The sequence below is a fragment of the Netta rufina genome (assembly GCF_964035555.1).
Source record: "Netta rufina genome assembly, chromosome: 2".
NCBI lineage: Eukaryota > Metazoa > Chordata > Aves > Anseriformes > Anatidae > Netta > Netta rufina.
In genome coordinates this window covers 4,282,786-4,343,733 of record NC_140124.1, presented here as the reverse complement: position 1 = coordinate 4,343,733, position 60,948 = coordinate 4,282,786, and the positions used below count along the sequence as shown (strand labels likewise).

The window sequence follows — 60,948 nt, the reverse complement described above, 5'->3', positions numbered from 1 at the left end:
ATTCAAACACTGGTTGACATGGCTGTAGGACACACTATCCCTAGACCATTTGTGATATAGTCTGAATATGAAGTCCATTGGTCTTAACAGCACATATTACAGGAAGCCTGACGGATGCTCAGCCAAGGATTTTCCTTTAGTCTGGAATCTCTGTAGAGAACAAAGGAGCGGGAATGAGAAGAGGAAAGAAGAGGCTATAACACAGCCTCTACTGGCATGAGCTTGTGATGACAGCACCCATTGCTACAGTTTTACAAGATTTTCAAGTAATACAACAATATTAATTATTGGTAAGACTGCTAAAACTCCCTGTTCTAGTCTTACTGCTGACAGTACTTTGAGTAGGGCAAATATTCAGCCATCTACCTCCTCAAATAGTAATTTGAGGTAATCAGTAAAATAGTGGTAGGAATTTAATATTGTTGCCAGATTGGCCATATTGGTCAGAGGTTGGACTCAATGATCTTGAGGTCTCTTTCAACCTAGAAATTCTGTGATTCTGTGATTCTGTGATATTATTTTGAAATCATGTTCCATGGTGAATTAAGACTCTGTAGGTTAAAGTTCTCTTACCAACTTTTTTCATAGCCTTGCTGGATGAAAAAGTAAATGTAACACTAGGGGTTGATTTTTTATTTTATGTTTTATTTTTTCATGATATTCCTCTGCAGGGAAATCTTTCGGCTCTCCAGATTTTGTAGCTTCTGAAATGAGATTAGGAAAAATATAGGAATTTGACAATGACAAAGAGCACTTATGGGTGTTCATTTATAAAGTCTAGAGCTTCATCCTCTGGAACAAGATGAAGAAAGTTGGCAATAACACAGCTCTAATTTTGTTTTAGACAGCCCTGTGAAAGCTTCCCCAGTTTAGGCAGTGTAAAAGTCTCTGGGGAAAAAACCCTTATGCACACACTAAAAGTAAAGCTTGCTAACTTCATCTCTCCGAAGATACTTTCTGCACTGCACAGGCTCACCTCTCATGCAGCTCCAACTTGCAACCAAACCCTGACTGCTTCATCACCACAGATGTTTCCAAGTGTAGTTCAGCTGCACATAAGCACAACTTTAGGTGTTCTTTATGACTGTGGTGGCTCTAGGAGCTGGGCAGCTCCTTTCCTAGGTCTTGCCATTCTCCTACCCAAGCTGCGCAGACAAACTGCAGAAGATAGAGAAGATGGAGAAAAAGCAGAGTTAGAGGTGAAAGCAGACATGTAGTATAGACCACTGTGGGAAGATGGAGCTGGGGTTAAGGACTATGAGGAATGGGATGATATGGAGAGAGAAGAGCAGAGATCAACATTCTAAAGGTATTTCATATCTTGTGCCTCTTCTTTTGCCATATTAACATTTCCTTAATGTTGATATGGAATTTGGTGTCCTTCAGGACAGTATGTACTGACAGACAAAATTTAATATATACACCAGATGGCTAGAATACATCAGACTTGATGGCATCTAGATGTTACACATGTAGCACCAAGTGAAACTGCCTTTTTTTGTCAGTAAAGCAAAATGGGTGTTTCTGGAACGGCATTCATCTTATCTGTCTTAAAGATCATGTTTGGATGAGATGAATGAACTGAGTGTATATGTTTATGTGTTCTGAACACAGAGGACTATCGGTTCAGATTTAGGCACTGAAATTTCAAAAGTCTGAAACAAAGTGAGATGAAGTCCTTGTGATTTTTACCTTCAAATCAACATACAAAATGTATCCAGCATAACATGCTTGTGAGTAGATTTTGACCTTGTATTTTAAAATGTAGGACCATGATTACTATATGCCATATAAACATGCCCACACTCAGATACACTGAAGCTACAGAAAGAAGCATGTTTTCTTAGAATAAATTGGTATTAACAATAGCTGTTAGGAAAGGGTTTCAGTTATGTGAACCATGCTCTTATAATGCAGTATTAGCAATACTTGGAACTGTTCATGCCTTTTAAAGTATTTTTGTGTTACAGAGAAGACAAAGAAATGTCTCTCCAGGACATACAGGAATTCTCATAATCTTGGAAACAATCAGTCAAATAATCCATTACAGCCTTTGCACATGCAGAAACATAAAGAAAAAAAAAAGTAGAAAGCGGGTTAAACAGTTTAGATAGAGAGTTGTTAATATTTATTTCCCACTTCACTGTACTGTTACGTCACTTCTGTGCAAAAAGATAAATGCTTCAGATCAGCAACTGATGGGAGAAAGGGAAGTGAAAAAGAAGGTGAAAGATGCTAAGGAAGGCTAAAGAAGTGAATTCTAACTCTTTCTTTGGAACATGGACTCTGGCATGTTATACCACTGTGTCCTGTATACCTTGACTCTTGCAGTGCTTGTGAGTAATTGCATGAAATTAGCTTTTACATCATTGTTTTTCAATAATTGTTTGTTTTCTACTTGGAGCAGATGGTTGGATAGAGCTTTATTTCTTTGAATGGGTGCTTTTCTCTTTATTTGCTTTGGATTCCAATTAAACGAGGCAAGATGCTACAAGAAGTGTGAACAGTGGCAGAAGGGACACAATTTGTAGGATCTGTGTATCAGTGCACTTCGCTGCTTTCTTACCACATGCTGACTAAGGAGAAACAACATAATCTGCAAAAGCCCTGTTTGTGTGTGTGTGTGTAGGCTATAAAAGACAGCAACTAAGCAGACGAAACTGGAGTAGAGCTGTTACATCAGAGCAGCTGAGTCTTGACAGTTTTCTTAAATTTCAGAATATGCAGTCTTATTAGTTATCATTTCATCTGCCTTTTTGGTGGCACATTATCTAATGTGAGCAGCTGAGATACTACAGGTAAGAAATGAGTTGAATCAGCACTGTTACTTATGGCAGATTTAGAAATGTCTGGTGCCATTAAATAGCCTAGAGGTCTTGCTGATATTTAGCTTCTGGCAATGATTAGAAAAACAGCATTCAGGATCACACAAATATCAGGAAAGGTATGTCAAAAGTGGAGGAAGGATATTTGCTTTGCTTTTGAGACTAATGATGTTTTCAGCATTTTCCTTTTGTTATACTTCTGCTGTATCCTTCCCTCTTTCCTGGGAATCATAACCCAGAGCATCTGTTCTCTGATTAAGCATTTTGCAAGGGATGGCACAGCAGCCTGTTTTTTATGGATCAAGAAAAACAAAGCACTGTGAAATGACTGAAAATACTTTTTGGTCATGCAAGGGTATGGTTTTCTTTGCATCACCTGTGTGACAAACTCTGCTTCCCTGTGGTGTGAGGAGTACAAATGCTTATAAAAGGAATATCAGGATCCAGTGCTAATAGGCAATAATGTCACTGAAGGTCTCTGTAAGGACCTGTTCCATTTATGCAAGAGAAATAGCATCTTCTTCTACATAGTTGTGCTGGTTATGATGGAATTATGATGGAATTATGCACCGAACAAAAACCACACATTTACGCAGAAATGTATAAACTAAATCTCCTATTGTGTATTTGCATATCTTACAGTAACAATTGTTATTTTGCCTAGCAAATGGTGGAAAAGCAGACATCTCTTTTCATTGTTAGTATAACTTAATGGCATACTTTCCTTGGAAGAGATGAAGTCAACTTTTGGACAGGTTTTAAATATTTAAGAGGCTGACTCTCACCTTCTATAAACTTAGGGTTTTTTTTACTGTCATCACTTGTGTGGTGCTTACTATAATGTGAAAAGAATGCAAATATTGAGCCATTCTGATATATACGACAGAAAACAGAAAAGTAACATCAGAGCAGTAAATTTTGCATGACGCTATGAAAAAAAAAAAAAACCACAACTAGAATAACAGGAAAAAAAATTTTTCTTTCCTATCTGTGCATTTCATGCCCCTCTTTAGAGCATGATCTGGTACAGTTTGTGTTTTTGTTTTTATTGCACTAATAGCACTTTCAGCTGGGGCCTTATGACAAGGGCAAAGATTTGCTTGATTTTCAGAGGTTATGCTTACCCACAACTTCATTAATACTGTAACTAAGGGATGCAGCAACTACAAAATCATCTTCTATTTGGAACCTATCAGCGTTTACTTCATTTGCAGTTTCAGTCTTCCCCATCAGTAGGGAGAATTTTGGATACAGTTATTCAGGAGGGCAACCTGAAATATTATCTATGATACTGTCAGAAAAAGAGTTTGACTCTTGTTACACAATTCCTTTAATTTTTGCCCTTCAAAAAGGATTTGGGGAAATACCCATTTCATTAGCATATGCACGTGAGCACAAGAAAAGCACTTATATTTTTTCTGAGCTCTATTTATACTGTAAGTTATAAGCTGGCACACAGAGGTGGATCTTGCCAGACAAAACTCAACCCACCACCTCCAGCAAGGAAGCAGGGCAGTCTGTGGGTGGTCAGGATGAGGATCAGTGAGGGAATCAGGGTCAAACATGGCCCAGGTTTACTGGGCAATGGGAACAGTACTGGACCAAGGTCAGGCTGAGACATCAGTGCAGCCCACAGCTTGGCAGAGCAGGCCTGTGGTAGACCTTGTGACCATCATCCTGTAGCATCACTGGGGCAGGGGCTTAGCTGAAAAGGGGTCTTGGGCCTATGTGGGAGTCCCCATGGCAGGCTGGGCAGGGTGACTAAAGGCACTGACATCAGCTTAGCTTTGGCATTAAGTCATTATTCCTTTATTCTGTCTCAGGCCAGTGGAAACTTGAAGATGCAGCTGACTTTTCAACACCTCCTTAAGAGGTGCCTTGCATCCAATTAGTTTGCTATCCAATAGGCTGTGTCTTGAAGGACAGTCATGGATATTCTGGGAATGTAAAGCAGTTGGAAAATCATGGTCCTTTAAGAGGTCCCAAGATTGCCCATCAGTAATGCCAAACAGTAGTTATTGTGGGGACAAAAAAAAAAAAAAAAAAGTCTTCTAAAAGACTAGCTACAAAGTTGATGTCTTTAGACTGTCATGAACTTGGGGTTGTACATCCCAAAACTGCCATCCATCTGTTCTCCTTCTGTTTTCTTCTCTTCCAAGTTCTGCTAACAGTTACCAAAATTCATCAGGCACATCCCATTTTTTACTTGAAAGTTGCATGTTCAGATACAGTATGGTTTCACACTGCATGACTATGAATCTTCTCCCTAACCAAGCCTTACTGGGATACTTATTCTCCTGAGAAACGGGAAATGGAAATTATTCAAGTTTCATTGGGATTTGCAAATTCTTTCTAGATTAGTATTTTAACCTTTTAGAATCTTTAAAAAGTGAGCAATTCATCATGTGGCAGCACAGTTTTAAAAGCATTTCAGCTTTGTGAAATGCTTGCAGCTAATCACTTTACAGAGAAGAATCTGGGTTATAGATTCCAGATTGCAAATGGATAGAAGAGGTGTTTGGAGGTCACTGACTCAGAAAAGACATCACATGATGAGGGATTATTTGATTTAAAATCTCCATCTTCCTCTTCCCACATCAGAAATTATTATCTCCTGAGCATGTTCCTTAATTCAGCAGTGTCTTCAAAACCAGCATGCTTCTATTAAAGCAAATACCTATTAAAGTCTATCAGAGAAGTATCACTTGACATCTGTCAAGTGATCATTATTGACACATGTAAATAACGATGAAATTTTCTAGAACCTCTATTTCATGTTTCCTCTACTAATTTAGAGAATTCAGAAAAAGAAACAAGCCAAGTTTGGATTCCTGTGTTGTCTCACATACTATAATGGTAAACATTTTGTTGAAGAGCCTAAAATTAGATTGCAGTTATTCAAAGCTATGCCCAGTCGATTAGGAGAGGCATCTCTCCTGAGGACAACTCAGCTCCTAAGTAATCTGAATGGCCCTCTGGCAATGCTATAAAGTTAAAGGGCAAAAAGCAGTCAGTACAAACTGACATAGCAAAACTTCAATTTAAATACTAGCAGCCTCTTTTTACTGTGACAGTGTACAACACTGGAAAAAGCTACCCAGAGAGGCTGTGGAGTCCTCATCCTTGGGGATACTTAAAACTCAGCTGGATGCAACCCTGAGAAAACTTCTCTACGTAGGCCGTATGTTGTGCAGGGGGTTGCACTAGATGATCTCCAGAGGTTCCTGCCAGACTTAAGCAGTCTGTGATTCTTAGATTATGTGATCTGTGATCTACAGAGGGAGCTTCTGTAGAAACAATCCTGAAACAAGTGAACCAGCAAAATGGCAAACTAAATAACTTTAGGGAGTTTCATTTCTTTGGGGATCCTAGAAACCAATAGCATGGCTTATTATCATCTGAGCTACCAAGCAAAATAGCTCTGCAGTGATGATCCATGCATGAGTCTGCATAATGCCAGTAGCTGTGGTAATTGGGGTTCATCTGACTCAGTGCTGAAGCCCAAAGTTAGTAAGTAACAGTGAATTTAATAGTCAGGGGAATCCTATTGATCTGAGACTAAACCATAGCTCATTTCATCCAAAAGTAAATGTATAAGGTAATTCAGTTATCTATGCACAAAAATGCTGTCATCTCTTGTATATTTTCATGAAAGGAACCAAAAATGGCTGGATGAGATAATGATGTCTCTGTAGGTATAGAAACCAAAGGGAGATGAATCACATATATGCACATTTATTCTTGTCTGAAAGAATGGCTCACACCTCTACCCCATGATTTAATGCTTCCAGAGATGGTAAGAAGGGTAAAAGGTATAAAAAGGGATTAAGCAAGTAAGTCTATAGATGTTTTGGTTTGGAAACTAATTCTATACCTTGTTTCAGATTAGCATTCAGAGCTGTTTAAAACTATAGTGGTAGTCCAATGTTCTAAGGGTACGAATATACCTAGAACACAGCCCAGGAGTGGGATAAATATTTTCAGTTTATTTTATTTCTGTCATAGATCTTGTACTCAGTGTTTGTTTAAGCAGTAGTTACCTTTGACTTGAGTATAAACTGTGAAAGCATCGCTTAAGATCAAGACTTCTTGGATGAAGAGGTAATAATTTAAATAGCTGGCACTTGATCAACCTCACCTTTTTATTTCAGAAGCATGCAGTAATGTGTTCTCACGAGTCTGGAGACAGAAAGAAAAAACAGATTTTCAGGACTGGTGAATAAGCCAAACTTTCGTTGTTCTCACCATGAACATTTCAGTGAGCTAAGACAGTTTTCACAGGCAAGATCTAGTCATTTTATTTGCCAGGAGAAATAATTTAGGACTGTACAAACAAGTACATTTATTGTGTGCTGAGATTTTTCTGGGCAGTTCACCAGTCCAAGAGAATGCCGTGAAACGTTTTTTCAGTAAAATGGGATGACTGTTTTTACTAACGACTAATAAAGCTACTTCTGTAATAGCTGCTGTATGTGACATGTAGTGAGCTTTTCAGCACAGATGACTTTCACTGTCCAGGGTGAATATAAGGAAGAATAAAATACATGTTAGCATGAGAAGAGCTATCAGATGAGCAGAGGTGTTCAAGACAGACCACAGTTTTCTGTCATGCTGCCCACCATTGCATTTCTTAATAGTGTGGAGAGGAGGGGTTCCCTGGAGTATCTGTTTTTACTGATGATGGCTGGTATCAGTGAACAACACACACATCAGATGTCCACCTGCCAGCGCTAAGCCAAGAGCTGGCCTCTGTCCTGTTCACTCATAGTTACCCTTCTCTCATATGCCAAGCTTGAGTATCGAGCCTGAGTTTTCACTGCTGCCTTGAACTGATCCATGGCACTGCTGTCTGCTAGTTTGGCAGGAAAACAACGACCTCCTAAAAGTGCAATAAATGGAAAGGAAAACAACTTCTTGAAGTGCACAGATGTGGATACATGCCATTTCCAACCGCCTGGGTCCAAAACCCAGGAGACCAAAGGCTCTGCAATGTATCCAATATTGTCCATACAAGCAGGCTGAGAGCCTTGAGTTTTCAGCCAATACGCAGTTCAAATGTTCTGTAGATCCACTTGCGATAAGGATATTAGCATGGAGGGGAAGCAATGCTTATTGCAACTGATAGGACCTGCCCTCTGAATGACCTGAAAGTGAGCTATTTATTTCCCAAATTCCCTGAATATTAATCTTCCCTGGATAAAACAAAGCTGAGCCATATGCCAGCCACCTGTTCACCATGCAACTCTCATCCTGAGTTTATTTTTTGTTGTGTGTATCTGTGTGTTTATATCTATATCCACACCTACAGAGCACACTGGCACCTACGGTCAGGACACCCACAGTGACTGTGTTTTGTAACAACCTGCTGCAAACAGTGTCTTTTGGTGGCCAAGGTTACTCTGGATCCCTTCAAATTCTTTTATGGTGTCCATGTAGGCACACGTCTAATAAAGACAAAAACAACCAAAGGGATGCAGCATTCCCTGATGTTAAAACTCTAGATGTCATTTTTTTCATCTACACCATCACACCAAATCAACAACAAATGCTTTGGTGCAGAATTTTATTTCAAAGAAGGTTTTGTCTCCCACCCAGTGTAAAGAAAGGCAGATGGCAGAAAGGAGAGATCAGATTCTCTCCTTTTAGAACAAAGAGCTCATTCAGAAGACAATTTTACAAAAATCATATGTAGTTTCAAAATGTTTCTTTGGAGGGTGGCAGGGACATGTCTATGCCCAGAAGCAGGTGGGCTCTGCAGTATGCCCTTCACTATCAAGAAAAGGAATCTGTTCAAGACCACTCTAGTTTCTTGGATCCAGATTTGGCAGGGTCTGAAGTCAGGGTGCAAGTTAAGTCCTGCACTCATACCTGGGCCTTAGCAAGGATTTCCTTCAGTATGAATATAACCAGTGAAATCTCATAAACTTCCCAGGGCAGAGCTGGGCTGTAGCTATCATCCTGTGACAGCTATGCTGCCTAAGTATTTGCTCTGATGGACTGTAGCACAGCTCAGCTGCCTTTGACAGGGCTCTGCTGGGTTCACCTGCTGTGAGCATCATGGTTTGTACAGAGACATTGTCTGCCAGCAGGCAGAGCTTTATCTCTTTGGATGCTAAGCACTGAGACAATGCTCTGTGTCCTTAACACAGCTTGTTAGCTGCATGTGTAGGGCTGGATTTCATGGATGCTTGTGAGATCCTTCCCCAAACCTTCTTCCTAATTAGCTGAAACTCCTCTCCCTGTAGGTTGCTGGGAACGTCCATCCAGAATGTGATTTTATAACAGAGCTGAAGAAAAAGGAGGCTGAATGTCTGGAGGAGTCAGAAAAGCATGGGAATGCAACAACAGGTATCCATGAGTGGTAGATGAAATGAGTGACAGAGAAGCAACACCCTGCCAAAATCAGGATACAGCCATGCTGCCAACGCATGTTTTAACGTTTTACTCATTGTTCAACATTCCTGGGCTCTGCTCAGCTCTTTTCCACCTACTCTCATACCTTCAATTCTCTTTTTTTCAACATTTTTTTTTTCACGTTCAAATGTGGACAGTCTATATAACTTATGTCTTTGTCCTATTTCCTCCCCTGCTGAACACCTTTGTCAGTGACATAGGCAGTGGGACCATGTGCACCTTTAGCATGTTTGCTGACAACACCAAGCTATGTGGTGTGGAAGGGAAGAAATGTCCCTAGAGGGACCTGGGCAGGCCTGAGAGGTGGGCTTGTGTGAACCTCATGAGGTTCAGCAAGGCCAAGTGCAAGATCCTACATCAGGGCCAGGTCAATCCCAAGCATAAACACAGACTGGGCGGGGAGCAGGTCTGAGGAGAAGGACCTGGGGGTGCTGGTGGATAAGAAGCTCGACATGAGCTAGCAACATGCACCGGCAGCCTGGAAAGCCAACTGTGTCCTGGGCTGCACCAACAGCAGGGTGGGCAGCAGGGCGAGGGAGGAGACTGTCCCCCTCTGCTCTTGTGAGACCCCACCTGGAGCCCTGTGCTCAGCTCTGGGCCCCAGCACAAGAAAGAGTTGGAGTGAATCCAGAGGAGGCCATGAGACACTCAGAGGCTGGAGCACCTCTGCTGTGGAGCCAGGCTGAGGGAGTTGGGGTTGTTCAGCCTGGAGAGGAGAAGGCTCCGGGGAGACCTCACAGCGGCCTGCCAGGGCCTAAAGGGAGCTGCAGGAGAGCTGGGGAGGGACTCTTGGTCAGGGGGTGTGGGGATAGGACAAGGGGTAATGTCTTTAAACTAAAACAGCGTAGATTTAGATTAGATGCTAGGAGGAAATACTTCACTCAGAGGATGGTGAGGCCCTGTCCCAGACTGCCCAGAGGAGCTGTGGCTGCCCCATCCCTGGCAGTGCCCAAGGCCAGGCTGGATGGGGCTGGGGGCAGCCTGGGCTGGTGGGAGGGGTCCCTGCCCATGGCAGGGGGGTTGAATTAGATGGGCTTTGAAGTGCTTTCCAACCCAAACCATTCTGTGATTCTGACTGGGTGCTATCATGACATCATACTTTTTAGTGGAGATGTGTTGACCTTTACCAACATGGTATCCACTTAACATGAACCATAACCAGGTCTGTGTTCCAGCAGCACGCTTCCTCCCATTTCCACAGCACACTGTCATTTGTTGCATTGCGTCTGAAAAAAGTGTCAAACTAAAGTAGAGTAAGTAGTCATCTGGAGGTGTTTATCTTTCACTATAAAATAAAATTTGAGGATTAACTACATGTATTTCTATAAGAAATGCAAGGGGCAGAGGATCAAGGTCAGAAAAAAATATCTTTGATTTTGCTCAGATATAATTAAGTTCAAAAATATATTTCACTTTTTATCTGAGGTTGCAAGAGAACCTGGGACAAATTATTGTGCTGGCCAGAGGCAGATCCTGGAGAGACTCTCGCCTTACCGTGCCCAAATATCCTCTTTCACTTCATGAAGGAGACAGGTAATGTACTCTTTTGATTGTACTCCTATTATTATGCTGCATACCTGGCACAAGGTTTTCTAATAACGAATAGTAAAGACAGACTACTCCAAGTTCCTGCTCAAAGCCTTACTGCACAGCATGCAGTAAGATCTGAGGATACTTTGCAGTCCATCTCACGTCTCATGCACTATGTATAACTGGATATAATCCCATAGACTGTGATGAGAACCCAAGCCAAAGAACACTGAAATCAATGGAGTGATTTCCATTGGTTTCCATGAGCTTCAATATCAGCTCGCTTGGTAAGTTTTCTACAGAGCTTGCAGAGGGGTCATTTAGGTCAGAACTTAAGCATGGGTCTTTATGAGGTTTATGCTTTGATTAGTGTGGGATGAAATCAAAGACCGAGGAATGAATAACGTGATTGTTCTTTAAGACCAAGGTTGGAGATACAAAGCAGAATCTTGTCATTAAAGTAGCATATGTGTTTGGTCAAATGCAAGACTGTGCAAAGTAATGCCTTTGTGACTGTTTACTCTCTGGGTAAATGTGGCCAGGAACAAACTGCAAGCCCATAAGGAGGAAATTATCTTCCAAGAGAGATCTACATTTGGCAGTTTCACAAGGAAAAGAAACTGAAAATCCCAACCTCTGCCTCACCCAGCACATGCTAGCTATAAATGAAGGATAAGGAAAATCCTTTTCATCTGTGTACCTTCATTTCCTGTTCTGGGATTCTCTTACTTATCCTTCATCTGACTCATAAATCTTTCTATGGAAATCTACTGTCCTTAGAGAACAAACTACTTGTTCCAGTGTCTTTCTTGGGAGATCAGAGTAAGCCCCAAGAAAAATGACAGTGAGAAGTGGAGAAGTGGTACATTAGAGGGGTTAGCTCTGAATGAATCTTACGGGGCAGTGCTTCCCATTCTTAAATAGGGTTCCTTGCCCCTAATATGATTTCATCCTTGCTCCTTCACCTCTACCTCTGTGTCCTTGGTTCTCTCACTTCTTCCTGCTGTTTATTGTCAGAAACAAGTTAGAAGTTTTGTACCTGACTAACTGGACGTACACACTCAAAGTTTCCTGTCAGCTCTGAGGGAGGCGGTCCTCTTCTCCTAGTATAACCTCCATACTAGGCTTTTTTTTTTTTTTTTTTTCCCCTGCATTATGCAGCTTTTCATTGGTAAAAAGTGTTTCTGTTTCAGCTGGGATAGTAAGAAGAAACTGCACAAAGAAAGGCTGGTCAGACCCATTCCCTTCCTATCATATTGCTTGTCCTGTTGAAGATGAGATTCCCCTTGAAGAAGTAAGTTTAACTAACTAAACATATGTGAGTGATATGCTGACGTTACAGGATTCCTTTCTATTCCTGAAGACCACTTGGGAAGAAAACTCAGCTGAAGTTAAAATTTCTTACCAAGTATGGAATGTGATTCAAATTTTACTCTGATCAAATATTTTGGAGAACTGCTGATGACATTTTATTTTTCAGGTATAAGATTGCAATGAAAATAAAGTCGTCTTCAAATTCCATGAAATCATGCAGCTCTGTTGCACTTGCTTACAGATATAACAGTTAAGGCTATCTCCCAAAATATTCATAAAATACGGATTAAGACATTTCAATAAGACCAATCAGCAAGACGATTTTGTGGTATCACAGCATCTGTACAACAAATGTGCTGTTATAACACCACTATTCCAAACTCAGCAATATGTGAGGACAAGAGGGGTGTATGAGTTCTCATCCTGACTAACACAAAGTATCTAATTCAACAAGGAAATAAAAACAAGGAAATAAAAACAAAGAATATTTTAAAATCTTTATCTGTATTTTTGCTTCATATATGTATATATATTGCTTCAGCTAGATTTGCTAGATTTGCACACTCAGTAATATTTAGAATTTATCTGTATAGGAAAAATAAAACAAAACAAAAAAACAATTCTTGATCTAATAAAGATGCAAAAATATTGAATATATTTCTTCAGAGGAAAGAAGCCAGCTAAAATACTGCAAGATACATCATTTAGTGAAAAATAACACATTCCTCAAAAATATTAGAATTATATAAAGCCTCTGTTGTGACCAGGCTTTAGCTGCAGCAGAGAAAATGAAGAATAAGTGGAAAGAATCATATTAAATCTCCACCAGGTTAAAACTGATAGGAGGAGGTAGGAATCACATTACATGCTTAAAAACCAGTTGTCTTGTCTAATTCTTGACCTCTGCCTACTCTTTGTACCAGCTAAACAGCACTTTTGCCTTTAGCTTCACAAGTAATGTGAATACTATTTATTTATTTATTTTGTCCACTAACATGTATACTGTAGTTGTTGAAATCCATTCAACTTGTGGGAGGAAGCTTACTTTATGTGCTTACAGAGAGATTTCTCTTGTCTTCCCATTACTTTCTGTTCTGATTGCTGTCATGCTGTTTAACTCAAACTTCCTTTCCAGCCTCTGAGGGACAGTACCTGCTGCTTTGCATGAATAACAATTCCACTGAAACACAATTCTTCTCTTTCTTTCTTTTAGGGCTTCCCTGCATTTCTGGTGTAAAAGCAATCCTAAATGAGTCTAAAACTTTTTTTTTTTTTTTTTTTTTAAAGCAGTAACTCACATTTTACCTTTCAGTAAATTTACTCAAGGGTTTGATTATTGCTTGCTATGTTTTTCATCTTTTATTTCTAAGTGGAAGTTGCCAGCTAAGACAGGCCCAGCACAGCTTTGATACACTTCTTATGGAGCAGTGCCTTCCAGACTTACTGGATAGCTTTGTAGCTCTCAGGGCCTCCTCAGAGCTCTGGTTTTAATTGTGTGCAGTCAGATACATGGCTAATCAAATACAATTCACAGTTCATCCACCAGACAGAAAAGGCCACTGTGCACTTTCCACATCATTTAACCTTACCAATCTAAAATAAATGAAATGCAATGCAACGCAATGCAATGCAATAAAATAAAATAAAATAAATCTGTGCAAGTCTAACCTAATGACTACACGGTGGATCTACAGTAATGCTTTGGTCATGATCAGGTGTGAGCTTTTCAAGGAAATCTCTGGCACTTTTTGCACTTTCACTTATACTGAGGCATGTTCTCAGAAAGGCTGGTCTGGTTTTGTATGAATGACACTAAACTGGAAGACAGATGCATGTTGCACATAGTGTGCTCTGAGCAATAGTGAAAGTCCAGCCTAGAGGACTTAGCTGACTACCATGGCTAGTCAGAAATGCACACACCGTGCATGTTGGGTCTTTAGCACCAAAGGTTTCATCCTACTAAACCAAAGTTATTGCCTTGCACCACTTACTAAGGTAGACATAGTGACAGATTATTTTTCTTGCTGATCGAAAGTGAACAGGCCTCATTTTATGAGATGAATTGCCTTCTGGATGTGCTTGTTTCCCTAAGTAGAAATGGAGCTTTCAAGAAATGGAACTGTGTTAACAACTAAGCAGCACAGTCCTGGGACCATGGTCTCACACTGCTCATTTTACTATAGACTCAGCTGCTTATACTTAGAAAGCGAACTGTTAAGTACCTTAAATAAATGAAATAAATCCTACCCAGTTTCAGCCTTATAATGATCTTATGTAGGACATCCAAATTTTAAGCTGGGGATCAAGAGACACACCACATGAGTTCAAAGGGAAAAATCTGCAGCCTAGAGCTTATTCATTTTGTTTTCTGCTTCCATGCATGATAGTTGAATTCAGATAACCCCTACTCAGAGATCATGTCTGATAGAGGTTCCATTTAAACAGAAATGGATTATGATTGACACTCTTAAGTAAAAGTTTAATATGGAAGCAAGCAGAAAGAAGAAATAATACAACCCCAGGAAAAAAAATAAAAATAACTATAACAATTTTTTAAAATGGAAAAGACTATAGATGGCAAAATTCTAGGTAAGGAAACAGAGAAAAAGAAAGTGGAGAGGCATAAGGAAAGGCTTACAGCACTCTGTATTCATCATGTAGCCAGCTGCCAGAAGGATTATCCTTCCACTACTGCTGTGCAGAAACACAGTATGAAATAAAATGCTTAAAAAAATGCATGAGTTTTTACAATGTTTTCTTGGAAGACTCACGTAGTCTTTCAGGGTTTTATGAATGAGCTTGAAACCATCTTAAAAAATAAATGATTCTTTATCAAACTGGGCAATATCCATGTACCCATAGAATGGGTCTTCATAAAAGAAGCATTAATGATTAATTTCAGTTGAAATTTGCTGCAGAATTAAAAGGAACAAAAGAGGCACTCAGGGGTGTGAACAGATTGGAAGCATCAAATAAAGCAAAACTGCCAAAATCATTTAAATAGATGCCATTTAGCTGCAATTTATGATGGATCATTCTCTTCTTTTATAGCAATCCTACTTTTCTACCATAAAGATCATCTATACTGTAGGATACAGTGTATCTATCACCTCACTTATTATTGCTGTGGCAGTTCTTATTGCATTCAGGTATGTGAAGTTATCTTCTAACTTGATTCATTTAAAAGTTCTTTATATCTTAGTTTGTATGAGACATTAGACATAACAAAGTAATGAGACAGAAATTCAGAAGAATAAAAATAAAACTTTCAGACAGTATTGGTTTAATCATATTAAATTGAGGGCTACAAATGAAAGATTATCAGAGAAACACAGAAATAAGAAGAATCAGAACTTTGAAATAAACCTTGGCTGTGTGCTGGCAGAAGTCAGCAAGTCAGATCCTTATAACCAATACATATATTTGCTTGCTTTAGCTGGAGTCAAGAGAATTTTTTTATAAAACTGTATATTCTTGCCTTATGCGGACTCAGTAAATTTTGTATTAAGAAGAATATGAGACCTCAATTCTGCGTCAGCACTCCTATGGCACTGTATATGCCATATGTATATGACTCCTGAAACCTTTACAACAAAAAACATACTTTGAAAGTTAGGGACTGAATTTGGCACGTTTGGTAAGATCTCTTTCCCTTTGAATTGCCCATCTATTAGCCACTCTCATGTATAATATAGAGAATTTTGAGTAAAAATGATTGTTTTCTTATTTAATGTAATTTGATGTTTGCTAATGTAAGATTTATTTTATTAATCTATATTTCTTGCATTTGTGCAAAATGGAAAAGTAGTAATAAAATATATATTATTATTATTATGCTGTAAGAATCAGCTTTCTCTGGGAAAAGTTTCTTGACCTCTGCAGCTTCCTAACTCATGTCTGGAAGTCAACAGATTATGTGTATTGACATCTACTGTGACCTTGAGAAAACAAACCAACTCAAATAAGGGGAAAGAAAGAAACAATTGACAGAAAACAACTTAGCAATATGGAGGAAAGAGTTACAGTTCAACAATGGGATTGGCATTTCAGTTCAGTAGTAAAACTCTGCACACTCTAACTGAGCTTTCAGATTAGGTGACCCTGAGATTACTGGATCTGGAGGAAATTCAGCTTTTAATGGGGCTCTTTGCTAATTATCTAAAGTCTTCAGCTCCAAATGAAAATTTAAGTTGCATAACTCCCCCCAAAAGTCTGTATATAATAACAATAAGAAAAAAATAAATCTCAATCTAAAAATTTAAAAATGTGTCAAACTGTTTTAAAGCAATTATTCATGTAATTCATAAGAATAACTTTGGTAATCTAGGGAAGTATTCCTTAATTCTGGATAAGGCAGCCTACACAGACATTTAATGCAATTTAACTCTACCATAGTATTTTGATGTGTAAAAATCTTGCTAATTATTACCTTGTACATTGAGAAAACTTTCTAGTTAGTCCAGAATATCTCTGCATTCTTTCCTTGGGAGTGATTTAGCTACAGTCAAAATTATATCGATGGAAATAATTCTTCATATGGAAGTTTCTTTTTGCCCCAAAATAATGCCAACCAAAAGATATCTCAGCTCAGGAACACTGAACGCATAACAAAGCTGAGATTCTTGGAATCTGGTAGACCAGAAGCGACACCAGGCCAAAAAGGAAACACCACCTAACAAGAGAAGAGATTAAAATGTAGACTGTGGGTGAATTGCTTTACATGAAGAAGGTTTCTGCCTCTGCCTGTTTAGCAGAAAGAGCTCAGTCAATTAAAAGTTACTTTCTACACAGCACAAGTCAGTGAATTACCTCAGCAGAACCTTTCTTCTTTTCTTCCAGGAGGCTTCGCTGTCCCAGGAATTATATCCACATACAGCTCTTTTTCACTTTTATCTTAAAAGCTATTGCCATTTTCATTAAGGATTCTGTCCTTTTCCAAGAAGAAGACATTGACCATTGCAGCTTCTCTACTGTAAGCACATGAAAAGGCATGATACTCTGGTACTGGATGTTTTTACATGCCATCTATATATGGGTTTGCTTTTCATCATTCCTTGTATTTTTTACCACTTTTTTTTTTTTTTTTTTCCTGATGTGGTAATGAACACTAATTAATGCAGTAGTCTGAATCTTATTTAGACCATGACTATATATAAGTGAAAAAGAAAGTAGTATCATTATATTGTTACCCTTCTATGATCTAAAGCCTAAATCCAAAGATCTCTGAATATCTTGTAACATCTTTTTATAAAGATGTTTCTTCTGGAAATTCTGGATTTCATGTTCTGACCAGAAGCTCCGTAATTGTAGACCACAGGATATGCAAGATACTAGGCAATCAACTTAGCTGTGGTTCAGCCACAAATATTTGCATTAAAGAGGTTTTCAGACAGAAGTTTATCAGCTGATTCTTCTGCATTTCTCATGGCCACACAAAAATTTAAAACTGAGCATAAGGAGGGAAAGTGAAATATGATGGGTCCTAGAACACACTATATATACTTGTATATACTACACTGAAAGTGGTGCACTTATGGGAGAAATTGCACACTTGGGAGACCAGGCTGTATTCTTAGCAGAGATACAAATCAAAATACAGAGATTCCAAGCTACTATGATGGTTAAAGTCTTATTATTCAGAAAGCCACATTACATTTTATGATCTCCCTTTAAACATGCCTGTAATTGTGAGATCTTATTCTTTTTAGATCTCAGCCAGAATTACAGATGCTTACTACATCTGCAAATCAAAAATATGTATGTACATGTAATGCCAAAACTATGACTTTCTTGATCTACAGACTGAATGCAAGATCTCAGTTGTTTTCTGTCACTACTTCATGATGACGAATTTCATGTGGCTGCTGGTAGAAGCTCTCTACCTAAACTGTCTACTACTCTCATCCCTTTCTCATGGAAAAAGATATTTTTGGTGGCTGGTTCTCTTTGGCTGGGGTAAGTAAGGATTTTACATGAAATGAATAAAGGCAAGATGTTACAAAAGGCTTTATCCTGTAAAATATCCTAGGTGTGGATGGAACTGAGTTTGCCTAACTGAAGTAGCTAGCAATAAATAAATATGTAAATCAATAAATAAATAAGCAAAGCATTGTTTTTGCTTTTATTTTTACACATGGAGTAGTGAAGAGCAATCGAGTTTAAAAGCATAGCATTAAAGTCCCTGTGAAATATGTAGAAAACTAAGTACATTTGATGATCCAAACCAAGTGACTGCCAATATAAACCTGCTGTGTAAAGGAAAAATCAGAGTACTCCTCCCTGAGGATATATGGCAGGTGAACGTACTTGCCCAGGGGGAATTTTTGTTCAGTTCGGGAAGGCAGTCCATGCATATTGACACTACGGCTAAGGTAAGCATTAGAACTAAGAAGACTGAATTGCTCTTTGTGTTTTAGGGAGATTTCGGGCACCATTTTAGGAATGTTTAGGATTACAATCACAGTCTGTAAACTGCTCATATTGCTATTATTTGAGGATTTGATAAAAAATACTCACTAATATGCTGTTATGCAAAAAGCACACAATAAAAAAATGTGTTTTAATGTGCTATCTGCATTCAAGTGCTAACTTAAGGTAATATCACACATGTGGACTGCACTCATGTAGGTATGAAGCTTCAACTAGCTTCTGTATCCCTTTATATCTCCACAGTAATGCATGATCACCAAATAAATAGTCAATGCCACAGCTTGTTTCATTTCATCATGGGTATCAGTAGACCACAAAGGGTAATCCCTGTTCTGAAAATAGGTGACCTTCATCATCACAGTAGAATTTAAGTGGATGAGATTTGGATTAACTGATGAAATTAGACAATGAAAACTTTTTTTTTAATTGTCTGACAGGTTTTCCAACACTTTTCACCCTTATATGGATATTAGCAAAATTCTACTTTGAAGACACAGAGTAAGTCACTACTTCTTACATTATTCTACATACATAAATTATATATTTAAAATAATGATAGTGATGAAGGCTCATGTCATTTCAATGACATTGGGAAAATAATATCAGTATATTACACACCTTTCCTTTTCCTACATTACCATTTAGATAAGTGCCTGAGGTGGAGTTTTGAATTTCCATTACAGTATAGACACAGTGAATAGGGATTTACAGTGTCCACTAGAGCATAATATGGCAGTACTATTGTAATTGTGCAGGGCATGCTTCTCAGGAAGCTGAAATATTTATTTCAGCTGCAAAAGAAAAAGGGACTCCAATCAGATAAACAGAGTGAGAAAGCAAAACTTTGGAGCTTGTGATACAAAATACCTTTTGATATTTTTGAGGGCTGGAGTGCTCATTACTTTACACAGACAAAATGTTTTTCATGTCTTAAATAAGTGTCTTTGAAGACACTTAGTATCTTTCTATCAGTCGTGGCATCATCTTTTCAAATCTTTTGTTGGAATTGTTGCATCCATGTCTCACTTAACATTTTGAGAAAGCTCTATATCCTTTTGAAAAGACAGAATAATCTACAAAAAGCATGTCCTGTACAAAGCAGAACTTAAATATCTATACACTTGCACTATACTGATACTTCCACAAAAATACATCTCTTATGAATTTTACTGGCACTGCTGTGTGGTGTCTTGATTGTAGTGATTACATACACCTCTCTTCTAAATTTTCTGTTATTTTCTCAGATGCTGGGATATTAATCAGGGCTCTCCTTACTGGTGGCTAATCAAAGGACCTATTATAATTTCTGTTGGGGTAAGTACTTCTGTTCTGTTGGGGTAGGTACTTCTAACTCTGCCAACAATAGTTATAAGAAAAAATGACTTTCAAATAAAAAAAAAAAATACTGTTTGCTACACTTTTTTTTTTTTTTTTTTTTTTAATAAGGAAGAGGAATGGTAGAATTTGTTCTGTAAAAATATTTTATCACTTACCTACAAAAAATTTAGGCCAAAAGGAGGCAGAGAACTGTCCTCTCCCTATCACCTATAGCAAACACTGTTCAAAGAAATTGAAGTGTTCATAGAATTTTCAGTCTGATTGAAATTAATGGCAGATGAGGGGTTAAACCATTCTTATCGAATAGGATAACAGAATTTTTACCTAAAAGTCTAGAATCAGGCATAAATTTCAATATAAGATTTCAAAAGCAACAGGTTCTTTTCACAGGTGATAATAATAGTTCTTGAGCTTGACGTATATTGAATAAACTGATAGGCCTTAAATGATTATGGCATATGATTACTCCCACATGTCATTAAGCCCAAGGAATGTGTGAGATAGCAGCTAGTGGATGGCCTTAAGACCATCTATTGCAAGATTAATTTAATTGGAGGACAAATGCATACAAATAAGGCATATATAAGTAAACATGAAGCATGGAGAATCTCAAGGTGAATTCTGTTCATAATTTACTGTGTTTCAATAAAATATTGCATTTCCTTCCACCTCTATTAGTTTTCCGCTTACTAGTGCCCACCTGACATTCACTTTTGGAGTTAAGAGGATTCAGGGGGTCATACTGATGATATGCTGCAATGTACTTAATGTACCACTGACGGATAGAATGAGACATTCTGGTGAAATATATACATTCTTAGGCAAAATTAAGCATTTAGCCTCACCTAAACAAAATCTGGTGTATATAGACACAAAATGCATGTGGAGAAACTCTTTGATTGTGGAGCACTAAGCAGCTCCATAGACTTTAGTACAGCTGTGTCAAAATGCAACTAGAGAAAATTGTCTTTGCAGGTTAGGATTGACCCTAGCTAGCTTTGGAGCTGAGCTTATGCTCCTCAGCTTTTTTCAGAGTTAACAAAGAGAAATAGGCACTTTTGACTCACCTGACAATAGATGTCGATGTTCAGAGGAGATGACTCATCCCCAAGTCCACCTGAGGCTCTATTGGTTGGCTCACTCTCAGTGGACTACAAAGGGAGAACAGGGTGATAAGCTCCGATACAGCCATGTCATTGTAGATAACTATATTTAACCAGGTGAATTCTACTAAAAGTGTCTAAAGATATTAGCCAAAATTAAATACAATAGGAATCTCAAATGAGAAGAATTAAAGTTATATGAGCTACAAAAAAAAATTTAAAAAATCACACAAGATATTGACAAAAATAGGTTGCTTAACGGAGTTAAATTCTCAAGCTCTCCACCTGATCTATTTCTTTAAGAAGGAATGCAACCTATTGAGAGACTTGAATGCTGCCAACAGGGATTATATTATATTAATTATCTTACACACAGGTCTTATTGAAATGGTACAAATTACATAATGGAAGTCAAATAATGATTGTCATTGAAAAGTTTCATATGAGAAAGTAACCTTTTTTTTCCCAAAAAATATTTTAAACAGGTCAATTTTGTCCTATTTATCAACATCATCAGAATTTTGCTGAAAAAACTAGACCCTAGACAAATCAACTTCAATAACTCATCTCAGTACAGGTAGTGTATGGAACAAAAAACAAAAAATAATTTATCAATGATTTAAGTCACAAAAGCTCCTACCACCTTTTCTAAAAAGAAGCAGAGATCCAGTGCAAAAACCAGACTCAGTTTCACTGGCATTTCATTTTAGAAATTCCAAATGTTACCCCATTCCTAAGGAAACTAGTCAAAGGAGTAAATTGTTTTCTAGAGGTGTCTTTCTCTGGATGTGGACTATACAAGGAGCCTGCATATTACTTCAGTGGCTCAGATAGGTTAAAATATATTCTACTGCTTGTCTTTCTGAACTACAATCACATTCAGAAAAAATGGATTACAAAATACAATAAGAAAAGTCATTAACATAGTATTGCCAATAAGGTAATAAGCATGAGAAAACTCTTTCCAGATATTTTTCTCATTATGCTTTCCAGAACTGTCATCCCAAGAGATAAGAACTTCACACCTAGACATTCAGATTCCATTATTAACTTCTGTTCATCACTATTATGTATTGCATGCATTGGTCTTTACTGTGGAAAAATATTACCTTACTTCTTCTCATGCCCCGTGCTAGACGCCTCTCAAGGTCAACTCTGCTTCTAATTCCTTTATTTGGAACCCATTATATTGTCTTCAATTTTCTTCCGGAATATACCAGCCTGGGGGTTCGGCTTTATTTAGAGCTCTGCATTGGATCTTTTCAGGTAAAATCACTGAGGAATCTTCAGTTTCTTCATAGCAAATTTTCTCATTTAATCTAGTTTCTATATGACAAATAGCAGCAAACAAAAAATAATTATATTCTGAAGATAATGTTTCCTCATGGTTCTTTGCTGTGTTACAAATTTGAAGATGTGACCCACATCCTACCTGGCTGTAGGTTAGCCTATATGTTTGCAGGTTTTGTCAATACAATGCCAAGTCTTTCATATTCATGTGTACGTTTGACATTGGGTTAACTTCAGACATTTCAGTTCAGTTTTTAACTTCAGTTAACTCACTGTGTCAGTTCCATACAATTCACCCTATACAACGTACTCTTGAGTCTCCATACTTGGATCTGTTCTTCATTGTTAACCAATAATGTAAGAAGAAGGTAAATGGAATAAAAAAATGGGGTGTTTAGCGTGTATCTGACCACATTGATCCATTGACCTCCTAGGATTTTCTTGGCTTTGTCTCAGTTCAGAAACTTAAAAAATGTATTCAGTAGGCCAGAATTTTATCTTACCTGATATAATGGCATAAAACTTGACTTAAAAGCTGCATGAGCTTCATAGCTGTGGAATGGACATGCTTTTGTAAACATAACCTTGGAGTTTGTCCTATCCCCTGTTCTTGTGAATTCCTATGGTCTTTCTGACAGGTGAAATGCCATTAGCTAGCTGATTATCTGACTAGCTTTATTGCTGATGCATAAGAAATTTGTAAAAATACGCTGATTAAATTGATTCACATACACAGTATTATCATTCAGGTAGTGTAAGTGGCTTTTTCGAGCTGTGCTAACACTTAAATGTTGTTTTTTGTTTGTTTGTGTGTTTCCTCAGGGGTTTATTGTAGCAGTTCTTTACTGTTTCCTGAACCAAGAGGTAAGGGAATTCTTTGCAATATTGATTTCACTGACAGGCTTATAGAGTTAATAATTAGTATCATGCAAGTAGATAATCCAATCTTTCAGTTTTGCAGGATTGTCTGTTAACATGGGAATCAGTGAAGATGAATTTCATTTAAATTATCTTCATGTGAATGAAGCCATCTAGTGGAGAAACGAGCTATTCCATCAAGCCTTTTTTTATCATTTCTGCATGCTTTTGTACTATAGTGGGGCTTGGGAAACCCATTCTAGGTCCAGACCTGATAGTACAAGCTTCCGAAGTGAAGCAATGTGACCTCCTGTTTCTAAATGACTAAATTGTAAATAATGTTAAATTTATACAGATTGCCCCATACCAAAATATTATTTTGTAGTATTTTATTATGCTCATGAAACTCCCTAGTATTTTCTTGCATTGATAAATATGTTTTTTCCATTTAGAATATTTAAATCAGAACTTTATTGTTGATGGGACAAGTATTGTCCCACTTAGTTTAGTATCCAGTTCCATTCACATAGTCTAGACATTGTAATAAGGATGAATTTTGAACTATTCTGTTGCTTACATAATTCATTTATCTACCACATTTTAGAAGAAATTGAAAACCTGGAATTTTCCCCTCTTTTCATAATACAGGGCAGATGAGATGGCTATTTTAGACTGTGAATAAGATTCAGTTTCAGACTACACTAAAAGTCTGCTGGTTTCTGTTAAGTGAGGTAAAGAGTAAAGCCTTCTCCTCCAGCTGCTCCAGCTCAGCACTGCTCCTGCACGGCTGATGGGCCCAGCCTGGTGCCTGGGGACCTGGGATCTCTGCCCAGGCTGGAGGACACGGCTGCTGCTTTCCCCTTTGCAAGCCCAACACAGAGCAAAGCTGAGCACATATCCTGGAGACACACGGATACACACAGACACCAGACACTGACACAACCGGTCTCACAGGCTGCCCCAGCCAAGGGCTGCCTCCAGTAGCAGTGACGCACAGCACTCACTCAAACCATAGACATAGACAGATGAGTCCCCCTCCTCCTCTTGGGCTGGTAGAGACAGAACTTCACTAGTTCAGGCACACACTCAGCACTCTCAACTAGTTGCAGATACTGCACTTCTGTCTGTCCAGTATCCCTGCACTGAAACCAAGCCTCCTTTCCCACTATACAGATCACCTATTCCCAGATAGTCCAGCTTGAAGTTCACGGGTTCCTCAAGTACCATTGCAGCCCCTCTGTCCACACAGCACCCCTGCATGGATCCCAGGCCCCTTACCTGCTTCACAGGCTGCCTGCTCACTGGCTAGTCCAGCTTGAAGTTCACTGCAAACATGCAGTACTCACACACTTGCCCCTCATATACCCCATGCTAGTAAGTTCCCTTCTTACCAGCACTGACTCCACACATGCCTGATACTCTAGGATAGACCTGAGGCCTCAGCTACTCACAGGCTAGTCCAGATTTGTGAAAGATACAGACACTCAGCCATACCCCGATGCCCAGCAGCCAGCATCGTGACCCGCAGCTCCACCCCAGCCACCGGTGCAGAGCTCCACATGCACCTCAGTGCTTTGGTGAATGACTCTGCAGTCGCCGTCCCCCCCAGTAGCTGGTTTGGGAACACACACTGCTCCTGCCCCAGTGGCAGGGAGAAGACCCCCAGTCACTCCAGTACATGATGCTGGGTTCCCATTTGCTCCAGTAGCTGGCACAAGAATCTGCAGGCCCTACACCCCTGGCCTGACTCCAGTAGTTGGCACAAACTCTCACTGACACACACAGGTCTTACCTGTAGCTGGCATAGAGTACCTGCAGTACACATACACTCAGGAGAGAGTGCAAATGAACAAAGTGAAAGTTAAGAAAACATTTAATGAGGAAATTTAAGAAGCACTGGGCTTGTCCTGTCACGTACACTGGCTGTCCCTGTCCTACAAGCAACCAGCGCTTATCCTACCCTTTTCTACCTATCCCTATTCTTCACTCCTCCTGCTCGCCTTTTCCCATACACAACCATCATGGATTTGCAGTACTATGCACTTTCTGCACTCTTCCAGTCTGGGCACTCTTGGTGCACATCTTATCAGGGCAAGGTTCATCCTTCCCAGAAGTGGCACCTGTAGCTTGTTAGCCCATCAACTACCATGACAGGGAGGCTTGTTTTTTGTGTTTGTTTCCCAGCTTAGAAATCTTCAATCAGATAACTCTGCTGGAGTAAACTTTCCTACATTCTCACATGCTCTCATAAATTAGTGTGACTGGCCATCACTTCCCAATACTTCCTCCCTTTCCCATTATCCCTTGTTGCCTTGGAAAAGGGCCTTGATGATTTACCCTTACAGGAGCACTCTTCTACATACACTTTCTACCTGTTGCTCCTAGGAAAGGAGAGTTTGATTCATGTATGCCACCCCACAGGGGTGAGACTGTTTTTGCTCCCACACACATTCCCCCTAGGATGTCAAAGGTGTGTTTAGGACGTGAATCCTATTCCTAATCATCACAGTCAGTGCAATTTAGAGAAAGATTCAAATTACAAACTGCAATCATCTGTGTTAGAGCTGATCAGCTTTTAGATCCCATTGGTTGTATTGACTAGATCTCCATTTTCCAATTTAAAGTTTACTCCTCTTCACCAGTCTGTTAATAACCTCTAGTCTCTTCTGATGATAGTCTCAATTGTTTTACATCCAGATTGCCGTCCCAGACATACAGCACTCCAGTGTAGGTATTTCCTTCCTATTAAGCATCTGGGAAGGCACATTTCTAATAAGAATCAGATGCTAAAGCAGGCCTTAGTTGCTGGTCTGGACCCAGTGTGTGTTTCTGTAAGCATGACAAGGCATGGCATGTATGCTTGTCAACAAGAGAAAGAAAATGATCACTGGTGTCTTTTTCCTCTTGCCATCTTAAATATCAAAGTAGTATTATTTCTTAGCCACAAATTGGTAAGTGTAGATTAAGGAACTTGCTGGAAATTTTCCTGTTCTAAAAACAGATGGGAACAAGAAGACATCTCTTAGCAATTGGGAAGAGCAAGCAATGTGGAGACAATATGCTTAATTGTGTAGGAAGTGTTGGTAACACTAGAATAAATTTCCAAAGGGATATTAAAAAAAAAAAAAAGGCATTCAGAAGGAAGATACTGAAAAAAGCTGAGAAAATATTCTATTGGTGGAAAAAATATTTTTCAGTGCTTGAGAGTAGACCAAAGTATAATCACTTTGATGGGAGAAAGAAGTTTGTTTGTTCATTCCTTCCTTCCTTCCTACCTGCCTTCTTTCTGTGTGACACCTCTAATAACAGCCTTTGATTTTTGGGCCCATAATTGTTATGGAGAAACACAGGACAGAATGTGTCCTTTATTCTTGAATGCTAGAGTTGGAATTATTTACTGTTTTCAACATAGGAGACCAACTCCGAGCTAGCCACGTTAGGCTTTTTGTCAACACAGTCTGAGCAGTCTGGGGCAGGCCAGCTGGACCACTCTTTGTAGTATCCTAATTTTCTGTATCAGATAGAAAGGGAGCCCAGAGGAGCTAGCTTGTTCTGAAATGGAAAAGGTAATATTTTCTGCTTCTCTAACCACCATTTGTATCTTTCCTGTTTCCCACCAACGTCCTCCTTGAACAGTGTTTGTTAATAACATTCTCTTTGTCTTTTGAGGTGCAAACGGAAATCGGTCGGAGGTGGCATGGTAAGAGATACGGACTTATACCAGTTTGGAGAAGGACAAGATGGACTGTGCCAACCAGTTCTGGAGTAAAAATGACTACATCTGTGTGCTAAGGCAGCCTCAGAAGCTGGAGTAATCATGTATAGAAGCCTGATTAAGAAAAAGAAACCAACAACAATAAATAAAATAAAATAAAAATAATAAAAAAGAGGATTACAGCTCACTCTAGGCAAACTGGAGGAGAACCCACTTCTAAAGAAATTTTGCCTACCAGCTATCTCTTGCAGAACAAGCATTGCAGTGATATATTAAAGACAGACTGGCTGATCAAAATAGCCCTCACATGGATAAACAGCAAACACAAATATCACCTCGTTTAGGTTCCCTATCTACACTCTTTTTACTAAAGAACATACAAGCATAATATGTCTGGGGAGTGGACACCAGTAGTACCCTTCAGTGACACTATAGATGACCTCTGGAAACTGTTATTCAATCTCTACACAATGGGAACTGGAATCTATCCAGCTCCGTTCAAGCTTTGTTCCTTGTTTTGATTCAGTAGAGATGCAAATAGGAAAACAAATGCATTGTCAAACTATAACACATGACTAAAAAGTCTTCTTATATTCTCTCTTTAAAAGCAAAAAGACTCAAAGTTGCAAGCAAATTAAAAAGAAAAGTGGTAAATTTGTTTTGCACAGAAAAAGAATGAGACCAAAAGGAGAAGGGCTAGGGGAGCATTAGGAACACTGCTAAGTATTTTCTCATGTCTGACTGTTTTTGCTCTCCAGCATTGTAAAATATTCAGAAGCTTGGGAATAAACTTGCATTTCCAGTGTTTGTGCCTTTTTTTTTTTTTTTTTTTTTTCTTTTCCAAATGGCTGTTGTAATCTGTAGATGGACAGACTGATTAACTTCTTTGCTGGGAATATCAGAGTTTGGAAAGGAGTCAGAAAAGCTAAACTGTACTGAACAGTGAGGACCATCAGGCCAATGTGTTTTCACTCTGCTCTTCAGGACATTCAGGTGGGCTTCTAAGACCTATTAAACAAAATAAATGGTAATATAGGAACGTGGAATTGCCTACCTTTCTGCTTTTCTGTGTCCAGGTAATTACAGCTAGTGTAATTATAGCTAACTGAAAGAAGTGAGATGTTATGCTAGCTAGTTTTCATGTAAAATCTAGGTGCCAAGGGATGTCTTCCTTCCTTTCCATTTACATTTCTTTTTTCTCTTTGTTTTTTCTTTAGTCTGTGAAAAACACAGCAATGTCTGAATTCATACCTGAGGGTGGGAGAAGAGTCTGAAAGAGCAAGGGGAGGAAGGTTTTCATTTCCACTTCTTCAGTGACTCCTTAGAATACAGATTGCAATGTGGGGCCTAAAATGTTTATGTTGGTTTTCTTCCCATTTCCAGAGGGATTTGAGGTGAGCTAGATGGAAATGTGTCGAGCAGCTGACGATCTGTTTAAAGAGACTAACAGAAAGATGAGTTTGTATATAGCATTCTGCTAATGTGAAAAAGAGACATGAATGTCAAGGTACTTGAATGAGTCTTCTTCCCTGGAGATAGACTTGTTTTTTCAACCTTAGCAGATCACTGTCTCTACCAGCTAGAAAGCCCAGAGTAATAGGTCAGAGTAAAAAGTCTAAATTTTACCCATATCTATCCACAGATATTTAGACAGAAAAATTTCTAGAGCGTCTGCATTTTTGTTGTTGTATATCTAGCTGTGAAGTAGCAAATTTCCCCTGAAGACTATCATGATGTCTAACTGAAAGATAAAAGAAGAAGAGATAAAAAGCAAATAAAATTTGTTCTTCTAATGAACAGGTCAGTCATTGCCTGGCTCACTCAGTTTCTGAATGAGTGATGGCATTCTGCTTTTCTCTATGTCTCAGCCAGAGGTATAACGTGTCATATTAAATCTCTTGTAAGTCTTGGCTATATTAATTGGATTTTCTGACTTGCAGTTAAGTCCTAAAACTCTGAAATGATGTTACCTTGATGATATTGATATTAAATGGACACCTGTGTAACAGATATTGTCCTGGTTTGGGCTGAGATAATTTTCTTCGTAGTATCTGCCATAGTTCTGTATTCTGGATGTAGGATAATAATAATGCTGATAGTACACTGATATTTTAGCTGTTACAGAGCATTGCTTACATTAAGTCAAGGAATTTTCGTCTTCCCATACCGTCCTGCCAGCAAAGAGGATGGGGTTGCACAAGAAACTGGAAGAGGACAGAACCAAGACAGCTGACCCAAACTGGCTGAAGGGATTTTCCATACCATAAGGTGCTGAACAATAAACTGGGGTGGTTAGCTAGGGTGGGGGGCACTGTTCCGGGATGGCCTGGTCAGTGGGTGGTGAACAATTGCATTGCTTTTTATATTCTGTTATTTTTATATATTTTTGTTTTGTTTTGTTTTTTAAATCCATCCATTCTCTCTCCCATCCTAGTGTAGGGGTTGGAGGAGGAATGAGAAAATGGATGTGTGATGCTTAGCTGCCTGCCAGGTTAAACCCCAAAATAAGAAGGCACATGAATACATGGACTTTTTAGGGCTCTTATCCTCTGCTTTTATAGAAGCCTGCATTAAAGGTTTGGCCCCAAGTCCCTCTGAGTCAAGCATACTAGCAATCTGTCCAAACAATTTTGCTTTGCTTTCTACTGTATTTAATAGGGAGGATATTTGGCTGCATTCAAGTATTTGCAACATCCATTCACACCTAAATTTGGCCATTAAAAATTAGACCTTTGCCCTTTTCTAGTCCTTTAACTTTTTCTAACATGAACAGGAATGTGAATCTTCAGAGAGCACTTAATTCCTTCCTAAAATAAATAGGTAACATAGAGGGAATACTTTCCTGTAGGATAGCTGAAACTGGAAACAGAAATGGCTAAAATCAGAATATATGACTCCTACTATTTAATTAGAATATTAATATCAGTTATGACTAATCATGGCATAGATATTAAGGTTACATTATAATATTAGCAAATTCAATCATGATTTTGAAGTGTTACACAAAATTAAAAAACAATTAATTTTTAATTTTTCAAGAAAGGAATTGCATTGACTTCAGATAATTTTCACCTGGCTTAACCCTACCTTAGGAACATGTGCACGCTTATTGCATAAGTTTGTTTCTGCAAGCTTCTGTCTGTCACATGCAAACTTTGATAAAATAGGTATGAAAAGTGTGAGTAACAGAAACTCCTTGACCTTTGAAGAATCAATTATGCTAAGTATGATTTGTTTTCACTTGGAGTAGGGCCAGAACAATGAAAAATTGACCTGAAGAGAGAGGAGCAAGCTCAGGGTATGGAAATTACCCATTACAGTGTAATCCCTGCAGCAAAGACAGAAGTAAAACAGAGCTCCCAGGCATGATGGCTGAGATTATCTCACTACAGGCTGCAGCAAACAAAATGGTGAGCAGTTTCTGCCACTGCCAAATGACTTCAGTCATCTGGACTTGGCTTTTATGTTGTATCACAACCAATTGTATAACATTGATTAAGTTTTATCCTTCTGCCCTCAAAGACACCTACCAGCTTCCCAAAAATAAACACTGTTTTTGGCAGCATGGAATCACTAAAGACTCCATCTTCCATGCAATTATTTGACCAGAAATATCCCATTGTAGAGTATTTGATTAGTTGCTTCTACATTACACATTCAGGTAATAGTTTCCATTAGGCTTTTGTCCATCTGTATTGTCCTCAATATTTTTTTTAATTTTTAAATCTTTTCTGAGGCAGGCAACCACCCTTTTACACTGTTTATCATAGAAACTATGTAGCTTATTGCCTTATATTGCTTCAAAACAGTGCATAAACTACTAATAACCTCAACAGATATCAATAGAAATGGCAAAGTTCCTCCTAGCAGTCTATATTTTATACTAAAAAATGAACTGATGCATTATATCATGACTGCCAGTTATCAACCTTGGTTCTTCTGGCTTTATCTAACGTCAGGGTAGGTGTTTGTTTTTATCAGATGTTATCTGAATAATTTCAGATTTGAGAGAACAGTGTTGGACTCAGTGATCTTCGGATGTCCCTTCTAACTTGGGATATTCTATAATTATATGATTCTCTAATTCTATGTGGCTTTTTCAATGTTTTGCTTTATTTAAATTACAATTCAAACTGTAATACATTAAATGCTTACCACCTCTACCAAGGGGTTCCCATCATTTATAAGGACATTGACCTTGGAATAGGACATTGTAGAGAACAACAAACATAAAAACATAGAAGTAGCCCAATATGTTTAGTGAGCATTAGATTTATTTTTTACCTTACCCAATATGCAGAGCCTGATACTATTCCATGTTCCAAAAGATATTCCATATCTTTTGTGTTGCCTGTATATATCGGTAGGAAAAGAGCTCTGTCTATCTTCAGTATATTGCACACAAGCATGAAAAGGCTTTTAATTATAATGGCACTGTTCCCTGATGACTGGGGAGAGGTCTGAAAATTAAAACAGATCAGATGTGCAATCTATACCAGCTTTGATTACAAGAGAGACAATCACATCTCTGCAATCACTGTCTAGCTTGAGTTGCACTCTCATATTATCAAATTAAGATATTAGCATGGTGTCCTTAAGGTGGAACTCTTGCAATTATTCCACAAAAAAAAAAAAGCTTTTAATCAGTTTGCCTACTGCAAAGCATTTTCAAACAGAACGATGGTGGTTTTTTGCTTGGCAGACATGATTTTATAACATACTGTGAAAATCTAATAACTGAAAAGCTTAAAAGAGAATTTCAATTTATATGAATATTTCATTATTTATATGTTTGCATAATATCAATGTTATTTAGTAGCAAATAAAAATACATCAAGTTCATATTACACATCCTCATATTAAATGACTGGAAATGTTTATTTGCACTACATTTTGGCTCAATTGCTATTAATTTTTAATATATATTAATATGTATTGTGTCATAGAATTATATCATAGAATGGTTTGAGTTGGAAATGGCTTAAAAAATCATCTAATTCCAACCAATTCTTATATTTTATAATATAAGAAATTCAAAAGATTATTTGCAATTTTATATAGCAATAATATTTTTCTGTCATTTTATATATGATTGGACAAAACTGATGTATCATAGAATCATAGAAGCTTAGAACAACTTGGGTTGCAAGGGACCTTAAAGATCACCCAGTTGCAACCCCCCTGCTATGGGCAGGGATGCTAACCACTAGATCAGGTTGCCCAGGGCCCCATCCAAAATGGTCTTAGGCACTTCCAGGGATGGGGCATCCACAACTTCCTTCGGCAACCTGTGCTACTGCCTTACCACCCTCTGAGTGGTGAGACACTCTCCTAAAATCTAATCTAAATCTTCCATCTCTTAGTTTAAAATCATTCCCCCTCATCCTGTCTGCCTGAGCAAAAAGTTGTTCTCCATCTGTTCTGTGAGCTCCCTTTAAGTACTGAAAAGCTGCAACAAGGTCACACCGAAGCTTTCCCTTCTCCAGGCTGAACATCCCCAGCTCTCTCAGCCTTTCTTCATATCAGAGGTGCTCCAGCTCTCTGATGAACTTTGCAGCCCTCCTCTGAACCCACTCTAGCAGCTCCACATCCTTCTTGTGCTGGGGGCCCCAAAGTTGGATGCAGTACTCCAAGTGAGGTTTCACAGGGGCAGAGGGGGACAATCACCTACCTCCACCTGTTGGCCACTCTTCTGGTGATGCAGCCAGGATGCAGTTAGCCTTCTGGGCTACAAGTGCACACTGCTGGCTCATGTCAAAATTTTGTCCTCCAGAACCCCCAAGTCCTTCTCTGCAGGGCTGCTCCCAATGAGCTCTTCTCCCAGTCTGTGCTCGTGTCTGGGATTGCTCTGACCCAGGTGCAGCACCTTGCAATTAGCCTTGTTGAACCTCATCAGGTTCACATAGGCCCACTTTTCTAGCTTGTCCAGGTATAAAAGTCCATGTATGAAAAGTTGCATTTTAATTAATTAATTAATTTTAATTACTGGAGAACATGTAGAAAATACATAATATTGTAGTGTACACAGAAATATCTGCAATAAATATTTCCTTATTTCCCCTATTTCACTTATCATGACATATCATCTATGCTGTAGTCTGGTGTGTGCAGAGCTATCTAGAAGATTATGATATTCCCTGTTCCAAGCTTAGCTTACATGGTTCTTTTTCCTGGTCAAAATATTTCCAATCTATAGGTATCCATTTCCTTTTCACAAATTTGACTTGAGTCAGATTGATCTCTCCATGCTTTTTGCATGTTTAAAATATTAGCAAAATTTTGCCTTTCTTCCACCAGTTATCTTTTATGTTGCATACAGCAAATGCTCATCTTGTAGTTTGATAGAGCTGTGTTAGGGAGGTAGAAAGAAGCACTCTGCAGTGGTCCATTTCCCTGTCACCTAAAAGAATTTGTGAAGCTAAAATTACTACTTGGATACCCCATGTGCAGGACAAAGAGCTGTAACCGGATCATTAAAATAGGAATGGGATTCAGCTATAGCTGCTGTAGCCAAACTAAGGGTAGGAAAGGATGAGAGGGTGCAGTAGTGCTTCTCCTGCTCTGCCCAAGCACAAGCTTTGTTTTTATCACTCAGATTGGTTTCCATCCAGGAACTACAGGGTCTAGAGAAAAAAGGTAGATTTTTGCAAGGGAACATAAAAGTACATTAAAGGGAAACATGATGATGTGGCAGTGTGGAAGTGAGAGGTTTATTTCCTGAAAATTTCACTCACCCTGTGCACAACTCTATTTTACAAAGCTATGTCAGATTATTCAAAGTCTTCGTGTGTTCAAGACAAGATTGGACAAATGAGTGGAAGAGAAATTCTTTATTCGAAACTTGGGAAACGCCAGAGCTGTGAGTGGGCTCGAGTCAATGAGGTTCTCAGGGAAGCAGTTTATGTGCCTGCTCCATGCTTGCACCTTTTTTTCTAGGTGTGAGTTCTGGTCACTGTCAGTGATGAGTTACAAACTAGGAGAGTATTCAGTCTGGTCTGGTATGAGAATGAAAAGGATTGGTGTTTTTCAATGCACATCACTGTTCAGAAAGTTGCAAAGTGAGCTTTCAATGAAAACGTCTGCCACCTTCTCTAGCAAAACAAGTACAGCTGTGATTGCAATTAGAACAAGCTGGGGAAGCACCATACAATCACTCTGGAAGCAGACCAGTTTTTCTTTAGTTGGGAATGAGAACCGAACTGTGTGTTTTTCCATAGAGTTGACACAGAAAACCTATTTCAGAAATGCTGGGCAAGATGGCCTTGGCATTCCTTTATTGCCCATTTTCTGTGACTATGATGTGGTGCTGTCCTCAGTTTCATTGGTGTCTAGGCATCCTTTTAGCTACTTTTTTGTTTGTTTGTTTGTTTGTTTGTTCAAGTAAAAAAGATATTTCACCTACAGGTAAAACCTTTATCATTCCCAGATGTACCATTTATATATTTATTTTAGTCTATATACACATCACAGTTCCACTAGATGGCAGCCGGGACCTTTATAGGTCTGATCCCACTGAAACCAGGTTACAGTTTGAGAGTTCCCTTGGCATATACCAATTAAGATGTTCTAATGAATGGATGAATTATTTCACTGTCTTTCCAGCGAGACTCATGGCAATCAGTACAGCACCAATGGACTCCACTATCCATCCTACAGCCAGGACATTGCACTTTCTTTCCCTTTCTGCTTGCCCTAAATCCCTGAAATGATCACAGAGGCACCTGGAGGGCTGTCTGCAGAGTAGTACCTTGTGTTTACACTGAACTTCACTTTGTAGAGCACGCCAAAAATGCCCCTGAGGAAAGCATCTCAACCAAGGATGCCCCTTCAATATGTTCTGTGACTACAGGTGTGGATTCAGCCACAGCTGAAGCTTGTATTCACCCCTGAGCATGGTCTGCAGGCTCCTGGACCACCAAACATGACAAGAGAATCCTGCAAATTCTTTGCAAGGCCACTGTTGGCTGACATCTAAGCACAATATATATCACTTTACATTCACAGCCACACTAGAGACCAGTCTGGGCCATAGAGAATTTCCATTCCACCCTATAGACACCTCCAAGCATGAAGGGAACACATTACAATCTCTCTGGGGACTGCCAAGACTCCTTGTGTTGCTGGTAGTAGTGTCTGGGAGAAGGGATTCTGTAAGGCTATTCCCTCCCATTTGGGCAGACGATGGAGAAGCAAGCAGATGGCAAAGTTGACAAAGCAAAGGCTGAATCACTTGAACGTATCAATCAGTGCCTCAGAGCTAGTGTTTGGGAGCAAACAACTCCTGCCAGAAGCTGGATTCACTTAGGTCTACCCCATCAAGCAGCAAGTGTGGATTTAGCACAAAAACCTGCACTGCAGGTACAGCCAGTATTGTTGCTGTAGTTGGACAGACCTCAATTCAAGCCATAAAATCCACCTTAAATGTCAAGAAAAAAACAATATAAATTAACAGCTGATCTGGGCTTAGTGCTGCAGGAATTTTTCTGTTTACAGTGGTAGGAAACTACCTCACAGGTATACCCATGATGTCTCAGTCACCTGGTTGGGACAGCATTGGATGAATTTGCATCCACATTTGTCAGGTCCCAAAATCACATGGTGTCCCTTTTCCTAGCTTTGTGTCAAAACCTTACTAGTCCATTCTCTGTATTTTGTTTTACTAGTACATTTATGTTCTTTTAATAGATTTTAATGGATTTTAGAAAAAAAAAAAAAAAGAAAGTAGGCTTTTAGTGTACTCTGTGTGGGTCGGTTTTGGTGACAGGGCTAGACCTGCAATGTGGGTGGATTCTGATTCTAGCGGGCAATTGTTTAATTGTGGAGTTCATTTTAAAAACATGTATTTTGAATGTTTGTGGGTAGATGCAGGAGAAAAAAGCAGTAACAAGTAAATGTTATACCTAGATGAGTGTTAATAGAATTATTTTCCACGTCACCATCATCACAGATTGCAAAGCTATTATATCTTCTGTAGGGGATTCAAAAACAGAAAATCATTCAATTCGACTGAAAAAAAGGTTTGTTTTTTTTTTTTTTTACTTTCCTTCCAATACAGAAAAGGTTGCAATGATGAAGGTATTGGAAACATATTGGAAACATTAACTTACTTACTTCATAACCAGGACTAGATGGAAAATTTTGGAAATGTCAATGGTTTATTGAAAGGTGAAGGTTTTTTTTTTTTTTTTTTGGTTGGTTGTTTTTTCCTACCGATTTTACAGTCTCTGTAACATTTCTTGGGGTTCTTGGATCCTTGTATAAAAGTCCACACCAGTTGTGGAAAACTGGACCTACTCACATGGTTAATATGGCACACATGCTTAAATCTGTTCCCGGAACAGGGCCTACTACATTAATTCAAAGAGCATGGTCTTTGCTTGTTTGTTTGTCTGTCTGCTTGTTTAGTTTATTTATTTTGTGTGTGTGTGTGTCTTTCTTGATGAAAAAAAATTGCTCTTGTAACTTTGAGAAGGAAATGCATACAACTACCACCATGGAAAATAAAACACCTATCTATCATCCTAAGAAGTGTATCATGGGGTTACCTTTTGATAATTATTAGTTTTTTGTTGTTGTTGTTATTTGTTTGTTTGTTTGTTTTCTGTTTGTTTGTTTGTTTGTTTGTTTTTCCTCTGCCGGAGATGTGCATGCTTTGGGATTTAGATGTCTTAGTAATGGGAGAATGAACCTTTTATTTTTTAGAGAAGCAATCCCAGTGGAATCATTTGGTCAGCTTCAGAGAAGGAATTAATTTGATATTATTTAATCATTAAAAGGGTCACTCCCTAAATCCAGGCCAGGTGACCTCATTTCTTTTTATAGTCACAAGAGATCATTTTGAGATGTGATCTGTTTTAGATATTCTGCTTTAAAATGAGATGAATTTCACCACAGATTTCCCACACTAGATCTAGACCATGGTTTATAAAGACTTCCCTTCTTTATCTCAGACTTCCCTCACTAGACCATGGTTTATAAAATGATCCCACTTGCATCAGCTGTAGTGAAGTTTAACCAGATGATACCTCCCACCATGCTCTTCTGCATACAAACATGTGGCAGCAAGTAGTAAAGACAGCCTGCCCTCACTGTGCTGAGGCTGTTGCTCACGAATCATTGCGCTACAGCCAATTTTGTCATGGATCGGCAAAGTGATAGCACATCGCTCTCTGTAGTCTGCTCCTGGTATTGCAGAAGGTTTCCCGTTCATGCTGAAAATGAAGTGATAGCCCAGTCTTGGTTGAGAACATCAATAGATCTCCAGCACCAGTATGGACTTATAATAAGCGTTAGTATACCCTATGCCTTTTAATATCACAATTTCTCTTTGAATTACACAGTGAATCTCAAAGGTTTTAAATTTTTTGTTTGCTTGTTTGTTTGTTTTCAGAACTTAAGCTAAGCAGGTGCTTGCCTGTTTTTCTGGCATGTGGCTTCTGCTTTGCATTGCTGTTTCTGGCATTAGCCTGAATATGGGACATAATACACTGAAGCAGCAAGGTGCCTGCACTGTCTATCCTCATCCCTCAGCTTTTAATGCATGTTTTCCTGAGTACCCTTTCAGAAGCTTGGTAACAAAAGGAAAGTAGCTTTTAACTACTGGTCAGATTTTAATCTTGGTCTCTGCTTTAAAAGCTTTGGGGAAAAAAAAATAGAGTAGCTTTTAATAAAATAGCAAATACTGGAACACCAGTAATTTTCTTTCCTCCCAGAGACACAAAGGAGAATATAATTTAATTTGATTAATCCACGTCTCATATTTAAATTGTTGGGTTCTATTATTTTTCCTCCATTTATATATATATATATATATATTTTCTCTTTCTTTTCCCCCTACTTCCCTCTTGGCACTTGCACTTATCAGCTATTTGAAAACAATTCAGATGCTTTTAGCAGGAAGTGGTTACCTCTGTACCCAGCAAGAAAACTGCTGGAACATTGGTACCTCCACTTCTGATATGTGATGGAGGGGAACATTTGGTGAGTCATATAATGACACACTGAGACAAAAAGAACCTAAATTCCTCTAATTTTTTTGCTCTTGCTTCACAGGTGACTGCTCAGGATTTGGCCATGTACTACATTTCTATCAGCACTCCACTTTTCTTTCTTTATAGCTACACATTTGAACAATGGCATTAAAATAGCAGAAAGAAAAATGAAGTAATATGTTTCCATCAGAGCTGGCTGGAACATTTTTTAATGATTTCTTGGTTGGTTTTGGAGGTCAGTACATGTGCCAAAAATCCTTCCTGATTTCCTTCCTGATCCAAAAGATGTTTTGTACAGACTATTGATTTTGGAGAAGGATTTTTGAATTCCTGCTGAAATGTTTGACCAGTCTGAAAAAGTAAAAAACAGACCCAAATATCAGACTATCTAAATACAATTTCCTTCCATGAAATCATTTTGAATGTTTTACTTTTGCATCTTCCTTAGGGCTCTCATGAGCTACTGGAATAAGCATTGCTTGATATAGCCTTGCTTATGCCCTAATGACTGTTCACAAATAAAGGTTAATCGTAAACCATTTGAAAATATGGACCTGAAACTTAAATTCATGGAGAAGACTTAGAGAAATATTCAGTTCTTCAGTTTCTTTTTCTCAAGGGGAAAAAAAATAGGGCTTATGTTTTAACGGCATATAAAAATAGTACAGTGCATACACACACTTTTTCCAGAATAGCCTAACTCAATACCTATGCTGTTTTTTTCCTATATAAAGGTGCTTTCTTTCCTGTAATCATACAGCTCCACACAGCTTCACCTCTTCGAAATTACTGTTCCTCTGCACGTCTATTTACCTGAGCACTTACAAAATAGCTCCAGACAATGTAACCACTGGAAATATCTCAATAAAGAAATTGTAGCTGGAGGCCATGACAGTATGCAGCATCAGCAGGAGGGGATATAGGCAACACTAGAATATAGTTTGATAAGAGATTCTCATAAAAATCTCAAACCAGCTTTTTTGGAGTGTTATAAAGCTTTTTTTTTTTTTTTTATGAGAAAAAAACAGGGATTTTACCAGCAAAATAGGACCAACACCAGGTAGCTGATTTCACACTGGGTAAACATGCAGAGGAAAAGGCAGCAGGGGGGTGCCTAGCCTTTATGGTCAGTCTGTGTTTACCTTGTAAGTGAAGGAGTTGCAGGAATTGACATGTGCCAGGTGAAAACAAGATGTAAGATGTGCCAGAGGTGTGCACAAAAAGGCAGCCAAGCACAGTGAGCAGTCATGAACTGCTGTGCTGGAGATGCTCAGCTGGGGAGCAGGTATCAGCCCCAGCAGCAGCAGACGACATGGGGTGAGTGCTGGTGAGGAGTTCCCTTCCACAAGGGATGACAGTATGACCTAAAATACTGCCTGAGATATGTCAGTCACCAAGACATCTAGGATAAAATCCAAGTCTGAAGAAAACTGCCTTTGCCTATTTGTGCATTGGAAACCACATGAATTGAATGCAAAGCTTCAGTTTTGAGTTTTCAGACAATGCTTGAAATACAAATGAGATCAAGCTTAAGCATTGGCCTCTTCGTGGTTAAAGTCAGACTGAAAATATAAATGGAAAAATACATGCTATTTTTTTTTTTTTTTTTTTTTTTTAGGTGTGTATTGTTTAAAATACCACCTAAGCCTTTTGGACTCATGCATTTCCCTTTCTGATTCTCTTTTCAAAGTTTTGGACAAATTAAATTAAAATTGTTAAGCTTCAATAAAATAATCTGTAATAATTGAAAAAATAATTAAAAAAAAAAAATCATGGATCAGAAATCCTGTTACATATAGTTGGGTTTCATCTGATCCAAAGCAAAGCATGTATCACAGGCTTCCTTCATAATCAACAGGCTATAGAGGTAGCTCCAGAGTATGGTTATTTTTTCCTAAGCAAAACATGTAAGTGAGATGAACAATGATGCTGTCACGGTTCTTACTCACCAGTGGCTTTAAAAGGGTTCTACCTTTAATTTTGATATTTAATTTTTATTATGTTATTTTAATTATCTAAGTTACAGCATATGTATCCCAATTCAGGAATCAAAGTTTACTTCTGTCTCTACTGTCTATATTTGTATTTATTTTTGTTGTTGTTGTTATTGTTGTTTTCACTACATTTCAGCTGGAAGTGGGATGGATGTTTTTCAGCATCACATCAATCTCTGAAAAACAAGGCACATATATGATACTGAGCATGAGAAGGAAAGTTAAAGGAGAAACAGACTAATGCAGAGAGGTACTTTGTGAGACATTGCAGATATAGAAGTAGGGAAAAAAGCACAACAAAAACAATATTGGAAAGAAGGTAAGTGGCACTGCCCACAAAGGCGAATCAGAAGGTACAAATGTTAACACATTAGACAGAAGGTCAAGGCAATTGCTCTGTATCAGGTGAAACAAAGGGAACTTCCTGAAAAGTGTCAAAGCCTCTTCAGTTGTCTCTCATTTGCCTCACTGCTCACTTGACAGTCCTTTGCAGAAGTCGGGGGAGACAACCCTGAACAATTTCAACATGTAAGATGTTTAATTTATTCCTTTCTCTCCTAAGATGTTAGGGCTTTGAAGAGGGGAACTGTGCTGCTGTATGCTCTGATTTTCTTTCCAGAGAACAAACTAAAAATATCAGTTGGATCTGAAATATGGTCCTTAGAAGTGGTTTTTCATATTTGCTCTTCAATACAGCTCTGCTTGGACAGTGTTGATCAAGGGAAGCTTTACATTTTTTACATTAAAAAATAAACAAAAAAGAAAGAAAGAAAAACCCTACCTTATTAACTCTTCTAATATTTCTTCAAGACTTCAGTTTCAAAATACAGAAAGTGTCAGATTTGCAGCTCTGTGGTTTCTATTTTGCTCCACCCTGAAGCTACCTTAGGGCATGCTTTTTTCTTTGTAGCTTTCTAATGTATTTCAAGTATGAACTGTATTGACCCATATTCATGTGATTTGCATACATATTTCAAACACATTGGGTAGGACATGCTTTAGACAATTTAAGATTAGTCTTCTAAATCTTCACTAGTCAAAAAACGCTGCAGGGATAGATGATGAGAGAATAAGGCATCTTCCAGCAGTTCTGATCTTAGGTTTTCAGGATTTTCATCCTGAAAATAAATAAATTGTGCTCATGAGATGCCTGTCTCTCTAAACTCATAAAAGCAACCAAGAGGATGCCTGTGTCAGACCAAGGTAACCAATCCTTAAATATTTTGTTAAAGGAGATGGAAAAGAATTCTGTCTTCCTGCATTCTAGTGCTGCAGAGAATTTTCTTCTTCCTAACCCGTTAATAATAATTTGTAGTTATTAGGATTTATATCCAGCTTCATAAAAGAGTGTAAGTGTTCTTATATTATCTAGAGATGGGTATCTAGTGTCAGTTAGACATAACCTTGTAAAATTCATACACAAACAGCAAGATTAAAATATGTACAAATAGATGTGTTCACAAATATCACACAGGAGCTGCATGAAACCTGTGGCCTGACAAGAAGTGTGAGTGGAGTTATGTGTCACGGGGGGAGCTAAGTAGGTGGTGTCTAAAGATGTGATTCAGTTGCCCAAGTACAGATGAATATTATATAAGATGCTCATCATATGAGATGCTTTAGGGTTTCCAGGACAGTTCTATAGGACTGACAGATGGGACGTAAGTCAGAAAAGAGACAGTTAACTGTTCTAGAATATTCTTTATTTGCACAAGCAGCTGATTCGAGCCCTGCAATTAGCTGTGGTGTTTTCATGCTGGTGACTAGCTAAGCTCCACCATGCAAAACAAGGGAAGAATATATGATGAATAAAAAAACTCATATATTGAGATAAGGAAAGGCACAATCCTCTCCAGTTACTGCCATGGGCAAAAAAAAAAGACTCAGCATAAGGGAGATTAATATAATGTATTACCTATCCCGAGCAGACCAGAACAGTGAGAAACTAAAAGCAAACCGAAACCACCCTCCTCTTCTCCTTCCTCCCCGTGAGCAGCACAGGAGAATGAGGGCTGCGGTCAGGTCCTGAGGCTTTGTCTCCGCCTGCTGCTCCCTTATGGCCTCTCTCTGCCCCTGCTCCACGTGGGTCCCTCCCACGGGATGCTGTCCTTCCCGAACTGAGCCTGCAGGGGCTGCGTACCCGCAGCAGCTCTTCAAGAACTGCTCCCACACAGCTCCGTCCCACGGGGTCCATCCCCCAGGAGCAAGCTGCTCCAGCACGGGTCCCCCACGGGTGGGCAGCAGCTCCCCCCAGCCCCCCTGCTCCTGCGTGGGCTCTTCTCCACGGACTGCAGCTCCGGCCCGGGGCCTGCTCCTGCGGGGGCTCTCCATGGGCCGCAGCCTCCTCCAGGCCACATCCACCTGCTCCACCGGGGGCTCCTCCATCCACGGGGGGGCTGCAGCGTGGAGATCTGCTCCATGTGGGACCCATGGGCTGCAGGGGGACAGCCTGCTCCACCAGGGGCCTCTCCTGTCACAGGCTGCAGGGGAACTGCTGCTGCGTGCCTGGAGCACCTCCTGCCCTCTTGCTGCACTGGCCTTGGGGGCTACAGGTATGCTTCTCTCACATTCCTCACTCCTCTCTCCCAGCTGCTGTAGCACAGCAGTTTTTGTTTGTTTCTTTGTTTTTTCCCCTTCCTTAAATCTGCTCTTATAGAGGCCCAAGCAGCACTACTCATGGCTCAGCTGCAGCCAGTGGTGAATCCCTTTTGGAGCTGGCTGGAGCTGGATATGATCTGACACATCAGAGGCCACACCTGCAGCCTTGCTGCTAAAACCTTGCCGTGTAAACCCAGTACACCAGCATATATTGTAGACACTTATATTTAGATGTCTGTATTTAGATCTAAATCCTACCTCTAAATGTGAGATTAATGTCAAGGACTTGATCCAGTTGTCTACACAGAGGCCTCTGTATAACTTGAGATACCTTGGATTACTCAAGGTGGTAGATATGAACCAGTTGCTAGATGCCCAGGGGAGTAAGAGTTTTGTGAGGAAAATGAAAGACTTAACACAGTTTTCAGAAGCTGCTAGAGAGTGCAAGTCATACTGACTTAGATATAATTACTGCTGTTCTCAATCACTAATTTAGGTGTTTGGTCTTATTTTTTAATTTAATTAATTTATTTATTTTTATCTCCTGGTTATTTCTGAAAACTGCATCTTAGGAGAGACTGAAATTACTGACTGGGACTATTGCCCCTTGCTGGATGACAAAAATGTAGGTGTTTGTGATCTCCAGCCATGCCATAGGATAAGGCAGAACAACTGAGCTGAATGGGATCTGTGAGGACTTCTTTTCCAATGGCATTTTTGCTACTATGGAAACACATCTTTCTATTGTTACAGACAAGAAAATAAAATTTTATTTTTAATATCTTTCTGGAGGTTAGAAGAAACAAGCAAGACTTCATTCTAGTCACTCACTCTCAAGAGGATGACAATGAAAGCATTTCAGAGACTGAGGAAAAGCAAAGACTGAGTAAGAGATGCATAAGTTGAAACAGCAGAATCTTGTTTTATGAGGTATTCCCTTTAAAATCTGTGCAAACAAAATGCAGTTTTGTAAGGGAACTTAACATAAACCCAAACACTGATGACAATGCTTAGACAATGAAGGCAAGCTGTTTAATTACACATGCAAATTGCAGAAGAATTAATCAAAATTCATGGTCCCATAAAGCATCACTGCAGTGTCTAGTCCTCTTAAATGACAGAGGGACTGAATCAGAAAATATTCGTTGTTTGTATTCCTGCATAGGTGGTGGGAGAGATTTTTCAAAGGTTCATAATTGGTTTTGATGCATAAATCAGACTGTGTAGCAATTAAACTAATACTGCTAATTGCTGTGGACAGGCTTAAAACCTTCCATTTAGATTGCATTGAAAAATTTAGACACTGCTTCAGGGAAGGCTGTGGGAAATGGGAGTAGGAAGATTATGTGCAGGAGTTCTTCATAGTTATAAAAGAGGACTTAGTGAGTGAAGAAAATAAAGTAAATCAAAAAAAACAAGTAAGCAACTGAAGTTCTTCTACCTTCCATTAGCTACCTGGAAGCTAGAAATGAAATCTAAGCTCGTTGTGTCAATCCTCTATAATGAATAAAATGAAATACAATGAAATAAAATCTAGAACTTCCCACATGTATTTCATCTAATCTCTGTTAGTCACACCTTAAGGGAGAGTGAGTTGACATCTGAAGTGTATGTCTCCATTGACTATAAAGGCAGCCTAAAAATGTTACTCCCAAAAACACTTAGCTTTTAGATGAATTGAATTCAACCTTGTCTGTCTGCCCAAACCAACATGATAGATGTTCCCAAAATTATTGTTAACCCACAAGTGCAGTTTGTAGTGCATGAGAATGGCACATTCACAGAATCTGATTTCCTCTAGATACTAGAGAGTACAAATGCAGAAATGAAGAGGACTTCAAGTTTATGAATTGCTTTCATTTTCAGTTGATTGATATTTTGTCTCTGAGCATTCACAGACCTTAAGTTTCTATTTCCTTTCATAAAGAAACCCTTACACCATATCTAGATTGAGAGTGCTCCAGAAGCTGCAGAAATCTGCCTGGGAAAGACAACGAACAGAAGATATATACATTATTTATTTTCCCCTGGGTAAGGGTATGAACCAGATTAATTACTTTTCCTGAGCAACTGCTGGCAGGTTGACCCCAGCTATTATTATAACCATTAAGGTTCTCAGAGGAAGATAATCAATCAGTCAGTTTGTAAGACTTGTAATTTTGGCATCTGAAACAATCAAGGAGCAGCAGATTTATTCATCTTCCTGCCTGTCTTTCTATCTACCTATTCATGTCTTCTACATAGCAAAATATCTATCTATCTATCTATCTATCTATCTATCTATCTATCTATCTACCTGCCTACCTACCTACATACCTACCTACTTATCATCTTGTATTAAACACTAACTTGTAAGGATAATTTCAGTTAATAGCAACATGGAACTGTTCAGACCAGTTGAGCATCAGGAGTTTCCTTTGCTTGATGGGTCAGCCTGGTACTATTTCCTCACTTTAAAGTGAAGGTGGCATGGAAATGAAAACAATGAAAATGAACATGAGAACAGTTAATATTCAGATGATTTGAAGCAGGGACAGTTAAAAGATTCAACTTTCTCTTTTTCCATCTCCAAAAGATTTTGCATATTAAACATTTTATTTTACTTTACTTTTGTTTTCATTAATATATTGCATAAATTGTCTCTCTATGTATTAATCAAGTGGATGGAGTCCTGCTCAGATGGGTGCTTACCCATCCTACCACATTTCTTCTGGTACTCATGTTAGACCTGTTGTCTTCAAGATTGCTATTTATGGAAAAAAAACAGTCCTCAGTGTAATGGTGATCAAAGAGCAGAGAGAAAAACTCAATGATTGTACACATTCTGGAATGTCAGAAAAGCTTTCCTTTGCTTCTGTAAATCAAGTGTATCTCTGTCAAGCACCTTCCAAGTAGTCTAAAAAAAAAAACAACAACCAATTTATTTGCTCTGTGGTGTTAAAGTAATTGAGGAGACTAAGGAAAGAATAATTACATGAGTTTGTAAGCTCACATAAACATGAAATTTCAAATTATAAAGACTCTCCAAAATGATTATTGTGCATTTTGAGTCATGTATCAATAACAAGTAATTCAGCTGTCTTTGTTTTGAAGCTCTCTGCACAGCCTGTGTCCTGATTTTCTTCAATTTTCTCTCAGTGAATTCCATGTCCTGATAGACATGCTCTCTAGTTTTTCATTGCTTCTAAGCACAAAACCAAAAGATATTGAAAATATAGTTTGAAAGGTCCTCAAGAGGTTGTCTAGTTTATATTCTTACATCAAGCCAAGCCTTGCTTACCTAAATAATTATTTGAGATATTTATACAGTCTGCTCTTCAGAAAATCCAGAAATGAAAATACTGTAATCTGTCTGGAGGTACTTCTTACTAGCAGGCATTTTAACTAATGCCTTTGTAAATACCTAAAACAATCCCTGCTGAGATTTAAGTAATTTTCTTCCTGTTTTAGCCAGAGAAGAGGCAAACATGAATGTACACCTTTCCTTTTGACAGGTACAACTTTAAAAGACTGTTATGTGGGGCATCCCAGAAAGCCAATCATGCTTTGCTCTATGATGGCATGCTTTGCTCGTGCCATCCTGCTCTGCTCTTGTGAGACCCCACCTGAAGCCCTGTGCTCAGCTCTGGAGCCCCCAGCACCAGAAGGACATGGACCTGTTGGAGTGAGTCCAGAGGAGGCCACGAGGATGCTCAGAGGCTGGAGCACCTCTGCTGTGGAGCCAGGCTAAGGGAGTTGGGGTTGTTCAGCCTGGAGAGGAGAAGGCTCCGGGGAGACCTCACAGCGGCCTGCCAGGGCCTAAAGGGGGCTGCAGGAGAGCTGGGGAGGGACTCTTGGGCAGGCGTGTGGTGACAAGGGGTAATGGCTTTAAACGAAAAGTGGGTAGATTTAGATTAGATGTTAAGAGGAAATCCTTCACTCAAAGGGCAGTGAGGCCCTGTCCCAGGCTGCCCAGAGGAGCTGTGGCTGCCCCATCCCTGGCAGTGCCCAAGGTCAGGCTGGATGGGGCTGGGGACAGCCTGGGCTGGTGGGAGGGGTCCCTGCCCATAGCAGGGGCATTGGAACTAGATGACTTTTAATGTCCATTCCAATCCAAACCATTCTGTGATTCTATGATTTTATGCTCCTATGATTCATTTTAAGTATCCAGAAAGTGCTTAGGATGGAGTGGGTAAACTAACGTTTGTTTTTAACAAGAAAGATTGCTTGTTGTTTGAAAGAAAGAGATCTCTGCTTGCACAAGAAAAATTGTTTCATAGAAGGCCCACTCTGAATAGTATTCACATAATCTTTTGGCAGCTGGATTAGAGTTATTTACCAGGTTATTTAACTGTCACCCAGTCTGAAATCATTACTCTGTGAAGCAGTTTATCAAATATCTAAGAAGTTGCTGAGATAATCCACACTGATTATCCACCAGCAGTTCCTTACTGCAGTAGAAAAACGTATATAAGAAAACGTATACATAAGTTTTACTTAAAATTTCTTCCCTGCTCCTTCTGGCAATGGATCCATTTACATTTTGTCTGTTTCCAGATGAGCATTTCAGAATCCGATCCTTTAATCTGTAAAAGAACAAAGTGTTTCTTGAAATTAATCTGAGATTTAACTCAGTGAATAGAGAAAATTCTGGTGATTTTCCTCCCAGTAGTTAGTGATTCTTTGAGAACGGAAGTTATTAAGATAAAGATACTTAAGCATAAGAAACACAACCTTCCATTACAGGCAGCACTTACTTTAAATTAGTTACGGCTCACTGTAATTTCAATTAGTACTTTTGAATTTCTATATACGCACAGAATTCTAGGAAATATGATCAGGAAGTAACTTTGGATAATTCAATGATGATATGATTGTGTCATTTGAAATGTACGTTGATGAATGGTGTCCATATGCATAAAACTGGCATTTCAGCTAGCATTTCAGATTTGTGGCTGTCATGACACGGTGCAGTCCTGGAGGAGTGAGGGGAGTAAGGGACTGTCATACGGGGGATGACTCATTGGGATGGGTCACTGTATCTGATGGCGTTGCTGCAATATGCATTTCTGTCTTATCAGACGCTAAAAAGCTTACTTTTTTATTATATTCACATTTGCAAATTCCTTTCTGCCTTTCTACAGGTAAAGACCTAAAGATTATAATTATTATTAGTGTAAGTACTGCATAAAGGAAACAATGAGAACCTGCCTACTATTCTTAAAATAGATACCAAATCGTTGTCATTGGCATTCCTTTTGTTTGTGCAGAAGCCACAGGGTGTAATATTCTCTTCGTGTTGGCAGTTCTTGAGCAGCATGTAAGAGAGCAAGAGCTCAGCTTATACAGACTCTGTATAAATTGACACCAACATCTGTTGCTGATCTGATAGATGTGGGGGAAGAGAAGAGAAGAGAAGAGAAAAGAGAAGAGAAGAGAAGAGAAGAGAAGAGAAGAGAAGAGAAGAGAAGAGAAGAGAAGAGAAGAGAAGAGAAGAGAAGAGAAGAGAAGAGAAGAGAAGAGAAGAGAAGAGGAGGAGGTCAGCAGTATTGTTCTGTTGCAAGTGGTTATCTAGACCAACTGCCTGTCCTCTTCATGGCTAACCAAAAGTTAGAGCACATTATTGAGAGCATTGTCCAAATGGCACTTAAACATATTCAGGCGTGGGGCATCAATCACCTCTCTAGGAAGCCTGTTCCAGTGTTTGACCACCCTCACAGTAAAGAAATTTTTCCTGATATCTTGTCCGTCATTTATCATTGGCAGCAGCATAACTGCATTCAGTTTCCAGGGGCTTTATATAATACCAGCTTGAGCCCCTGCCCAGAAATCAAGAAGCTAAATCCAACTCCCTGAGTAGTTAATGAACTCCACTCTTAAATTATGAATCAAATGTCTTGACAAAACAGCACTTGAGGGAGATAGGAGAAAATAAGGAGAAGGGAGAAATGAGAGCATGCAGTACGGAACTGCCTCTCCCACAGAATACAGCAATAACCATTTAAATTCTCTGATTTTCTGATGAGGTGGCTAGAAGAGGAACTAACTAATCTCCATCTCCTTTGTAATACCTTTTGTAGGTTGGTGTGCCAAATTCTGGAGGTCTGTTACTGTCCTGGAGACCAGCAAGGCCTCATCAAGATACATCAAACCCTGCATGCAGATCTGCTGGCAAAGACATTATAGCTAACCATTCCCCTGGCTTTCTCAGTTGCCTCCAGGCACCATCATCTGCCTCTCTATCTGCTTAGCAGATTACTGCTCAGCAGAAGTACTCAGGCCTATGTATTGTAAAACAATCTCTGGTATTATTATGTATTATTATTTATGTATTGTAAAACAATCCCTTGGCTCCAGTTTAGCATTTAGTATGTTTATGCTACAAGCTATGTAATTTAGACAGTTTGACTAGACTCATACAAGGATATTTAGTTTGTTCAGACTTGTAATAGTAATCATAAATTTTTGTAATAGTAATCATAACTTTTTGTTAACTGTAGGGTGTTCCTAAGTTTTGAGGGCTAAACTCCCTTCACATGACAAAACATAAAGTTTAAATAAACAGTTTTTAAAATACATTCTAACTAGTTCTTCTGCTTAATTACCTTTATTTCCATTGGGACCAATAAGACACTACTGCTATTCAAACTTAGTTCTCTCAAGCATTGTGGGAGGTACTAGTTCTCTTTAAGACCTCAGAAAGGTCTTCAAGTCAATATAAAAAAGAAACCATCAGTACATGAAGTAGGAGAGTTAAGTTATATTTCAGTGAAGCATTACCCATGAAGCATAAAACTAAAAATAATTAAGTCTCTGATCCCACAAATCAGAATTTGTCCTGGGCAATATGTGCATGACTGCATTCTGAGATATTAAAATGTAACCAAAGAGCATCTAGCTGTTAAGATTTTCAGAAGTGAGACCTTCAGATTAGGGACCATCCAGTAGGTTGTGTACTACATTAAGATTCAGCAGACAAGTTCAGTCCTGCAGTCCACTGCACACTTCTTGTGTGAGACTTAATAAATCACCTTGGGTCAGATCTGTGAAGGTGGATAATGTGTCATAGTGCAACTTGTTACAGTGCTGTCAGCCAAGCTGCTGAACAGAATTCACAGTGTCCAAGGCAGAGTTATGGGCAAAAGGAGGAGATCTGAAAAAGCCACTTCTGTCAATAGGATGCTGGCTGGGCTGGGCAATAAGAAATTCAAAAAAGGAGGCTGTATCTTGAATTTTACAGCTTTGGATTATTTTATTTTGTTTATTTATCTTCTTTTTTTTTTTTTTCCCCTACTGCAGGGAGCTGCCTTTTCCTCCTAGGAGATTCACAGCCTGATACACACTCCTGGAATTAGATAACACAATCTCAAAACAAAGAGTATGTGAAAAAGGGATTCTTTTCTTCTGTGAAGGGAATGCTGCCTCCCTATACCTGGGAAGGTGCTTGGCAGAACCATCCCCTCCACAGTGAGAGATCTTGGTGGATTTCCAGAGATTAAGCCCACGCACAGGGTTCTCCAACCAACAGAAATCTGCTGCTGTGGACTTGTGTAGTGTGTGTGGGGTGGATGTTTTCACTCTCTCCTTAAGCTGCTCTACTTTGCATGAAATAATTCAGGATGAATTGGACCACCGAGAGTGAGAAAGATTAGTAAATGTAATTTTGAACCCCAGAGGCTAGTCACTTACTGGAGGGAAGGGAGCTAGAATTCAGTCCCACTTCCAATTAATGTAAGTAATGTATGCATTTATCGGAGCATGGTGTAAATGCAGCTTCCTGTCTCCTGGGTACATGTGCTAACCGCAAATCCCACTCCTTTCTCTAGCTCAGGTAACTGTTAATTAGCATGGAAAACAGGAAAGAAAAAAAAAAAAAAAAAGGCAGGAAGATTACAGAACCCACTGGGCTGGCCTAATGGTTAGGACATGCTTATAGACTTAAAATCTTTGACCATGGATGAAAAAATATTAAAAAATATTAAAAAATCAAAGAAACAAAACCACAACACCTTCCCCCAACCCCCACCAATCTACTGGAGAAAAAAAAAAAAAAAAAGGAAAGAAAAAAGAACAGTTCAATTTGATGAGCCTACAACTGGTGCAAAACCTTTTTATATGCCTCAAGTAGATTTAGAGAAATGATTGGTTTTTAAACCCTGACAGCGCATAAATATGAATTACATGCTTAGCTGCTCCATGCCATCAAAATGTACATGGTTCTGGGCATACCCCGAAGGAAACATTTATCTGCTCATGGAAGCTGACTGGTGGAAGTGCAATCACTTAAGGAACCGTTTCTGTTAATGTGAAGGTTGCTGTTGATCGTTGCCTGCCTCTTTCTTCCTGCTGTAAAAACTGCATGTTTGGGGACCAGCTACCTGTCTGATTTTGAACATGATGTTTTTAATAAGATACAGACATTTCTAGCATAGATATCTATGTTTGACCCACTGTTTTTGACTTCCTTCCCATTAATGCATTTTTTCCTTAGTACAGAAGATATGAAGATCTGAGAGAAATTATTTGTGACTAGCAAAAATAAGTTAATTGTTTTTAAAAGAGTTTTATATGTATATATGAAATGGATGCTGCCAGAGAATAATATGATTTAGTGATGCTTTTTTGGGGGTGAGGTTAAGAAATCCTGAAAAAAACAGATATTTAAAAAAAAGGAAAACACAATTTTCATATGAGTTCTAGCCAATAGTTCTCAAGAAATCTTATTCCGTATTTTGGCATGTGGTGCTGTCATTCACATCTCAGCACAGAGCTTGCATAGCATCATGGTTTGGCTTTGGCAGTAATGCTAAAGCATCATCCTGGGGTTGCCACTGTGAAGCTTGGGTACTGTGAAGAACTACCACTGCAACGAGGAGGTAAAACTGCAATAGACTGCAACAGTATTAACTTACCTGTTTTACAATACACTGCACAATTGATACACAGGATATGCATGATCAGCCACTACTTCTTGGTTGAAGGACAGTATCATTTGCTTACCCATCTTCATGTTGTACTCATGAAAAAAAAAAAAAAAAAAAAAGGTTCAAAAAGGATCAGGGCAAGAGAATTTACACTTATATCATATAAATTAGAAACATTGATTTAGCTAAGTCTATTTTTTTTTCTTCTATACAGTCCTGTAACATGTCAAAGGTGGTTTAGAAGAGAGGCTATTAAGTCATCATGTGATGGTCCAACGCTTTCAGGTGCCAGAGGAAAATGAATATAACCTGTGGTAACTGTCAGATGGCTCTTTAAAATAGCTCAGCTACTACTGTCAAAAAGCTATTACATGTTATTTATCTTAAGAGTGATGGAGCTCAATTAAAGACCTTCATATATTCCTGCTCCTTTTTACACACCCTGTCACCAGCATGCTCCTCAACATCCATTTACCTGATTTTTTTTTTTTAAAAAGACCTTATCCTTCTGATTCTGAGTGAATATTAAAATAATGTTCTGCTATCTGGTTTCAAGAAATCTTCAGAGACAAAAACTGTAGCAGAAGATGCTGTGTGGCTAAAAATGCCATGGCATTTGATTAAATGAACAAGATATGCATTGCAGGCTTGATAATTTGTTTGCAGCAACCCTCCATTTCAATTAATATTCCTTGGATGCTATCAAATGTAATAATGTTTTAGAGGAAATCCCCCAATCCACCATTTTATCTTTCTTTTCAAAGCCTTTAAAACCTATTATTGAATTGTTAAAACTAAAATTTTAAGACCTTGAAATGAGAATGAAAGGAAATGTCTTCCTTGAAAAGGAGGGACAGATCACTAATTGCAGGAGCTATTCTGTCTATTTTTAGGTATGCAGTTCATGTCCTCTAACTTAATGCTCCAGACTCAGACACCTAAATTTAGGTGTTACAGTCTAGATATCCACATGTGAGTAAAGCTTTTCTCTCCCTCCCAGGGACATTTCCTGCTGTTGTGGCTGGTTTTGCGCCCTTCTTCAGCTGAAATAGTACAGGCCAGGTGGCAAAGATCACCAGGAGGAAGAAAGCAGACCCATCAGCAGTGGAAGAATGCTTTCCCTCAAGTCCGAGGTTTAAGGTGGGCTCTCAAGGCACCCACTTCCAAGCCTAAGAGCAGAGTCTGTGGCATGCAGACACAGTTTGGGAAGGCATAAGGCAGCTGGACATGCACAAGTCCAAGGAATGAAAGAGGGACACCTTCAAGGGTGCGGGGAGAAGACGTGGAATTCACTCAGAGGGCTCCTACCTGTCTTCTTGGTAAGGTCATGACGATCAAAGAAGGTTCCTGAACAGTAATTCCTGAGCAGGCTGGATGGGGCTTTGGACAACATGGGGTGGAGGAAGCAGTCCCCTTTTTATGTCATGGGGATGGGAAGAGGATGATCTTTAAGGTCCCTTCCAACCCTAACCACTTTGTGATTAAATGATTCAAACACCTAGCCTTGTGCACTCAAAGACAGCTGTACTCCAGGATAGAGACTCCACAGCCTTTCTGGACACCGGTTCTGCCTGAGCACCCTGATAGGGAGCAATCTTTTCCTTTTTGCTAGCTGGGCTGTCTCCACCTGCAAGCATGGCCCTGGTGCCACTCACTTTTCAGCCCCTCCCAGAAGGCACAGCCACCATCTTCTCTATTCCCCCTTCCCAGCAGGCAGCTGGAGGCAGCTGTCAGCTCCACCCCCGAGCCTTCTCTCCTTCCTGCTGACCAAAGGAGTTCCCTCAGCCTGCGCTTGTATGCCATGTGCCCCGGCCTCTCACTCCCAGTGCTGTGAGCTGGGCCCACTCCACACTCAGAAGGATCTTTCCTCTACAGGGCAGCCCACAACAGTACTCCAGAGTCCAGGGGCAATTCCAGAAATGACAGCAAAGAAGAGAGGAAAGTGCTTTCACCAGTTGTTGTTTAACCTAGAAAATTCTGTGATTCTGTGATTCTGTGATTCATAGAATCATAGAATCATAGAATATCCTGAGTTGGAAGGGACCCTTAAGGATCATCAGGTCCAACTCTTGACACCTCAGAGGTCTACCCAAAAGTTCAGACCATGTGACTAAGTGCACAGTCCAATCTCTATTCGTATTGTGGTTGTTGTTAAAATGTCTTTCTTTCTTTCTTTCTTATTTTTATTGGGATTATTTTATCCACTTGATGCCCAGTCTTGGGAAGAACTAATAACCAAGCATCTTGAATGGACTTTACACTGCACTCCAGTGATTCCTCCTGGCAGACCTAAAGACTTGTGTTTCTTCAAAAGAACAGTTTTCTACATCACCATTTTGGGGGATCTGCTGCTTTTCTCTCTGTGCTGCCATGCAGGACACAGCTTCGTCTTCAAGCAATTGTTGGGCAGTCCTCTCAAGCTCACACCATGCCCAGCGTGGCCTTTGGAGGGCTTCACCTGCCACCCTGGTGCAGCAGCTCAGAGGAAGCCAAGTGCACTCTTGCCCACTGTCTGGGACTAAGTACAGAAGTGATAACCCTTCTGCAGAAAAGGTGGCGATGGTGACACAAGGCTGGGAGGAGAGGCCATCATGCAGGCAGTCCTGACTGCTGGTAAAAAGATGGCCTCTACCCCTTAGTGGTGGAGGCAGAGGCAGTGCTAGGAGTAAGGAGCAGGCTGGGCGATTCTACGATGACGATGTTGTGGTGTCGCAAGTGGGAGCCCTGGCACGATAACATTGTGCCATATCAGAGAGGTTGGAGGTGGATCCACCTCCATTGGCTCTTCGGCTTCTGCAGGTGGATCCACCTCCATGGGTTCCACACCGTCTGCCACGGCTGCTCCACATTCGCTCTCAGTCCTCCGCCTCCACTTCTGCTTGGGTTCAATCACCCAGCTCGCCATGGTCCCACAAAGGCATGGGCAGCTGTCGTCCCAGGACCTCTTAAGGCGAACCATGGTTGGAAATCACTAGAGGGCCTGGGAAATCAGCGAGTGGTGGGCCAGGCGCAGGGGCTTCTATAGGCCCCATGCCAAAGCAGGGGGCCAGAATCCACAGTGACATCAGGAAGATTCTGTGATGGCTCTGTTGATTGTGCACCACACTCCAGGCCCATCATGGCCGTGTTGGGTGGGGGCTTGTGTGGCCTGAAAGAGGCCCTCGTGTGGGAGGAGGAGGAGGAGGGTCGGGGGAGCTGGAGGCCCCTTTCATGGGGGTGGCTCTCCCAGGCTGTTTTGCTTGCCAGAGAGATGGGCTGCCCCTTGGGCACAGGGACTGTCTGCCAGCTCCACTTCTGCTTGCTTTCCTTCAACCACTCGGTCCCATGGAGCTTTGGGCTGCTGTTCCCCCATGTTGAGTTTTAACCCAGTCGGCAGCCAAGCACCACACAGCCATTTGCTCACCCTCACCCCCTCCCTGAAGACTTGTGTTTCTTCAGCAGAACAGTTCTCTACATCACTTTTTTGTCGGATCTGCTGCTTTTCTCTGTGCACTGCCATGCAGGACACAGCTTCGTCTTCAAGTACTTGTTGGGCAGCCTTCTCGACCTCACACTGAGACACCCCATGCCCAGCGTGGCCTTTGGAGGGTTTCTCGTGCCGCCCTGGTGTAGCAGCCGAAGGAAAGCCAAGTGTGCTCTTGCCCACTGCTTGGGACTAAGTGCAAAAGAGTTGTGAGCTCTGCACAAATTGGGGATTGGGGAGAAGGGGTGGGAGAAGAGGCCATCGTGCAAGCAGTCCTGACTGCTGGTAAACGGATGGCCTCTACCCCTTAGTGGTGGAGGCAGAGGCAGGGCTAGGAGTAAGGAGCAGGCTGGGCGGTTCTGCAATGACGATGTTGTGGTGTCGCAGGTGGGAGCCCTGGTACGATAACATTGTGCCATATCAGAGAGGTTGGAAGTGGATCCACCTCCATTGGCTCTTCAGCTTCTGCAGGTGGATCCACCTCCATGGGTTCCACACCGTCTGCCACGGCTGCTCCACCTTCGCTCTCAGTCCTCCGCCTCCACTTCTGCTTGGGTTCAATCACCCAGCTCGCCATGGTCCCACAAAGGCATGGGCAGCTGTCGTCCCAGGACCTCTTAAGGCAAACCATGGTTGGAAATCGCTAGAGGGCCTGGGAGATCAGCAAGTGATGGGCCAGGCGCAGGGGCTTCTATAGGCCCCATGCCAAAGCAGGGGGCCAGAATCCACAGTGACATCAGGAAGATTCTGTGATGGCTCTGTTGATTGTGCACCACACTCCAGGCCCATCATGGCCGTGTTGGGTGGGGGCTTGTGCGGCCTGAAAGAGGCCCTCGTGTGGGAGGAGGAGGAGGAGGGTCGGGGGAGCTGGAGGCCCCTTTCGCGGGGGTGGCTCTCCCAGGCTGTTTTGCTTGCCAGAGAGATGGGCTGCCCCTTGGGTACAGGGACTGTCTGCCAGCTCCACTTCTGCTTGCTTTCCTTCAACCACTCGGTCCCATGGAGCTTTGGGCTGCTGTTCCCCCATATTGGGTTTTAACCCAGTCGGCAGCCAAGCACCACACAGCCGTTTGCTCACCCTCACCCCTTCCCTGAAGACTTGTGTTTCTTCAGCAGAACAGTCCTCTACATCACCGTTTTGAGGGATCTGCTGCTTTTCTCTGTGCACTGCCATGCAGGACACAGCTTCGTCTTCAAGCACTTGTTGGGCAGCCTTCTCGACCTCACACTGAGACACCGCGTGCCCAGCGTGGCGTTTGGAGGGTTTCTCCTGCCGCCGTGGTGTAGCAGCCGAAGGAAAGCCAAGTGTGCTCTTGCCCACTATCTGGGACTAAGTACAGAAGAGTTGTGTTGTCGACGGAAGGAAGACACAGACGCTCAATATGAGTGAACAGTGAACTTCAACTTTAATGGATAGCTCAGTCGCCTTTTATCTAGTTCGAACATAATCAACTCATACATATTCCTAAACTAAACTCAGGATTGGCTAACATTTCCCGCGCTTTTCAGTTGGTTCCTCCTTCTTTTAGCTACCGTCCCGCCCCAGGGGGCCCTCCCGATCGCCCAAGGGCATCGTGTCCTTGAGCCTGATTGGCTCTCAGCCAGGTGTGTACGTGCCCAGACCCATGTGAGTTAAGTACGGTACTTCACTAGCCCATTGCCTCCTAACTGCCCAACATCCACATGTCCTATTTCACTTAACCATTCCTCCACAGAGTTGTGAGCTCTGCACAAATTGGGGATTGGGGAGAGGGGGTGGGAGAAGAGGCCATCATGCAAGCAGTCCTGCCTGATGGTAAAGGGATGGCCTCTACCCCTTAGTTGTAGAGGTGAGGGCAGGGCCAGGAGTAAGGAGCAGGCTGGGCGGTTCTGCAATGACGATGTTGTGGTGTTGCAGGTGGGAGCCCTGGCACGATAACATTGTGCCATATCAGAGAGGTTGGAAGTGGATCCACCTCCATTGGCTCTTCGGCTTCTGCAGGTGGATCCACCTCCATGGGTTCCACACCGTCTGCCACGGCTGCTCCACCTTCGCTCTCAGTCCTCCGCCTCCACTTCTGCTTGGGTTCAATCACCCAGCTCGCCATGGTCCCACAAAGGCATGGGCAGCTGTTGTCCCAGGACCTCTTAAGGCAAACCATGGTTGGAAATCACTAGAGGGCCTGGGAAATCAGCGAGTGGTGGGCCAGGCACAGGGGCTTCTATAGGCCCCATGCCAAAGCAGGGGGCCAGAATCCACAGTGACATCAGGAAGATTCTGTGATGGCCCTGTGTCGTGTTAAGGGTTATAGCTGATTAACCGTTACAGGCCCGGTCGGATTCAGGGTACTGAACCAGTCAGACATTCACCAAAAACGCGTTAACCGTCTGGGGATCTGGTTGGATTCAGAACACTGAACTATCACGGATAACCACCCTTACCCTAGTTGCATTTAATGAGAGCTATCACAATGCAATCAAGTATCGTTTATTACAGCAACAGATAATCAGGTTCTTTTGGATTGCCAGCGATAGTGACTGTCTGCAAAAGCAAGCTAGTATGCATGAAATACACAGGTGTTACAGGTGTTACAGGTGTTAGAGGTGCGCAGCCTAGGAATAAATGCGTTAAAAGGGTCAAAGACTCTAGAGAGATTTATAAGCAAGTATTCAGATCTCACCCAAAGGCGTCCCAATGGGGGGGGGAAGAGAGGCTCAGCCCGTCGACTGATCCCAGGAGTCAGGAGGTCCTAAGGATGTTGTATTTCCTTGGGATGGTATCTCCCCTGACAGTGGTATCTTCCCTAACATCCCCTCTCTCTTGGGCCAATTTATATTATTTTCTATCTTTTAGGTGGAGCTTGAGTGGCTCTAGTCAAGCATATCTTAGTTATGATTGGTGTAAAGTTTTCCCGTCTCCGTTTAAAGTAATAGGCTCCGAGAAATTCAGGGCGCATGCTCAGTGAGGGGTAGTCGCACCTTGGAGGCGGGTAGCTTTTGGGATGAAGGTGTGTTTTGGTGTTATAGTGATCAGGCAATTACACCACACCCTGTCAGTGGTGCACCACACCCCAGGCCCATCATGGCCGTGTTGGGTGGGGGCTTGTGCGGCCTGAAAGAGGCCCTCATGTGGGGGGAGGAGGAGGAGGGTGGGGGGAGCTGGAGGCCCCTTTCGTGGGGGTGGCTCTCCCAGGCTGTTTTGCTTGCCAGAGAGATGGGCTGCCCCTTGGGTACAGGGACTGTCTGCCAGCTCCACTTCTGCTTGCCTTTCTTCAACCGCTCGGCCCCATGGAGCTTTGGGATGCTGTTCCCCCATATTGGGTTTTAACCCAGTCGGCAGCCAAGCACCACACAGCCGTTTGCTCACCCTCACCCCTTCCCTGAAGACTTGTGTTTCTTCAGCAGAACAGTCCTCTACATCACCGTTTTGAGGGATCTGCTGCTTTTCTCTGTGCACTGCCATGCAGGACACAGCTTCGTCTTCAAGTACTTGTTGGGCAGCCTTCTTGACCTCACACTGAGATACCGCGTGCCCAGCGTGGCCTTTGGAGGGTTTCTCCTGCCGCCCTGGTGTAGCAGCCGAAGGAAAGCCAAGTGTGCTCTTGCCCACTGCCTGGGACTAAGTGCAAAAGAGTTGTGAGCTCTGCACAAATTGGGGTTTGGGGAGAGGGGGTGGGAGACGAGGCCATCGTGCAAGCAGTCCTGACTGCTGGTAAACGGATGGCCTCTACCCCTAAGTGGTGGAGGTGAGGGCAGATCCAGGAGTAAGGAGCAGGCTGGGCGGTTCTGCAATGACGATGTTGTGGTGTCGCAGGTGGGAGCCCTGGCACGATAACATTGTGCCATATCAGAGAGGTTGGAAGTGGATCCACCTCCATTGGCTCTTCAGCTTCTGCAGGTGGATCTACCTCCATGGGTTCCACACCGTCTGCCACGGCTGCTCCACCTTCGCTCTCAGTCCTCCGCCTCCACTTCTGCTCGGGTTCAATCACCCAAGTCGCCATGGTCCCACGAAGGCATGGGCAGCTGTTGTCCCAGGACCTCTTAAGGCAAACCATGGTTGGTAATCGCTAGAGGGCCTGGGAAATCAGCGAGTGGTGGGCCAGGCGCAGGGGCTTCTATAGGCCCCATGCCAAAGCAGGGGGCCAGAATCCACAGTGACATCAGGAAGATTGTGTGACGGCCCTGTTGATGGTGCATCACACCCCAGGGCCATCATGGCCATGTTGAGAGAGAGCGTGTGAGCACGACTTCCTCCATGCTGACTACTCCTCATAACATTTTTCTCTTCCAATTGCTTGGAGATGGCATCCAGTACAAGCTGCTCCAATACCTTTGCAGGGACAGAGGTGAGACTCACTGGCCTGTAGTTTCCTGGATCCTCCTTCCTGCCCTTCTTGAAGACCAGAGTGACAGTGGCTATCCTCCAGTCTTCAGGCACTTTACCCGTTCTCCAGGACCTTTCAAAGATGATAGAGAGCAGTTCGGCAATCACATCTGCCAGCTCCCTTAGCACACGTGGATGCATCCCATCAGGACCCATGGATTTGTGTGAACTGAGCCCACTCAGACGCTCCCGAACCACTCTCAAGTCCACCAGGGGGGAGCCCTCCATTTTGCAGGCCCTTTGTCCTGTTGCCGGGGGTGAGGAGTCCTGGGGGAGTGTCCTTGAAGCAAAGACTGAAGCAAAGAAAGCATTCGGTATCTCTGCCTTCTCATTGTCTCCCATGACCAGGACACCCCCCTCATACAGCAAGGGACCCACATTATCCCTAGTCTTCCTCTTTCTGTTTACGTACTTGAGAAAACCCTTCTTATTATCCTTTATCTCTTTTGCAAGCTTCATCTCTAGGTGGGCTTTAGCCTTCCTCGTCGTGTCCCTGCAGGCCCTGACAACACATCTATACTCCTCGCAAGAGGACAGGCCCTTTTTCCACATTCCATAGACCTTCCTCTTCCTTTTGATCTTATTGATGAGCTCCTTGCTCATCCACGTGGGTTTCCTGCCTCCCTTCCCCGATTTCCTATTCTTCGGGATGCACCAATCCTGAGCATGGAAGAAGTGCTGCTTAAATGTAGCCCGGCTCTCACAAGCAGCCTTGCCTTCTAGCAACTTATCCCATGACATACTCCCAAGCAGGTCCTGGAAGAGGTCGAAGTTGGCTCTTTGAAAGTCCAGGGTAGCAATCCTGCTTTTAGCCTTTCTTCCTTTGCCTAGTTCCATCTGGAACTCCACCATCTCATGGTCATTGCATCCCAAGCTACCCCCAACCTTCACATCCCTAACAAGGCCATCCCTGTTGGTAAGAATGAGGTCCAGGAGCACCCCCCACCTCATCGGCTCCTCCACCACCTGCATCAGAAAATTGTCCTCAACGCATTGTAGGAACTGTTTGGACTGCTCATGCCTGGCTGAGTTGCTTACCCAGCAGATGTCTGGGTAATTGAAGTCCCCCATGAGGACCAGCGCTCGTGATCGTGACGCTACTAGCAGCTGCTTGTAGAAAGCCTCATCGACTTCCTCCTTCTGATCTGGAGACCTGTAGTAGACCCCCACCACCGTGTCTCCCATACCAGCCCACCACTTAATTCTTACCCACAAGCTCTCCACTTGTCCTTCACCCTCCCCCAGGTGGAGCTGGGTACACTCTAATTGCTCCCTCACATAAAGGGCAACCCCACCCCCTCGCTTCCCCAGCCTATCTTTCCTAAAGAGGACATACCCCTCAATGACAGCCTTCCAGTCATGCGAGCTGTCCCACCACCTCTCAGTGATCACAACAAGATCATGGCCCCACAACCAAATACAGATCTTGACCTCATCCTGTTTATTTCCCATGCTCTGTGCATTGGTGTACAGGCACTTTAGGGAAGCAGCAGGTGCAGATACCCCTGGGGGGATGAAAGAAGAAGATACTGGACGGGGGATCGGGAACGCTACCTTCTCTGAGGAGCCCTCAGACAATCCTACAGGAGAGCTCAGAAGTTTTTCCCTGTCTTCAACAGTGACAGTAGTGATGACTTCCCCCAGCCCTTCTCTGTCACCTTTAGCTCCCCTCCCCTCTCCCATCAAACCTAGTTTAAAGCCCTGGTAATCAGCCCAGAGAGCTTGGTCCCCAACAGACTTGCGCCCCACTTGCTCAGTTGGTGTCTGTCTGTAGCCCACATACCCGGCCTCTCAAAGGACGGCCCAAGATCAAAATACAC

The 60,948-nt window shown here is 40.9% G+C and overlaps 1 protein-coding gene across 2 annotated transcripts; it reads left to right on the top strand.

Annotated features, from left to right (window-relative positions):
- Positions 1–2,291: 2,291 nt before the first annotated feature.
- GHRHR (growth hormone releasing hormone receptor) lies at positions 2,292–26,893 on the top strand (the record flags this gene model as incomplete). 2 transcript variants are annotated; one of them, XM_084282322.1, is made up of 13 exons in its annotated part: positions 2,292–2,336; positions 9,071–9,173; positions 10,665–10,772; positions 11,963–12,063; positions 15,135–15,232; positions 16,923–17,055; positions 17,885–18,038; positions 18,950–19,010; positions 19,757–19,826; positions 21,439–21,530; positions 22,090–22,219; positions 23,066–23,107; positions 26,771–26,893. In XM_084282322.1, the coding sequence occupies 13 exons, from the start codon at positions 2,292–2,294 to the stop codon at positions 26,891–26,893; spliced, it is 1,260 nt and encodes a 419-aa protein (XP_084138448.1). The 2 variants fall into 2 exon arrangements, with proteins under 2 accessions (XP_084138448.1, XP_084138449.1); XM_084282323.1 differs by lacking the exon at positions 10,665–10,772.
- Positions 26,894–60,948: the final 34,055 nt, after the last annotated feature.